This window comes from Petromyzon marinus, unplaced genomic scaffold (genome assembly GCF_048934315.1).
Source record: "Petromyzon marinus isolate PM22_M1 ecotype Great Lakes invasive population unplaced genomic scaffold, UKy_Petmar_22M1.pri1.0 PM_G_Scaffold_9, whole genome shotgun sequence".
In the NCBI taxonomy this organism is placed as follows: domain Eukaryota; kingdom Metazoa; phylum Chordata; class Hyperoartia; order Petromyzontiformes; family Petromyzontidae; genus Petromyzon; species Petromyzon marinus.
In genome coordinates, this window is record NW_027423046.1 from 3,868,918 (window position 1) to 3,926,281 (window position 57,364).

General features: G+C 49.6%; 1 protein-coding gene across 1 annotated transcript; it reads right to left on the minus strand.

Annotated features, from left to right (window-relative positions):
- Positions 1–7,692: 7,692 nt before the first annotated feature.
- LOC142921842 (cadherin-2-like) lies at positions 7,693–52,341 on the minus strand. The gene is made up of 15 exons (XM_076063177.1): positions 52,210–52,341; positions 41,551–41,748; positions 40,646–40,798; positions 39,692–39,836; positions 34,565–34,734; positions 27,417–27,554; positions 25,683–25,904; positions 24,811–24,921; positions 23,594–23,736; positions 21,637–21,779; positions 20,291–20,383; positions 19,793–20,020; positions 8,712–8,924; positions 8,237–8,370; positions 7,693–7,716 (listed from the first exon to the last, which is right to left on the minus strand). Exons 1-15 carry the CDS (start codon positions 52,339–52,341, stop codon positions 7,693–7,695), a joined length of 2,247 nt encoding a protein of 748 aa, XP_075919292.1.
- Positions 52,342–57,364: the final 5,023 nt, after the last annotated feature.

Consider the following 57,364-nt stretch of genomic DNA (forward strand, 5'->3'; position numbering starts at 1 on the left):
GGAGAGCGCCAACAGCAGAAGCAGGTGGTGAGTGTGGTGGTGGTGAGTGTGGTGGTGGTGAGTGTGGTGGTGAGTGTGGTGGTGGTGAGTGTGGTGGTGGTGAGTGTGGTGGTGAGTGTGGTGGTGAGTGTGGTGGTGACCTACCTGATGTTCATCTTCTCTCTCTGTCCCCTCTGTCCCCACTCCCCTCCCAGCTGACTCACCGCCCGGTGAGGAGTCAACGCGGCCTGACTCAACCTGGGGTCAATCTCCCCCCCTGGGGGAGTCGCTCCCAGGCGGTGTATCGCCAGGCTCCTGTCAGTCACCCCCAGCTTGTGAGCCGCCCACAGCTGGCTCAGCAGCTGAGTCACCCCTGGATGATGAACCCCCAGATCCAGTACCACTGGGTGATCCACCCCCCACAGCTGACTCACCCCTCCCAGCTGACTCACCCCCCACAGCTGACTCACCCCCCACAGCTGACTCACGCCCCCCAGCTGACTCAACCACGCCAGGTGATTTACCTACAGCTGACTCACCCCCCCAGCTGACTCACCCCCCCAGCTGACTCACCCCCCCAGCTGACTCAACCCCCAGGTGACTCACCCCCCCCAGCTGACTCACCCCCACAGCTGACTCAACCACGCCAGGTGATTTACCTACAGGTGACTCACCTCCCCCCAGCTGACTCACCCCCCTCAGCTGACTCACCCCCCCAGCTGACTCACCCCCCTCAGCTGACTCACCCCCCCAGCTGACTCACCCCCCACAGCTGACTCACCCCCACAGCTGACTCAACCACGCCAGGTGATTTACCTACAGCTGACTCACCCCCCCAGCTGACTCACCCCCCCCAGGTGACTCACCCCCCCCAGCTGACTCACCCCCCCAGCTGACTCACCCCCCACAGCTGACTCACCCCCCACAGCTGACTCACCCCCACAGCTGACTCACCCCCCCCAGCTGACTCAACCCCCAGGTGACTCACCCCCCCAGCTGACTCACCCCCACAGCTGACTCACCCCCCCCAGCTGACTCACCCCCCACAGCTGACTCACCCCCCCCAGCTGACTCACCCCCCACAGCTGACTCACCCCCCCCAGCTGACTCACCCCCCACAGCTGACTCACCCCCCTCAGCTGACTCACCCCCACAGCTGATTCACCCCCCCCCCCCCAGCTGACTCACCCCCCACAGCTGACTCACCCCCCACAGCTGACTCACCCCCCCCAGCTGACTCACCCCCCACAGCTGACTCACCCCCCTCCCAGGTGACTCACCCCCCCAGGTGATTTACCCACAGCTGACTCACCCCCATTGGGTGGTGTGGGATTGTCAGGTGGTTCCTGCCATGGCCAGGACACGGCGCTCACCACACAACGTGAAGATGTAACGTGTACAGCCTGGGGTGTCAACAAGCCTGGAGTGTGGTACGTGTTGTGATGTTATTAAAGTTTTACTAAATATGGAAATGTAACATACAATCTGGATTGAGGCTGAATATTTTGTGATGTTATAAAAGTTGTACTAAATATGGAAATGTAACATACAATCTGGATTGAGGTTGTATATTTTGTGATGTTATAAAAGTTTAACTAAATATGGAAATGAAACATACAATCTGGATTGAGGTTGTATATTTTGTGATGTTATAAAAGTTTTACTAAATTTGGAAATGTAACATACAATCTGGATTGACGTTGTATATTTTGTGATATTATAAAAGTTTTACTAAATATGGAAATGTAGCATACAATCTGGATTGGCGTTGAATATTTTGTGATGTTATAAAAGTTTTACTAAATATGGAAATGTAACGTACAATCTGGATTGGGGTTGTGTATTTTGTGATGTTATAAAAGTTTTACTAAAAATGGAAATGTAACATACAATCTGGATTGAGGTTGTATATTTTGTGATGTTATAACAGTTTTACTAAATATGGAAATGTAACATACAATCTGGATTGGCGTTGTTTATTTTGTGATGTTATAAAAGTTTTACTAAATATGGAAATGAAACATACAATCTGGATTGGCGTTGTGTATTTTGTGATGTTATAAAAGTTTTAATAAATATGGAAATGTAACATACAATCTGGATTGGTGTTGTATATTTTGTGATTTTATAAAAGTTTTACTAAATATGGAAATGTAACATACAATCTGGATTGACGTTGTATATTTTGTGATCTTATAAAAGTTTTACTAAATGTGGAAATGTAACATACAATCTGGATTGGCGTTGTGTATTTTGTGATGTTATAAAAGTTTTACTAAATATGAAAATGTAACATACAATCTGGATTGACGTATATTTTGTGATGTTATAAAAGTTTTACTAAATATGGAAATGTAACATACAATCTGGATTGAGGTTGTATATTTTGTGATGTTATAAAAGTTTTACTAAATATGGAAATGTAACATACAATCTGGATTGGCATTGTGTATTTTGTGATGTTATAAAAGTTTTAATAAATATGGAAATGTAACATACAATCTGGATTGGTGTTGTATATTTTGTGATTTTATAAAAGTTTTACTAAATATGGAAATGTAACATACAATCTGGATTGAGGTTGTGTATTTTGTGATGTTATAAAAGTTTTACTAAATATGGAAATGTAACATACAATCTGGATTGGCGTTGTTTATTTTGTGATGTTATAAAAGTTTTACTAAATATGGAAATGAAACATACAATCTGGATTGGCGTTGTGTATTTTGTGATGTTATAAAAGTTTTAATAAATATGGAAATGTAACATACAATCTGGATTGGTGTTGTATATTTTGTGATTTTATAAAAGTTTTACTAAATATGGAAATGTAACATACAATCTGGATTGACGTATATTTTGTGATCTTATAAAAGTTTTACTAAATGTGGAAATGTAACATACAATCTGGATTGGCGTTGTGTATTTTGTGATGTTATAAAAGTTTTACTAAATATGAAAATGTAACATACAATCTGGATTGACGTATATTTTGTGATGTTATAAAAGTTTTACTAAATATGGAAATGTAACATACAATCTGGATTGAGGTTGTATATTTTGTGATGTTATAAAAGTTTTAATAAATATGGAAATGTAACATACAATCTGGATTGGCGTTGTGTATTTTGTGATGTTATAAAAGTTTTAATAAATATGGAAATGTAACATACAATCTGGATTGGTGTTGTATATCTTGTGATTTTATAAAAGTTTTAATAAATATGGAAATGTAACATACAATCTGGATTGGCGTTGTTTATTTTGTGATGTTATAAAAGTTTAACTAAATATGGAAATGAAACATACAATCTGGATTGAGGTTGTATATTTTGTGATGTTATAAAAGTTTTACTAAATATGGAAATGTAACATACAAACTGGATTGAGGTTGTATATTTTGTGATGTTATAAAAGTTTTACTAAATATGGAAATGAAACATACAATCTGGATTGGCGTTGTGTATTTTGTGATGTTATAAAAGTTTTAATAAATATGGAAATGTAACATACAATCTGGATTGGTGTTGTATATTTTGTGATTTTATAAAAGTTTTAATAAATATGGCAATGTAACATACAATCTGGATTGAGGTTGTGTATTTTGTGATGTTAATAAAGTTTTAATAAATATGGAAATGTAACATACAATCTGGATTGGCGTTGTTTATTTTGTGATGTTATAAAATTTTTACTAAATATGGAAATGAAACATACAATCTGGATTGGCGTTGTGTATTTTGTGATGTTATAAAAGTTTTAATAAATATGGAAATGTAACATACAATCTCGATTGGTGTTGTATATTTTGTGATTTTATTAAAGTTTTAATAAATATGGAAATGTAACATACAATCTGGATTGAGGTTGAATATTTTGTGATGTTATAAAAGTTTTACTAAATATGGAAATGTAACATACAATCTGGATTGACGTTGTATATTTTGTGATCTTATAAAAGTTTTACTAAATGTGGAAATGTAACATACAATCTGGATTGGCGTTGTGTATTTTGTGATGTTATAAAAGTTTTACTAAATATGAAAATGTAACATACAATCTGGATTGACGTATATTTTGTGATGTTATAAAAGTTTTACTAAATATGGAAATGTAACATACAATCTGGATTGAGGTTGTATATTTTGTGATGTTATAAAAGTTTTACTAAATATGGAAATGTAACATACAATCTGGATTGGCGTTGTGTATTTTGTGATGTTATAAAAGTTTTAATAAATATGGAAATGTAACATACAATCTGGATTGGTGTTGTATATTTTGTGATTTTATAAAAGTTTTAATAAATATGGAAATGTAACATACAATCTGGATTGAGGTTGAATATTTTGTGATGTTATAAATGTTTTACTAAATATGGAAATGTAACATACAATCTGGATTGGCGTTGTTTATTTTGTGATGTTAAAAAAGTTTAACTAAATATGGAAATGAAACATACAATCTGGATTGAGGTTGTATATTTTGTGATGTTATAAAAGTTTTACTAAATATGGAAATGTAACATACAAACTGGATTGAGGTTGTATATTTTGTGATGTTATAAAAGTTTAACGAAATATGGAAATGAAACATACAATCTGGATTGGCGTTGTGTATTTTGTGATGTTATAAAAGTTTTAATAAATATGGAAATGTAACATACAATCTGGATTGGTGTTGTATATTTTGTGATTTTATAAAAGTTTTAATAAATATGGCAATGTAACATACAATCTGGATTGAGGTTGTGTATTTTGTGATGTTAATAAAGTTTTAATAAATATGGAAATGTAACATACAATCTGGATTGGCGTTGTTTATTTTGTGATGTTATAAAAATTTTACTAAATATGGAAATGAAACATACAATCTGGATTGGCGTTGTGTATTTTGTGATGTTATAAAAGTTTTAATAAATATGGAAATGTAACATACAATCTCGATTGGTGTTGTATATTTTGTGATTTTATAAAAGTTTTAATAAATATGGAAATGTAACATACAATCTGGATTGAGGTTGAATATTTTGTGATGTTATAAAAGTTTTACTAAATATGGAAATGTAACATACAATCTGGATTGACGTTGTATATTTTGTGATCTTATAAAAGTTTTACTAAATGTGGAAATGTAACATACAATCTGGATTGGCGTTGTGTATTTTGTGATGTTATAAAAGTTTTACTAAATATGAAAATGTAACATACAATCTGGATTGACATATATTTTGTGATGTTATAAAAGTTTTACTAAATATGGAAATGTAACATACAATCTGGATTGAGGTTGTATATTTTGTGATGTTATAAAAGTTTTACTAAATATGGAAATGTAACATACAATCTGGATTGGCGTTGTGTATTTTGTGATGTTATAAAAGTTTTAATAAATATGGAAATGTAACATACAATCTGGATTGGTGTTGTATATTTTGTGATTTTATAAAAGTTTTAATAAATATGGAAATGTAACATACAATCTGGATTGAGGTTGAATATTTTGTGATGTTATAAATGTTTTACTAAATATGGAAATGTAACATACAATCTGGATTGGCATTGTTTATTTTGTGATGTTATAAAAGTTTAACTAAATATGGAAATGAAACATACAATCTGGATTGAGGTTGTATATTTTGTGATGTTATAAAAGTTTTACTAAATATGGAAATGTAACATACAAACTGGATTGAGGTTGTATATTTTGTGATGTTATAAAAGTTTTACGAAATATGGAAATGAAACATACAATCTGGATTGGCGTTGTGTATTTTGTGATGTTATAAAAGTTTTAATAAATATGGAAATGTAACATACAATCTGGATTGGTGTTGTATATTTTGTGATTTTATAAAAATTTTAATACATATGGCAATGTAACATACAATCTGGATTGAGGTTGTGTATTTTGTGATGTTATAAAAGTTTTACTAAATATGGAAATGTAACATACAAACTGGATTGAGGTTGTATATTTTGTGATGTTATAAAAGTTTTACTAAATATGGAAATGAAACATACAATCTGGATTGGCGTTGTGTATTTTGTGATGTTATAAAAGTTTTAATAAATATGGAAATGTAACATACAATCTGGATTTGTGTTGTATATTTTGTGATTTTATAAAAGTTTTAATAAATATGGCAATGTAACATACAATCTGGATTGAGGTTGTGTATTTTGTGATGTTATAAAAGTTTTAATAAATATGGAAATGTAACATACAATCTGGATTGGCGTTGTTTATTTTGTGATGTTATAAAAAATTTACTAAATATGGAAATGAAACATACAATCTGGATTGGCGTTGTGTATTTTGTGATGTTATAAAAGTTTTAATAAATATGGAAATGTAACATACAATCTGGATTGGTGTTGTATATTTTGTGATTTTATAAAAGTTTTAATAAATATGGAAATGCAACATACAATCTGGATTGAGGTTGAATATTTTGTGATGTTATAAAAGTTTTACTAAATATGGAAATGTAACATACAATCTGGATTGACGTTGTATATTTTGTGATCTTATAAAAGTTTTACTAAATGTGGAAATGTAACATACAATCTGGATTGGCGTTGTGTATTTTGTGATGTTATAAAAGTTTTACTAAATATGAAAATGTAACATACAATCTGGATTGACGTATATTTTGTGATGTTATAAAAGTTTTACTAAATATGGAAATGTAACATACAATCTGGATTGAGGTTGTATATTTTGTGATGTTATAAAAGTTTTACTAAATATGGAAATGTAACATACAATCTGGATTGAGGTTGTATATTTTGTGATGTTATAAAAGTTTTACTAAATGTAGTGCCGTGAATTCACTCGGACGACAACCGTCTCTTTTTCCGCCATCACTTTTATTTCATCGTTCCGTACACACAGTAATTCTCTCCGTGCTCCACCAACTCGGACACTCCGATTTACTTCAGCATCGTCCGTGCATCCCCTTCCACACACAGTGTTAGGTGAAGGGACCGTGCTGTCATGAGGACAGCGCTGGAGTGAAATCAGCCAAGCCCAGGTCGCGTCCTTTAAGCTGTGTGGGAGGAAGCAAAACGCTTTGACAAAGGAATTAGCATAACAATGAGCACGATGTACGTAGGAGGTGCATGGGCCATGATGGACCAGGAGCGGGTGGGGACCATGACGGACCAGCACCGGGGGGAGGGGGGGGGGAGTGAGTGTAGTGAGTGTAGTGAGTGGAGTGAGTGAGTGGAGTGAGTGAGTGGAGTGAGTGGGTGGAGTGAGTGGAGTGAGTTAGTGGAGTGAGTTAGTGGAGTGAGTGAGTGAGTGGAGTGAGTGAGTGTTCATAGTTCATTTATTTGGTATAGCCCTGTGAGCCATTCGGCTCTTGAATCGGGTGCAACCGCAACAAACAAAAAAACAAAAACGTGAACAAGAAAACATTTTAAAGTGACTATGTGCGACTGTGAAAACAGAAAATCCAGGAAAAAAAACATCAAAATATTCGTGAGATAGCACCGTACACCACCAACGCTGTGTGCAAAAATCCCAGTGGGATGCAAGTCAAACAACAACAACAAGAAAACCAAGATTAAGGCCATCAGTCTAACAAGGCCCGTGTGTCATTGGAACACACGGGCCGTCACGGATACGCGATTGTGTTGCCGTCACGTGACACGTCCCGCACAGTCATGTCGCAGCCCCGTGTCGAGCCATTAACAAGAAAGCAACATGTCACACGATTGTGTCACTGCCACACTGCCAATGCAGTGTGGCCAAATAACGAGCAATTACATGTCGTAGAATCCATTGTTGTAGCGTGATCCCTGGACGAATTGCGCATTATAAATGTAAATTATTTTTATTACAATTCCCCCATTGTAATAAGATGGTTTTATGGGTTCTTATTTTTGTTTTTGTGTTTGTTGATGGCTCACAGGGCTACACTAAATAAACTGAACTGAACTTAGTAATAGGTTTTTACCCTTTTATCTGGCACCAAAACTGACACCTTTATACAAGGGGATCATGTTGGGTGGTGTCACCGTGGGTGGTATCACTGTGGGTGATATCACTGTGGGTGGTGTCACTGTGGGTGGTGTCACTGTGGGTGGTGTCACTGTGGGTGATGTCACTGTGGGTGGTGTCACCGTGGGTGGTGTCACCGTGGGTGGTATCACTGTGGGTGGTGTCACTGTGGGTGGTGTCACTGTGGGTGGTGTCACTGTGGGTGGTGTCACTGTGGGTGATGTCACTGTGGGTGATGTCACCACCTCACCCGGTCCTCCTCCCCCCCGCCCTGCTCCGTGTAGTCAGTGGCCGCGTCTCCGCGCGGCTCCACGAGGCTCCACCTGCCCACTTTGTCTCCATGGCGACGCCGTTTCAACACCAAGAGAAGGGAGCCTAGAACGCCTGTGCGGGGGTCACGGGGTCACGAGGTCGGAGCGGGGGTCGTGGGTCAGGATGAGGTGTGGGGGCAGGGCGGGGTCACGGGGTCGGAGCGGGGTCGTGGGTCAGGATGAGGTGCCGGGGTCACGGGGTCGGAGCAGGGGTCATGGGTCAGGATGAGGTGCGGGAGGAGGGCGGATGAGGAGAGGGAGGAGGGGGAGGAGGAGGGAGGAGAAGGAGGAGTGAGTGAGTGAGGAGTGAGTGAAGGAGAAGGAGGAGTGAGTGAGTGAGTGAGGAGTGAGTGAGGGAGGAGGAGGAGAAGGAGGAGTGAGTGAGTAGTAGGAGTGAGTGAGTGAGGAGCTGACCCAGTAAGATCACCATGGCCGAGACGGCGCTGGCGGCTCCGCTGGCGGCGCTGGCGTGGAGGCAGCGGCCGCGGCGGTCGCACGCGGCGCAGAGCGCCACCTGCAGCTGCCGCACGGCACTCAGCGGCGGCGTGCCCGAGTCCCCGACGAGCAGCGCCACCCAGTGGAGCCCCTCCGCCAGCGACGACTTGGCCAGCAGCTGCGAGCTATTGCCTGCGCCGCCGCCGCCGCCGGGGGGACGCAGCACGTGGACAGACGCGGGGCCGTCGGAGGTGCCGGGGGAGGGGCAAGGAAGTAAACAACAACAACAACATTATTCTTGGTTCTATTCGGTAAAGTCACCACGTAGGTAAAAAATAAAACAACAAAAATCACGACGTTTTGGCCACAACACAAGTGGCCTTCATCAGGTGAAGGGACCGCACTCCAACGCTGTCCTCATGACAGCACGGTCCCTTCACCTGATGAAGGCCACTTGTGTTGTAGCCGAAACGTCGTGATTTTTGTTCTTTTAATTTTACCTACGTGACTTTACCGAAAAGAACCAAAGAGCATGGATCCTTGCAGTCACGAAAGCTTCAAATCTAGAAACAATATTCTTGGTTCTTTCGGTAAAGTCACCACGTAGAAAGGGAAACAATAAAATAATTTAAAAATAAAACAATGAAATTCTCACGACGTTTCGACTGCAGCACAAGCAATCATCGTCAGGTGTGGAAAACACAGCAAGAAAATTTCGAATGTTCTCGCTGTGTTTTTCACACCTGATGATGATTGCTTGTGTTGCAGTCGAAACGTCGTGATAATTTGATTGTTTTATATTTTTATTATTTTATTGTTTCCCTTCTACGTGGTGGTGACTTTACCGAGAGAAGCAAGAATATGAATCCCTGCAGTCACGAAAGATTTAAATCAAAACAACAACAATGGCAAGCGTCACGGAAATGAGTTTGTCAATGTAAATGACGACAATGACAACGACGACGACGATGATTTAAATTTCGATTTAAAGCTTTCGTGACTGCAAGGATTCATCTTCTTTGGTTCTTTCAGTAAAGTCACGTAGAATGAGAATAAAATAATAAAATAACACAATGAAATTCTCACGACGTTTCGGCCACAACGCAAGCGGCCATCTTCAGGTGAAAGGTACAGAACTGTCGGGACGACAGAGCTTCAATGAACGATGTTAAGATTCGTAGCGACTTTTAAGCTGGTTGGGAGAATTGAGGCACCTTGACAAAGGTGTTTACATATCAAATAGCTGAGGGATTAGCTTTTGACTGGTCACAGGAATGGCTATGTTAAAGTCAAAACCTACACATCCACAGAGGCAACTAGTAATTTAGCATTGAAATAGCTAAGGGATTAGCTTGTGACTGGTCACAGAAATAGATGTTAAAGTAAAGGCCTACACATCCACAGAGCTTCAATGAACGCTGTTAAGATTCGTAGCGACTTTTAAGCTGGTTGGGAGAGGTGAGGCACCTTGACAAAGGGGTTAGCTTGTTCAAATAGCTGAGGGATTAGCTTGTGACTGGTCACGGAAATGGCTATGTTAAAGTCAAAACCTACACATCCACAGAGGCAACTAGTAATTTAGCATTGAAATAGCTAAGGGATTAGCTTGCGACTGGTCACAGAAATAGATGTTAAAGTCAAAGCCTACACATCCACAGAGGCACCTCGTACATGGACGCCAAAGGGGGCTGCAACAAATCAACTATCATACAGTAAACCGATGCGAAAAACCTAATTCTAAATTACATCAATATAATAAATGTTCTCAATATATTCTTCAATAAGCTGAGCTATTAACATTAACTGGGTATACACTACACTATATAATGAATACCATATAGTAAACCAATAAAAACTAAAATATAAACTACCTCAATGATATATCACAATGTTATATGGTGAAAAAACGGGTGGATTCTTACCTTCCACTTCAGCACCACAGACAGCTACGAGCCCCGTTCAGACGGACGAGTCCATCCATGGTTGGAGTGGAGGAGGAAGGAGGGGAGAAACAGCTGCGAGGCGCTGTTATACTCCATGTTATAAACCATACCATTAACCGTGGTGTGAGAGGTATTAAGAGTCAGTGCCAGCGAAAGAGCTGCGGTCTGAAGGTCATCGTAAAATATAATTAATTAAGAACCAAAATGGTTTAAAACATCTTTCCAATGGTTACTAAGCCAGAATCCATCTTCTCGGTTGAAATTGTCTCTGTGTTTGTATATGTGGATGGCCTCATTAACGAATCTCTCATGGTAAAGAACCTCCGTCTTGGAGAAGTCAATGTCATGTGAGCCCACTGAATTATAACAGTGATCTGCCACGGCAGAGGAGTTCGTTCTACCGTGTTTCAAGTCTGCTTTATGTTCGCGGATGCGGTCCGAGATATGTCGTTTGGTTTCTCCAATGTAGCTATTACCACAGAGGCACTTTAGTTTATAAACGCCCGGGTACTGTATGTCTGGAACAGCATCTTTTACAGATGGAACTAGATCACGGATTTTATGTACTGTGTTGAATCGGACCTGGATCTTGTGTTTATTCAGGTTTTTGGAGATCTTTTTAGTGACCCCTGCAATGTAGGGTAAGGTGATGGTTTTGAGTGGCTCCACAAGAGGATCCTTCTTCCTGACTGGAGTGATGGCTTTGCGGATTGTGTAGTCGGAGTAACCATTAGCTCTGAGAGCCTGGTGTATGTGCTTGAGTTCACTGGTAATGTGTTCCTGGTCGGAAATGCATTGTGCTCTATGGTATAGAGTCTTGATGAGGGAGTTCTTCTGGGATGGATGGTGGTGGGAATTCGGTTTCAAGTAAGCATCTGTATGGGTAGCTTTCTTGTAGACAGAGTGGCTCATTGAACCATCAGGTCTCCTTTTAATTAAGACATCCAAAAAGGGTAGTTTGCCATCTTTTCGACCTCCATGGTAAATCTGATGGCTGGGTGTATGGAATTGATGTGGTCGCGGAATTGGTCTAGAGCAGGCTGGCCATGTGGCCAGATGACAAAAGTGTCATCCACGTACCTCTTCCATAAGGTCGGGCGTAGAGTGGCAGTCTGGATGAAGTCAGTTTCGAATTTTCCCATGAAGACGTTGGCTACAACCGGAGATAGGGGGGAGCCCATTGGGGTGCCCTCAGTTTGTTTGTAGAAAGTTCCATTCCAGGTGAAGTATGCGTTGGTTAAGCAATGTCTCACCAGGGGGGGTACAGCAGTGTGCAGTCCTTGATGAACCAGGTCTTCAATGATAGCGATGGTGTCAGGTACCGGAACTTTGGTGAACAAGGACACCACATCAAAACTGACAAGCAGGTCGTCTGGGGACAGGGAAATGCCTTTGATTATCGATACCAAGTCAGTGGAATTTAGTACCGCAGAGGTGGTTTTTCCAATGAAAGGTCGTAGTATATCAGAAAGAAAATGTGCCAGTTTATAGGTGGGGGAGTTGATAGTAGAGACGATGGGACGAACGGGTGTATCTTTCGATTTAAAGCTTTCGTGACTGCAAGGATTCATCTTCTTTGGTTCTTTCGGTAAAGTCACGTAGAATGAGAATAAAATAATAAATTGATAAAATAAAATAACACAATAATATTCTCACGACGTTTCAGCCACAACACAAGCGGCCTTCATCAGGTGAAGGGACGAGACTGTCTGGAGGACAGCGCTGGAGTGAAAAAAGCCACGCTCAGATCGCGACCTTTAAGCTGTGTGAGAAGAAACAAAGCGCCTTGACAAAAGAATTAGCATAGAATTTAGCATTGAAATGGCTGAGTGATTAGCTTGTGACTGGTCACAGAAATGGCTATGTTAAAGTTAAAGCATACACATCCGCAGAGGCACCCCTTTACAAAGGAATTAGCATAGAATTTAGCATTGAAATAGCTAAGTTAAAGCATACACATCCGCAGAGGCACCCCTTGACAAAGGAATTAGCATAGAATTTAGCATTTAAATAGCTGAGGGAGTAGCTTGTAACTGGTCACAGAAATAGCTATGTTAAAGTCAGAGCATACACATTCACAGAGGCACCTAGTACAAATCAAACATGAGAATTTAGCATTGAAATAACTAGGCGAATTTAGCATTGAAATAACTGAGTGATTAGCTTGTGACTGGTCACAGAAATGGCTATGTTGAAGTCAAGGCCTACACATCTGAGCTATTAACAGTAACTGGGTATACACTTCAATATATAATGAATACTACATAGTGAACCAATAAAAAACTAAAATATAAATTACCTCAATGTTATCAATAAACTCTATATATTCTCCAATCAGCTAAGCTACCAACAATAAGTCGTTATATATCACAATGCTATATGGCGAAAAAAATGGGTGGATTCTTACCCTCAACTTTAGCAACATGGATAGCTACGGGCCCCGTTCAGACGGACGAGTTCATCCATGGTCGGAACAGAGGAGGGGGAGAGAGACAGCTGCGAGGCGCTGTTATACTCCATGTTGTAAACCATACCATTAACCGTGGTGTGAGAGGTATTAAAAGTCAATGTCAGCGAAAGAGCTGCGGTCTGAAGGTCATCGTAAAAAACAATTAATTAAGAACGGAAATGGTTTAAAACATCTTTCCAATGGTTACTAAGCCAGAATCCATCTTCTCGGTTGAAATTGTCTCTGTGCTTGTATATGTGAATGGCCTCATGAACGAATCTGTCATGGTAGCCGGTTGGTTTGCAAAGAACCTCCGTCTTGGAGAAGTCAATGTCATGTGAGCCCACTGAATTATAACAGTGATCTGCCACGGCAGAGGAGTTCGTTCTACCGTGTTTCAAGTCTGCTTTATGTTCGCGGATGCGGTCCGAGATATGTCGTTTGGTTTCTCCAATGTAGCTATTACCACAGAGGCACTTTAGTTTGTAAACGCCCGGGTACTGTATGTCTGGAACAGCATCTTTTACAGATGGAACTAGATCACGGATTTTATGTACTGTGTTGAATCGGACCTGGATCTTGTGTTTATTCAGGATTTTGGAGATCTTTTTAGTGACCCCTGCAATGTAGGGTAAGGTGATGGTTTTGAATGCCTCCACAAGAGGATCCTTCTTCATGACTGGAGTGATGGCTTTGCGGATTGTGTAGTCGGAGTAACCATTAGCCCTGAGAGCCTGGTGTACGTGCTTGAGTTCACTGGTAATGTGTTCCTGGTCGGAAATGCATTGGGCTCTATGGTATAGAGTCTTGATGAGGGAGTTCTTCTGGGATGGATGGTGGTGGGAATCTGGTTTCAAGTAAGCATCTGTATGGGTAGCTTTCCTGTAGACAGAGTGGCTCATTGCACCATCATGTCTCCTATTAATTAAGACATCCAAAAAGGGTAGTTTGCCATCTTTTTCGACCTCCATGGTAAATCTGATGGCTGGGTGTATGGAATTGATGTGGTCGCGGAATTGGTCTAGAGCAGGCTGGCCATGTGGCCAGATGACAAAAGTGTCATCCACGTACCTCTTCCATAAGGTCGGGCGTAGAGTGGCAGTCTGGATGGCGTCAGTTTCAAATTTTTCCATGAATACGTTGGCTACAACCGGAGATAGGGGGGAGCCCATTGGGGTGCCCTCAGTTTGTTTGTAGAAAGTTCCATTCCAGGTGAAGTATGCGTTGGTTAAGCAATGTCTCACCAGGGGGGGTACAGCAGTGTGCAGTCCTTGATGAACCAGGTCTTCAATGATAGCGATGGTGTCAGGTACCGGAACTTTGGTGAACAAGGACACCACATCAAAACTGACAAGCAGGTCGTCTGGGGACAGGGAAATGCCTTTGATTATCGATACCAAGTCAGTGGAATTTAGTACCGCAGAGGTGGTTTTTCCAATGAAAGGTCGTAGTATATCAGAAAGAAAATGTGCCAGTTTATAGGTGGGGGAGTTGATAGTAGAGACGATGGGACGAACGGGTGTATCTTTCGATTTAAAGCTTTCGTGACTGCAAGGATTCATCTTCTTTGGTTCTTTCGGTAAAGTCACGTAGAATGAGAATAAAATAATAAATTGATAAAATAAAATAACACAATAATATTCTCACGACGTTTCAGCCACAACACAAGCGGCCTTCATCAGGTGAAGGGACGAGACTGTCTGGAGGACAGCGCTGGAGTGAAAAAAGCCACGCTCAGATCGCGACCTTTAAGCTGTGTGAGAAGAAACAAAGCGCCTTGACAAAAGAATTAGCATAGAATTTAGCATTGAAATGGCTGAGTGATTAGCTTGTGACTGGTCACAGAAATGGCTATGTTAAAGTTAAAGCATACACATCCGCAGAGGCACCCCTTTACAAAGGAATTAGCATAGAATTTAGCATTGAAATAGCTAAGTTAAAGCATACACATCCGCAGAGGCACCCCTTGACAAAGGAATTAGCATAGAATTTAGCATTTAAATAGCTGAGGGAGTAGCTTGTAACTGGTCACAGAAATAGCTATGTTAAAGTCAGAGCATACACATTCACAGAGGCACCTAGTACAAATCAAACAGGAGAATTTAGCATTGAAATAACTAGGCGAATTTAGCATTGAAATAACTGAGTGATTAGCTTGTGACTGGTCACAGAAATGGCTATGTTGAAGTCAAGGCCTACACATCTGAGCTATTAACAGTAACTGGGTATACACTTCAATATATAATGAATACTACATAGTGAACCAATAAAAAACTAAAATATAAATTACCTCAATGTTATCAATAAACTCTATATATTCTCCAATCAGCTAAGCTACCAACAATAAGTCGTTATATATCACAATGCTATATGGCGAAAAAAATGGGTGGATTCTTACCCTCAACTTTAGCAACATGGATAGCTACGGGCCCCGTTCAGACGGACGAGTTCATCCATGGTCGGAACAGAGGAGGGGGAGAGAGACAGCTGCGAGGCGCTGTTATACTCCATGTTGTAAACCATACCATTAACCGTGGTGTGAGAGGTATTAAAAGTCAATGTCAGCGAAAGAGCTGCGGTCTGAAGGTCATCGTAAAAAACAATTAATTAAGAACGGAAATGGTTTAAAACATCTTTCCAATGGTTACTAAGCCAGAATCCATCTTCTCGGTTGAAATTGTCTCTGTGCTTGTATATGTGAATGGCCTCATGAACGAATCTGTCATGGTAGCCGGTTGGTTTGCAAAGAACCTCCGTCTTGGAGAAGTCAATGTCATGTGAGCCCACTGAATTATAACAGTGATCTGCCACGGCAGAGGAGTTCGTTCTACCGTGTTTCAAGTCTGCTTTATGTTCGCGGATGCGGTCCGAGATATGTCGTTTGGTTTCTCCAATGTAGCTATTACCACAGAGGCACTTTAGTTTGTAAACGCCCGGGTACTGTATGTCTGGAACAGCATCTTTTACAGATGGAACTAGATCACGGATTTTATGTACTGTGTTGAATCGGACCTGGATCTTGTGTTTATTCAGGATTTTGGAGATCTTTTTAGTGACCCCTGCAATGTAGGGTAAGGTGATGGTTTTGAATGCCTCCACAAGAGGATCCTTCTTCATGACTGGAGTGATGGCTTTGCGGATTGTGTAGTCGGAGTAACCATTAGCCCTGAGAGCCTGGTGTACGTGCTTGAGTTCACTGGTAATGTGTTCCTGGTCGGAAATGCATTGGGCTCTATGGTATAGAGTCTTGATGAGGGAGTTCTTCTGGGATGGATGGTGGTGGGAATCTGGTTTCAAGTAAGCATCTGTATGGGTAGCTTTCCTGTAGACAGAGTGGCTCATTGCACCATCATGTCTCCTATTAATTAAGACATCCAAAAAGGGTAGTTTGCCATCTTTTTCGACCTCCATGGTAAATCTGATGGCTGGGTGTATGGAATTGATGTGGTCGCGGAATTGGTCTAGAGCAGGCTGGCCATGTGGCCAGATGACAAAAGTGTCATCCACGTACCTCTTCCATAAGGTCGGGCGTAGAGTGGCAGTCTGGATGGCGTCAGTTTCAAATTTTTCCATGAATACGTTGGCTACAACCGGAGATAGGGGGGAGCCCATTGGGGTGCCCTTAGTTTGTTTGTAGAAAGTTCCATTCCAGGTGAAGTATGTGTTGGTCAAGCAATGTCTCACCAGGGGGGGTACATCAGTATGCAGTCCTTGATGAACCGTGTCTTCAATGATAGCGATGGTGTCAGGTACCGGGACTTTGGTGAAAGAGGACACCACATCAAAACTCACAAGATCCAGGTCCGATTCAACACAGTACATAAAATCCATGATTTAGTTCCATCTGTAAAAGATGCTGTTCCAGACATACAGTACCCGGGCGTTTACAAACTAAAGTACCTCTGTGGTAGTAGCTACATTGGAGAAACCAAACGACATATCTCGGACCGCATCCGCGAACATAAAGCAGACTTGAAACACGGGAGAACGAACTCCTCTGCCGTGGCAGATCACTGTTATAATTCAGTGGGCTCACATGACATTGACTTCTCCAAGACGGAGGTTCTTTGCAAACCAACCGGCTACCATGACAGATTCGTTCATGAGGCCATTCACATATACAAGCACAGAGACAATTTCAACCGAGAAGATGGATTCTGGCTTAGTAACCATTGGAAAGATGTTTTAAACCATTTCCGTTCTTAATTAATTGTATTTTACGATGACCTTCAGACCGCAGCTCTTTCGCCAGCATTGACTCTTAATTCCTCTCACACCACTGTTAATGGTATGGTTTACAACATGGAGTATAACAGCGCCTCGCAGCTGTCTCTCTCCCTCTCCTCTGTTCCGACCATAGATGAACTCGTCCGTCTGAACGGGGCCCGTAGCTATCCATGTTGCTAAAGTTGAGGGTAAGAATCCACCCATTTTTTCACCATATAGCATTGTGATATATGACGACTTATTGTTGGTAGCTTAGCTGATTGGAGAATATATAGAGTTTATTGATAACATTGAGGTAATATATATTTTAGTTTTTTTTATTGGTTCACTATATAGTATTCATTATATATTGTAGTGTATACCCAGTTACTGTGAATAGCTCAGATGTGTAGGCCTTGACTTCAACATAGCCATTTCTGTGACCAGTCACAAGCTAATCACTCAGTTATTTCAATGCTAAATTCGCCTAGTTATTTCAATGCTAAATTCTCCTGTTTGATTTGTACTAGGTGCCTCTGTGAATGTGTATGCTCTGACTTTAACATAGCTATTTCTGTGACCAGTTACTAGCTAATCACTCAGCTATTTCAATGCTAAAAAAATTCTATGCTAATTCCTTTGTCAAGGGGTGCCTCTGCGGATGTGTATGCTTTAACTTAGCTATTTCAATGCTAAATTCTATGCTAATTCCTTTGTCAAGGGGTGCCTCTGCAGATATGTATGCTTTAACTTTAACATAGCCATTTCTGTGACCAGTCACAAGCTAATCACTCAGCCATTTCAATGCTAAATTCTATGCTAATTCTTTTGTCAAGGCGCTTTGTTTCTTCTCACACAGCTTAAAGGTCGCGATCTGAGCGTGGCTTTTTTCACTCCAGCGCTGTCCTCCAGACAGTTTCGTCCCTTCACCTGATGAAGGCCGCTTGTGTTGTGGCCGAAACGTCGTGAAAAAATTATTGTGTTATTTTATTTTATCAATTTATTATTTTATTCTCATTATACGTGACTTTACCGAAAGAACCAAAGAAGAAGGGGTGTATCCTCTTTGTGTATCTTTGGGAGGCCATATAATCTTGGTGGTCTGGCAGCAGAGGGTTTCAATGAGAACTGTTTGGTCTGATCAATTAATGCTGTTGACTTTAACATAGCCATTTCCGTGACCAGTCACAAGCTACACACACGTACACACACACACACACGCACAAGCTAATCCCTCAGCTATTTGATATGTAAACCCCTTTGTCAAGGTGCCTCACTTCTCCCAATCAGCTTAAAAGTCGCTACGAATCTTAACAGCGTTCATTGAAGCTCTGTGGATGTGTAGGCCTTTACTTTAACATCTATTTCTGTGACCAGTCACAAGCTAATCCCTTAGCTATTTCAATGCTAAATTACTAGTTGCCTCTGTGGATGTGTAGGTTTTGACTTTAACATAGCCATTCCTGTGACCAGTCACAAGCTAATCCCTCAGCTATTTGATATGTAAACACCTTTGTCAAGGTGCCTCACTTCTCCCAACCAGCTTAAAGTCGCTACGAATCTTAACAGTGTTCATTGAAGCTCTGTGGATGTGTAGGCCTTTACTTTAACATCTATTTCTGTGACCAGTCACAAGCTAATCCCTTAGCTATTTCAATGCTAAATTACTAGTTGCTTCTGTGGATGTGTAGGTTTTGACTTTAACATAGCCATTCCTGTGACCAGTCAAAAGCTAATCCCTCAGCTATTTGCACAAGCTAACCCCTTTGTCAAGATGTCTCACCTCTCCCAACCAGCTAAAAGTCGCTACGAATCTTAACAGCGTTCATTGAAGCTCTGTGGATGTGTAGGCCTTAACTTTAACATCTATTTCTGTGACCAGTCACAAGCTAATCCCTTAGCTGTTTAATGCTAAATTACTAGTTGCTTCTGTGGATGTGTAGGTTTTGACTTTAACATAGCCATTCCTGTGACCAGTCACAAGCTAATCCCTCAGCTATTTGATATGTAAACACCTTTGTCAAGGTGCCTCACTTCTCCCAACCAGCTTAAAGTCGCTACAAATCTTAACATCGTTCATTGAAGCTCTGTCGTCCCGACAGGTCTGTACCTTTCACCTGTGACCGAAACGTCATGAGAATTTTATTGTGTTATTTTATTATTTTATTCTCATTCTACATGAACTTACCGAAAGAACCAAAGAAGACGACAATGATGACGACGTTGATGATGACGACGATGACGACAATGATGACAATGACGACGATGACGACGACGTTCATAATGACGATGATGACGGCGATGACGACGACAACAATGACGATGACGACGTCGATAATGACAATGACGACGACGTTGATGATGACGACGATGACGACAATGATGATGACAATGACGACGACGACGACGCCGAGCGCCATCTCCCGAGCGGTGCATTCCCCCCTCCCCCCTGCAGCGCTCACCGTCGACCTGGCGGAGCGTCCAGTCGTCGTCGCCGCCGCCGCCGGGCGCCAGCCGGAAGCGGAAGGGGCGGCCGTTGGGGTCCTCGTCGGCGTCCGAGGCGACGACGGCGACGCCGGTGCGGGGACACGCGGCGGTCCCACGCGGCCACACGGCGGCCGTGGGGGCGTTGTCGTTGACGTTGCTCAGCAGCAACTCCAGCGTGGCGGTGCCGCTCGCGACGGGGGAGCCTGCTCACACACACGCACACATACACACGTACACACACACACGTACACACACACATGTATACACACACACACATACACACACACATGTACACACACACACGTACACACACGCACACACACGCACACGTACACACACACGTACACACACACAAGTACACACACACGTACACACACACACACGTACACACGCACACACACACGTACACACACACAAGTACACACACACGTACACACACGCACGCACACAAACGCACGTACACACACACACACGTACACGCGGCCACACGGCAGCCGTGGGGGCGTTGTCGTTGACATCGCTCAGCAGCAACTCCAGCGTGGCGGTGCCGCTCGCGACGGGGGAGCCTGCTCCACCGTCGCAACGTGCGCACGCACGCACACACACACACGTACACACACACGCACACACACACATGTACACACACACGTGCACACACGTACACACACGTATACACACACACGCACGTACACACACGTACACACACGTACACACACGCATTTACACACACGTACGTACACACACACACGCACGTACACACACACACGCACACACAACACACGTACACATGCACACACCACACACGTACGTACACACACACGCACGCACACAGGCACACACACACACACGTACGCACACACGTACACACACACGTACGCACACACACACACACGTACACACACACACGTACACACACACGTACACACACATACACACACACACGTACACACACACACGCATGTACACACACACACGCAGGCGCACACACGTACACACACGTATACACACACACGCACGTACACACACGTACACACACGCTGGTACACACACGTACGTACACACACATGCACGCACACACACGTACACACACACACGCACGCACACACACACGCACGCACAACACACGTACACACGCCACACACCACACACGTACGTACACACACACGCACGCACACACACGTACACACACGTACACACATAAAATGTAGTGAAGGTGGGTCACTAGGGGGCGTAGCGTTGTTTACACAGAGGGGAATTGTGGGTGCAGTAGCCCTCTCTGCCAGCAGGGCATGCAATGTCATGGAACGGGACCTAGGGGGCGTAGTGCTGGTGGCTGTCAGAGGACGTAGCAGCCCGGCTGGCTTGCAGGGCACGTGATAGGCCAAAGGTGACAGATGGGACACGTGGGGCACGGCCCAGACACCTTCTGGTAGGTTTCAGAAGGGGGCGTGGCCGAGGGCGTGGCCAGGCCACGCCGGGGGCCATAAAAGGGAGGTCCCGAGGCCGGGTCGGGGCCGTCTGCTGGAGTGGAGTCCTCGCTGCCGCGCCTTCCCCTGGGTCCTCGCTCTTCACGCTCGGCATTGTGGGTCAGGCAGCATGCTGAGCGTCCTGACCCGTCTGCAGTGATCCCATGTGTGAACAGAGTGTCTAAAAGTGTAGAACAAACGTGTGTGTGTGTGCCTCCTACTACCAGCATCTCAGAAGTGACCCTCTACACACGTACACACACACACGTACACACACACGCGCACGCAGCGACGGCAAGCGTGGCTGTGAGCGAGGGCGTGGCCGCGGGCCCCGCTCCCCTGTAACCCCGCACCGTCGTCAGTCGCCAGGAACGTGGCTGTGTAGACGTTGCGCTGCACAAGAGGCGACTCGCGGTCGAGCTCCGCCGCCGTGCTCACCGCGCCGCCGGCCGCGTCAATGTCAAGCCAGTCGCCCGGTACCCGCAGCTTGCGGTAGCTGCACGCACGCACAAAGATCCCCCAGGTAGCCTCGACGGACTGTCGCGGCGAGTGCTGTTAGTGGCGAGTAGGCAGACACCTACACACAGACGAAGATTCCCTACCGTGTAGCCTCAACAGGATGTAGCGGCAAGTGCTGTTAGCGAGTAAAGTGTAGTGTATAGTGTAGTGTATAGTAGTGTAGTGTATAGTAGTGTATAGTGTATAGTAGTGTATAGTGTCGTGTATAGTAGTGTAGTGTATAGTGTAGTGTGAAGTGTAGTGTGTAGTGTATAATATTGTATAGTGTTGTCTAGTGTCACGCCATGAACAGACTGTGGTAACTTACCTGCAGTAGCAGACATACATCAGCAGGGGGTGGTATGTGGGCTGCTAGGGTTCCCCAGACCCCAAGAGGCGGTGGGCTGGGGGAATATTCCAGGATCCCCCAGAACATTCTGGAAGGGAGGCGTGGCCAGGGGCGGAGAGACCCTGGAGGGTTATAAAAGCCGGACCCTTGAACGGGTTCGGCAGTCATCCCCAAGCCGAAGACTGAAGACCGCCGGGCTTAGAGTAGGACCCTGGGAACCCCCAGACCCGACGTCCTTGTGAGGGCAGGGACTTAGTGGGACAGTGGTTGGACCCTGGGAAACCCCAGACCCTACGTCCTTGTAAGGGCCGAGACTTAGTAGGACAGTGTTTGGACCCTGGGTACCCCCAGACCCGACGTCCTTGTGAGGGCAGGGACTTAGTGGGACAGTGGTCGGACCCTGGGTACCCCCAGACCCGACGTCCTTGTGAAGGCAGGGACTTAGTGGGACAGTGGTCGGACCCTGGGTACCCCCAGACCCGACGTCCTTGTCAGGGCAGGGACTGAGTGGGACAGTGGTCGGACCCTGGGTACCCCCAGACCCGACGTCCTTGTGAGGGCAGGGACTTAGTGGGACAGTGGTCGGACCCTGGGAACCCCCAGACCCTACGTCCTTGTAAGGGCCGGGACTTAGTAGGACAGTGGTCAGACCCTGGGTACCGCCAGACCCGACGTCCTTGTGAGGGCAGGGACTTAGTGGGACAGTGGTCGGACCCTGGGTACCCCCAGACCCGACGTCGTTGTGAGGGCAGGGACTTAGTGGGACAGTGGTCGGACCCTGGGTACCCCCAGACCCGACGTTCTTGTCAGGGCAGGGACTGAGTGGGACAGTGGTCGGACCCTGGGTACCCCCAGACCCGACGTCCTTGTCAGGGCAGGGACTGAGTGGGACAGTGGTCGGACCCTAGGTACCTCCAGACCCGCTGTCCTTCTAAGGTCCGGGACTGAGTGGGACAGTGGCCAGGACCCGAGGACCTTGGCTGGGTCGGGTCAGGATAGCCTCCCCTAGGGCCCCTAGCCAGAGGGCTGAGAGTGGTCCCAGTGTTCGGAGGCACGATAGCCCGGAGGCCAAACCTCCCCAAGCAGCGGGTGAAAGGGGCCGTTACCCCTCAGTGTTAGGGACCTTGTATTGAGTTATTGTCAAACAAAAGTGTTGCCTCAAGTACCGGCTCTCCCTCGTCTTTGGGCTCACTACACTCGTACAGCACTAACCAGTAGTGTATTGGAGAGCAAATCCACGACATTTCCTATCTGAGTACCGTGACATTTCACCAGTAATTACGACAATGACACCCAGCTTCATCAGGCGACAGCCACATTGGCGGATAAGTCTTCCTCCTGTTTAGGTTGTTGTGGTTGTTGTTGTGGTTGTTTTGCTTGTTGTTTTGGTTGTTGTGGTTGTTGTGGTTGTTGTTGTGGTTGTTGTTTTGGTTGTTATCCGCTTGGCGGGGAGTTGTCCTCACCGCAGGCTCTGCTTCTGTGCGGTGTCCGGGTCCCGTGCCACCAGCGTGGTGACGGCACTGCCCAGGGCGAGGCCTTCGGCCAGCATCACCTGCTGTAGCCGCGGCTCAAACAGCGGAGCCTCGTTCTCATCCTCAACACTCACCTGCCGGGGAGAGACGCGGCGCACGGGGAAAAACATGGAGATAGGTACGGGGAGAGACACGGGGAGAGATGCGGGGAGAGATGCGGGGAGAGACGCGCACGGGGAGAGACACGGAGAAAAACAAGGAGATAGGAACGGGGAGAGACACGGGGAAAAACATGGAGATAGGTATGGGGAGAGACGCGGGGAAAAACATGGAGATAGGTACGGGGAGAAACACGGGGAAAAACATGGAGATAGGGACGAGGAGAGACACGGGGAAAAACATGGAGATAGGTACGGGGAGAGACACGGGGAAAAACATGGAGATAGGTACGGGGAGAGACACGGGGAGAGATGCGGGGAGAGACACGCACGGGGAGAGACATGGGGAAAAACATGGATATAGGAACGGGGAGAGACACGGAGAAAAACATGGAGATAGGTACGGGGAGAGACGCGGGGAAAAACATGGAGATAGGTACGGGGAGAGACACGGGGAAAAACATGGAGATAGGCACGGGGAGAGACACAGGGAAAAACATGGAGATAGGTACGGGGAGAGACACGGGGAAAAACATGGAGATCGGTACAGGGAGAGACACGGGGAAAAACATGGAGATAGGTACGGGGAGAGACACAGGGAAAAACATGGAGATAGGTATGGGGAGAGACACGGGGAGAGATGCGGGGAGAGATGCGGGGAGAGATGCGGGGAGAGACGCGCATGGGGAGAGACACAGGGAAAACATGGAGATAGGCACAGGGAGAGACACAGGGAAAACATGGAGATAGGTACGGGGAGAGACACGGGTAAAAACATGGAGATAGGTACGAGGAGAGACGCGGGTAAAAACATGGAGATAGGTACGGGGAGAGACACGGGGAGAGATGCGGGGAGAGATGCGGGGAGAGATACGGGGAGAGGTCGGGGGTGGCGGCTTTTCCGCAGGAATCTTTGTTCGTGGCGGGAGAATCCGAACAGCTGTGAAGCTCTTGAGCAGCTCGCAGGTGTCCAGAGCCGGGTGCGGGTGGCACGGGAAGACCGTGGCGGGGCCGTGCGTGGGCCATGTGGGGGCCGTGGGGGTCACTCACCGTGACGGTGGCGGTACTCTCTGGAGGGGGCCGCATGGTTTTCACGAGCGGCTCCTCGTTATCCACGAAGACGATGAGTTGGTATGACGATGACGTCTCAAAGTCTAAGGGCTGCGGCGTACACGCACACGTACACACACACGTACACACGTACACACACACGTACACGTACACACGTACACACACACACGTACACACGTACACCCACACGTACACACACACACGTACACACGCACACACACACGTACACACGTACACACGCACACGTACACACACACGTACACACGTACACACACACACGTACATACACACGCACACGTACACACACACGTACACACGCACGTACACACGTACACACACGTTCACACACACGCACGCACACGTACAAAAGGCAAAGATCCCCCGTATAGCCTTAGCAGACCGTTTGGCCAAGTGTTGTTAGCGAGCACCTATGAAGGCTGGAATGGCACACGTGGGGGTGGGGAGCCAGCACCACGCCCGTCCGCCTTTGTCTCCCCAGTGCTGGCGACGTTGACGTTCGGACCCCGTGCCCCCCCCTCACCCCCCACTGGACGTCTGTGAAAAAATACCTCCCTAGCTGCCTCCATCTTCTCCCTCCCCATCCTCCCCTCCCTCCCCTCCTTCCCCTTCCTTCCCTCCCCCACTTCCTTCCATCCCCCTCTCCCCTCCCCATCCTCCCCTCCCTCCCCCACCTCCTTCCATCCCCCCCTCCCCTCCCCTCCCTCCGTCCCTCCCTCCCTCCCCTCCTTTCCCCCCCTCCCCTTCCATCCCTCCCCTACCTCCCCTCCCTCCCCTCCCTCCCCTCCCTCCCCTCCATCCTTTCACCCCCTCCCCTCCCTCCCACGCATTACCTTGACAACGACGATCCTGCCATTGTTGGTGCCGGGGTCGGTCTCCACGACAAACAGGTCGCCGGGGTCTCCCGCCCCCCACTCCCCCCCCCCCTGCCCCCCCCCGCGGAGGGAATAGTGGACACGCCAAGCCGCCGTGCCGGCCTCGTCCAAGTCGATCACTGAGAGGGGCGGCATCGTCACCGGCACCCCCACGGCGTTCTCACGGACCGTGCCGAACCACTACGGCGATGAAGATGCCGAGAGAAGGGGGCGGACAGGGGGGGTGACGTTGTTGTTGTTGTTGTATACCGCCTATGGTGCAGTGTTGAGTCTATGGTGCAGTGTGAGTCTATGGTGCAGTGTTGAGTCTATGGTGCAGTGTTGAGTCTATGGAGCAGTGTTGAGTCTATGGTGCAGTGTTGAGTCTATGGTGCAGTGTTGAGTCTATCATGCAGTGTTGAGTCTATGGTGCAGTGTTGAGTCTATGGAGCAGTGTTGAGTCTATGGTGCAGAGTCTATGGTGCAGTGTTGAGTCTATCATGCAGTGTTGAGTCTATGGTGCAGTGTTGAGTCTATGGTGCAGTGTTGAGTCTAGAGTGCAGTGTTGAGTCTATGGTGCAGTGTTGAGTCTATGGGCAGTGTTGAGTCTATGGTGCAGTGTTGAGTCTATTGTGCAGTGTTGAGTCTAAGGGCAGTGTTGAGTCTATGGTGCAGGGTTGAGTCTATGGTGCAGTGTTTAGTCTATGGTGCAGTGTTGAGTCTATGGTGCAGTGTTGAGTCTATGGTGCAATGTTGAGTCTATGGTGCAGTGTTGAGTCTATGGTGCAGTGTTGAGTCTATTGTGCAGTGTTGAGTCTAAGGGCAGTGTTTAGTCTATGGGCAGTGTTGAGTCTATGGTGCAATGTTGAGTCTATGGTGCAGTGTTGAGTCTATGGTGCAGTGTTAAGTCTATAGTGCAGTGTTGAGTCTATGGTGCAGTGTTGAGTCTATGGGCAGTGTTGAGTCTATGGTGCAGTGTTGAGTCTAAGGGCAGTGTTGAGTCTATGGTGCAGTGTTTAGTCTATGGAGCAGTGCTGAGTCTATGGTGCAGTGTTGAGTCTATGGAGCAGTGTTGAGTCTATGGTGCAGTGTTGAGTCTATGGTGCAGTGTTGAGTCTATGAGCAGTGTTGAGTCTATGGTGCAGTGTTGAGTCTATTGTGCAGTGTTGAGTCTAAGGGCAGTGTTTAGTCTATGGAGCAGTGCTGAGTCTATGGTGCAGTGTTGAGTCTATGGAGCAGTGCTGAGTCTATGGTGCAGTGTTGAGTCTATGGAGCAGTGTTGAGTCTATGGTGCAGTGTTGAGTCTATGGTGCAGTGTTGAGTCTATTGTGCAGTGTTGAGTCTAAGGGCAGTGTTGAGTCTATGGTGCAGTGTTGAGTCTATGGTGCAGTGCTGAGTCTATGGAGCAGTGCTGCGTCTATGGGCAGTGTTAAGTCTATGGTGCAGTGTTGAGTCTATCGTGCAGTGTTGAGTCTAAGGGCAGTGTTGAGTCTATGGTGCAGTGTTGAGTCTATGGTGCAGTGTTGAGTCTATGGTGCAGTGTTGAGTCTATGGTACAGTGTTTGGTCTATGGTGCAGTGTTGAGTCTATGGTGCAGTGTTGAGTCTATGGTGCAGTGTTGAGTCTATGGTGCAGTGTTGAGGTTGGGTGGTGGTGACGGTGTGAGTGTGGGTGGTGTGTGGTGGTGGCGGTGGTGGTGCCGGCGTGCCGTACGGTTCTTCTCGTGAACTCGGGGGCGATGTCATTGATGTCGGTGATGGTGACAATGGCGGTGGCCGTGGTCGAGAGTCCGATGTTGGCGTCTCCCTCCATGTCCGAAGCCATCACCACCAGCGAAAAGTGCGCCACTCTCTACACAGAGCGGACACTCCCACACCGTCACCCCCCGGCACACGCACGGAGTGGGTTTGTAGCGCAGAGCGGTAACCGCTATACATGGCGTGCACAGAGAGACAGAGACACACACACACAGACACACACAACAACAACAACCGCCATTCGCCACTAAGTGGCGGTGACGTCACCACGACGCTTGTGCCAGGCTATGTGCACCCTGAGGCCACGTGAAGTGTCGAACGCCCGCTGGCAGGAGGTCACGGGGCAGACCCAGGTGCCACGGGTCGACTGACTGAGATGACTGAGATGACTGGCTGATGCACCACCTGTGCCCCCTACTGTGCCAACCTGCTGTGCTTTAGCCACCCGGCGCTCCGCTCGCTGTTGTGAGTGTCGCTCCTCCGCCCTCCGTTGTTGTTGGTGGGCGACTGCCTCCAACTGCCCAGTAGCATCCTTCACGAGCCTCCTCCACAGAGGCCGATCTTGACACCGCTGGTACCAGTCATCGGCAAGTCCACTCAGCTCCACGTCCTCCTGTACCACATCACTCCATCTCTTCTCTAGCCCGTGCCGCGCCCGCTTAGCCCCCTCAATCCGGCCAAACAAAAGCTGTTTCGGCATGCGGTGGCTGGGCATGCGGGCTACATGACCCAGCCATCGCAGCCTTGCCTGCCGGAGGAGCTCACCGATGGGACCCTGCCCAGATCTTTCAAGGATTTGTGAGCTCCTTACACAATCCAGTCTGGTTAAACCCAGGATGGATCGTAGGCAGGTCAGCCTAAATGTGTCTAACCGGCAAAGATGTTCCATTAGGGGGGTCCACGTTTCGCAAGCGTAGAGAAGGGAGGGAATGATCGTGGCCGAGAAGACCTGAAGCTTAGTGCGGAGCGACAGACCAGGTAGCTTCCACACAGCGTTACGCAACCGATGAAAAGATATTGCCGCTCGACTGATTCGGAGTGAGACCTCTGCTGTTAAACTGGAGCCAGTCATAAGCACACTGCCCAGGTATGGGAAACTCTCCACTCTCTCCACAACTGCCCCATCACCGATTGGGAGTTGTGGGGGTGGAGTGTCCGATGGTACAAAATACCCAGGCAGGTGCTTAGTTTTGGTGGGGCTGATGGTAAGGCCCCACCTCTTAGTGGCACGCTCCAGTCTCAGCAGCAGCGTCTCCAACTCCTCCTCTGACTGAGCAGCTATTACCAAGTCATCAGCATACATAACGTGGTTGAGCAATAGGGAGCCATCCCTTGACCGCACCCGGGCATCGATTAGCCTCCCATTATATCTGTACCATATGGAGATTCCCCCGGTACAGCTATTGAAGGCTTCACGAACTACGTGGTCAAAATAGATGTTAAATAATGTGGGAGCCAGAGGACATCCCTGTCGCACCCCAAGGTGTACAGGGAATGGCTCTGACTCCCGGCCACGTAGTTTTACCCGGGCCCGCTCACCATCATGAAGGTCCTTAATGATCGTGAGCAGAGGGTCAGGTACTCCAAAAGCACGAAGAACGACCCAGAGCCCAGGCCTACTGATGGTATCATAGGCCTTGACCAGGTCAATAAAGCAGAGATGTAGGTCTTGTTGGAATTCCCTACACCTCTGCTGTAGCAGACGGACAGAAAATATGGCATCTGTGCAGGACCGCCCTTTCCTGAAACCGCATTGGGGCTCCGCAAGCCTCTCCTCAGCGTGCCTGGCAAGGCGATGCTGAATAATCCTTGCCAGGACCTTTCCCTATGCGGCATTCAGACACACACACACACACAGACACACACACAGACACACGCACAGACACACACAGACACACACCTTACACAGACAAACACACAGTAGAGATAAACACACAGACACACACAGACACACACCTCAAACAGACAAACACACACTAGAGACAAACACACACACACAAACACACACACAGACACACACATAGACACAGACACACAGACACACACAGACACACACACGGACACACACACAGACACACACAGACAAACACCTCACAGAGACACACACACACTAGAGACAAACACACACACAGACACACACACAGACACACACACACACACACAGACAAACACCTCACAGAGACACACACACAGTAGAGACAAACACACAGACACACACACACACAGACACACACAGACACACACAGTAAAGACAAACACACAGACACACACACAGACACACACACAGACACACACACACAGACACACACAGACACACACAGACACACACCTCACACAGAGACACACACATAGTAGAGACAAACACACAGACACACACATAGACACAAACACATACACACACATAGACACAGACAAAGATCCCCCATATAGCCTTAACAGACTGTAGGGGCAAGTGCTGTTAGCGAGCACCTATGAAGGCCGGAACGGTACACGAGGGGGTGGGTGGCCAGCACCACGCCCGACCGCCTTTGTCTCCCTAGTGGCAATGTTTACACACCGCACCAGGTACTCATTTGAGGCCGAGTCGACCTAGGGGGGCCCGGGACCGGTTCAGACAATCGTCACACGAACGTTGTGTCCGTGATGTGCGGCAGAAGCCAGATTAAACGATGCGGAAAACTGCATCAGTGCACAAAATGTACCGTATTTGTTTTGCTTTACAGATACAACAACAGTCATGTTCTAGACACAGACTCACACAGACACACACACACAGACACGCACAAACACCTCACAGAGACACACACACAGTAGAGACAAACACACAGATACACACACAGACACACACACACAGTAGAGACAAAGATAAAGACAAAGATCCCCCATATAGCCTTAACAGACTGTAGGGGCAAGTGCTGTTAGCGAGCACCTATGAAGGCCGGAACGGTACACGAGGGGGTGGGTGGCCAGCACCACGCCCGACCGCCTTTGTCTCCCTAGTGGCAATGTTTACACACCGCACCAGGTACTCATTTGAGGCTGAGTCGACCTAGGGGAGGCCCAGGACCGGTTCAGATAATCGTCACTGGTGTCGGCCGTGAGCGGGAATCGAACCCGCGTCGCCAGGTTCATAGCGCAGCGCGCTAACCGCTACACTATCGCTCCACACAGACACACACATAGACACACACACACAGACACACACCTCACAGAGACACACACAGTAGAGACAAACACACACACAACAACAACCGCCATTCGCCACTAAGTGGCGGTGACGTCACCACGACGCTTGTGCCAGGCTATGTGCACCCTGAGGCCACGTGAAGTGTCGAACGCCCGCTGGCAGGAGGTCACGGGGCAGACCCAGGTGCCACGGGTCGACTGACTGAGATGACTGGCTGATGCACCACCTGTGCCCCCTACTGTGCCAACCTGCTGTGCTTTAGCCACCCGGCGCTCCGCTCGCTGTTGTGAGCGTCGCTCCTCCGCCCTCCGTTGTTGTTGGAGGGCGACTGCCTCCAACTGCCCAGTAGCATCCTTCACGAGCCTCCTCCACAGAGGCCGATCTTGACACCGCTGGTACCAGTCATCGGCAAGTCCACTCAGCTCCACGTCCTCCTGTACCACATCACTCCATCTCCCCTCTAGCCCGCGCCGCGCCCGCCCAGCTCCCTCAACCCGGCCAAACAAAAGCTGTTTCGGCATGCGGTGGCTGGGCATGCGGGCTACATGACCCAGCCATCGCAGTCTTGCCCGCCGGAGGAGCTCACCGACGGGACCCCGCCCAGATCCCTCAAGGACTTGTGAGCTCCTCACACAATCCAGTCTGGCCAAACCCAGGATGGATCGTAGGCAGGCCAGCCCAAATGTTTCCAACCGGCGAAGATGTTCCATTAGGGGGGTCCACGCCTCGCAAGCGTAGAGAAGGGAGGGAATGACCGTGGCCGAGAAGACCTGAAGCCTAGTGCGGAGCAACAGACCAGGTAGCTTCCACACAGCGTTACGCAACCGATGAAAAGATATTGCCGCTCGACTGATTCGGAGTGAGACCTCTGCTGTTAAACTGGAGCCAGTCATAAGCACACTGCCCAGGTATGGGAAACTCTCCACCCTCTCCACAACTGCCCCATCACCGATTGGGAGTTGTGGGGGCGGAGTGTCCTATGGTACAAAATACCCAGGCAGGTGCTTAGTTTTGGTGGGGCTGATGGTAAGGCCCCACCTCTTAGTGGCACGCTCCAGTCTCAGCAGCAGCGTCTCCAACTCCTCCTCTGACTGAGCAGCTATTACCAAGTCATCAGCATACATAACGTGGTTGAGCAATAGGGAGCCATCCCTTGACCGCACCCGGGCATCGATTAGCCTCCCATTATATCTGTACCATATGGAGATTCCCCCGGTACAGCTATTGAAGGCTTCACGAACTACGTGGTCAAAATAGATGTTAAATAATGTGGGAGCCAGAGGACATCCCTGTCGAACCCCAAGGTGTACAGGGAATGGCTCTGACTCCCGGCCACGTAGTTTTACCCGGGCCCGCTCACCATCATGAAGGTCCTTAATAATCGTGAGCAGAGGGTCAGGTACTCCAAAAGCACGAAGAACGACCCAGAGCCCAGGCCTACTGATGGTATCATAGGCCTTGACCAGGTCAATAAAGCAGAGATGTAGGTCTTGTTGGAATTCCCTACACCTCTGCTGTAGCAGACGGACAGAAAATATGGCATCTGTGCAGGACCGCCCTTTCCTGAAACCGCATTGGGGCTCCGCAAGCCTCTCCTCAGCGTGCCTGGCACGGCGATGCTGAATAATCCTTGCCAGGACCTTTCCCGGCACACTGAGGAGTGAGATGCCCCTGTAGTTGTTACAGTCTGTGCGGTCCCCCTTAAAAAGGGGGACCACCAGGGCATCCTTCCAATCCTGCGGAACCCGTCCAGTGGTCCAGACTGTTGTTATGATGTCATATAGGGCAGTCTGTGCACAAACGCCACCCTCCCTCAGCATTTCGCTTGGGAGATCATCTCTGCCCGCTGCCTTTCCTGGTCTCAGACTCCGGATCGCCTTCAATACTTCCTCAGCAGATGGCACCTCAGCCAGCCACTCACAGGGGGTGACTTCATCCAATATTTGAGGCACCGCAGCCTCAGCAGGGTCATCCTCACTTTGTGCCACGATGTTTTCCTGGCTGAGGGATTTTCCCTCCCCCAGGACCTCACAGAAATGCTCAGCAAATCTGCGAACCTGTTCCTGGGGGTCGGAAATTGGATCACCGTTTTTTCTCCTAATGATGGTAATAGGTGTGGCGCTGCAGGTTACTTTTTTGATGGAGTTAAATAGAGATTTGTGATCACGGGCCACTGAGGCAGACTCCATCTCCTCAGCAACCCGCGACCACCACCCATCCTTGCAGCGCCTCACGGCTCTCCGAACCTCCGAGCGAAGGCTGCGGTAAGCCTCCTAATTCTCTGACGTGGGATTCTGTAGCCGATGACAGTGGGCCTGTCGCTTTTTCTCAACCATCCTGAACAACTCCTCTGTCATCCAGGGTGTCTGGGGAGGTCTGGACCGCGTACCCAAAGCAGCCATTGCAGCTGCATGAGTCACAGTCCTAAACCTCGCCCATTTACCCTCGACATCAGGAGGAGTCGGGGACGATGCCAATCCCAGCCGCAAGCGATGATGAAATTCTCGCTTGCAACCTTCATCAGATAACTGAGACCAGGCCACTTTAGGTTGGAATGGGGTCCTGGGTGTATCCCCACCACCGGAGTGGAAGAATGGCAGGCGCATCTTACTAGTCGATGGTCAGAGGGCAGATCAGCTCCACGGTAGGTCCTGGTGTCAAGGACATGGGCTCGCATTCGCTGGTCCGTCACTATGTAGTCCAGCAGATGTTCTTGCTTGGACCCGGCATGCATCCATGATGTTGTGTGGATGCGCCGATGCCGGAACAGCGTGTTGGTAATTACAAGCCCATGGGCTGCAAAAAAATCTAGCAGCCTCCTACCGTTGTTATTGAGCTGATCTGGCCCATGCCCTCCAATCACTCCAGACCAGGTGCCAGTATCATGACCAACTCGGGCATTGAAGTCACCCAACATGATGACTCTATCCCGAGGGGCCACTTTAGCCAGCACCTGTGACAGGAGGTCATAGAAGGCATCTGACTCATCGGCTTTGCCTGCATCCCTCCACGGATGTTCATCTTCGGTGGGGGCATAAGTAACCACGACCACCATTCCTCGCCTCCGGTTGATGGGAAGGCGAGCCCAAAGTAGCCTGGGGCTTACAGCTTCCCACACCTCACCGCCACGCTCCCACGCCCCCTTCATTCTTTTGTTCAAAAGAAGACCCACACCCTGTTGTTTGGCAGTCTGCTGCCCCGAGTAGAGGACTGTCCACCCCTCATGGTGGCAGGAGCCAGAGCCGGTCCACCGGACCTCCTGAATGCCGCATAGATCCAGGCGGTACCGGTCCAGCTCCCGACAGAGGAGTGGCAGCCTCTCCTCTGCAGTGAGCGTTCGAACATTCCACGTGGCCACCCGTAGTGGCTTTTCGTTGTTTCTGGAGTAGCCCCGAGGGTAGGTATTCAATCTCCTGGCTCCGCCAATTGGGGTTTGGCCAGGAGACGTCATAGACGCCTGGCCCCCCGGGGCCTCCGGCACAAGCTTAGTTGTTACATATTTCAGTTTAATTCGTGGTTTCGTGGTAATTAATTGAAGGTGGAGGGGTTACCAGCCCCTCGCACCCGTCCAGAGCCCCCGTTTAGCCCCTGTGGTGGACACATATGCCATGAGGGGAGGAGCCAATCAAAATTGGATCTCCCCCCACAGCGCTGTCCACGACAGAGTTGCCCGTCCGGCACCGCGAGGAGGTAGGGGGTTGTTTTGCCTCACACAGACAAATACACACTAGAGACAAATACACAGACACACACATAGACACAGACACACACACACAGACACACACAGACAAACACACACACTAGAGACAAACACACACACAGACACACACATAGACATAGACACAGACACACACAGACACACACACACAGACACACACAGATACACACACACAGACACACACAGACGTGATACCCACCTCTCGGTCCAGCCGGACAGTATTGGTGATGATGCCTGTGAATCTGTCGATGGTGAACACGCGGTGTGCAGTCATCATGGGAACCTGCAACACTATATGGTAGCGAATCGCTCCGTTGAGCGTCAAGGGGTCATCCATGTCACTCGCCACCACCCTCATCACGAAAGTGCCTGACACGGCCGGAGAGAGAGGGAGGGGAAGGAGTGAGTGTTTGTGAGTGTATCTGTGTGTATGTGTGTGTGTCTGTGTGTGTGTGTCTGTGTGTGTGTGTGAGTGTGTGAGTGAGTGAGTGTGTGAGTGTGTGTGTATGCGTGAGTGTGTGTATCTGTGTGTATGTGGGGAGCGGTAGTGCAGCGATTAGCGCGCTGCGCTAATCGCTACACTAGGTCGACTCAGCCTCAAATGAGTACCTGGTGCGGTGTGTAAACATCGTCACTAGGGAGACAAAGGCGGTCGGGCGTGGTGCTGGCCACCCACCCCCTCGTGTACCGTTCCAGCCTTCATAGGTGCTCGCTAACAGCACTTGTCCCTACAGTCTGTTACAGGCTATACGGGGGATCTTTGTGTGTATGTGTGAGTGTGTGTATCTGTGTGTATGTGTGAGTGTATGTGAGTGTGTGAGTGAGTGTGAGTGAGTGTGTAAGTGTGTATGTGTGAGTGTGTATGTGTGTGTGTGAGTGTTTGAGTGTGTATGTGTGAGTGTGTATGTGTGTGAGTGTGTGAGTGAGTGTGTGAGTGAGTGTGTGAGTGTGAGTGTATGTGTGTGTATGTGAGTGAGTGAGTGTGAGTGAGTGTGTAAGTGTGTATGTGTGTATGTGTGAGTGTATATGTGTGAGTGTTTGAGTGTGTATGTGTGAGTGAGTGTGTATGTGTGAATGAGTGTGTGAGTGTGTGAGTGTGTATGTGTGAGTGTGTATGTGTGTGTGTGTGAGTGTGTATGTGTGTGTGTGAGTGTGTATGTGTGTATGTGCCGGATGGGCAACTCTGTCGTGAACAGTGCTGTGGGGGGAGGTCCAATTTCGATTGGCTCCTCCCCTCATGGCGTCTGAGTCCACCACAGGGGCTAAACGTGGGCTCTGGACGGGTGCGAGGGGCTGGTAACCCCTCCACCTTCAATGAATTACCACTAAACTACGACTGAAATATATAACTAATAAGCTTGTGCCGGAGGCCCCGGGGGGCCAGGCGTCTATGACGTCTCCTGGCCAAACCCCAATTGGCAGAACCAGGAGATTGAATATCTACCCTCGGGGCTCCTCCAGAAACAACGAAAAACCACTACGGGTGGCCACGTGGAATGGTCGAACGCTCAATGCGGAGGAGAGGCTGCCACTCCTCTGTCGGGAGCTGGACCGGTACCGCCTGGATCTATGTGGCATTCAGGAGGTCCGGTGGACCGGTTCTGGCTCCTGCCACCATGAGGGTTGGACAGTCCTCTACTCGGGGCACCAGACTGCCAAACAACAGGGTGTGGCTATTCTTTTGAACAAAAGAATGAAGGGGGCGTGGGAGCGTGGCGGTGAGGTGTGGGAAGCTGTAAGCCCCAGGCTACTTTGGGCTCGCCTTCCCATCAACCGGAGGCTCGGAATGGTGGTCGTGGTTACTTATGCCCCCACCGAAGATGAACATCCGTGGAGGGATGCAGGCAAAGCCGATGAGTCAGATGCCTTCTATGACCTCCTGTCACAGGTGCTGGCTAAAGTGGCCCCTCGGGATAGAGTCATCATGTCTGGTGACTTCAATGCCCGAGTTGGTCATGATACTGGCACCTGGTCTGGAGTGATTGGAGGGCATGGGCCAGATCAGCTCAATAACAACGGTAGGAGGCTGCTAGATTTTTTTGCAGCCCATGGGCTTGTAATTACCAACACGCTGTTCCGGCATCGGCGCATCCACACAACATCATGGATGCATGCCGGGTCCAAGCAAGAACAGCTGCTGGACTACATAGTGACGGACGAGCGGATGCGAGCCCATGTCCTTGACACCAGGACCTACCGTGGAGCTGATCTGCCCTCTGACCATCGACTAGTCATCTGTAAGATGCGCCTGCCATTCTACCACTCCGGAGGTGGGTGTACACCCAGGACCCCATTCCGACCTAAAGTGGCCTGGTCTCAGTTATCTGATGAAAGTTGCAAGCGAGAATTTCATCATCGCTTGCGGCTGGGATTGGCATCGTTCCCGACTCCTCCTGATGTCGAGGGTAAATGGGCGAGGTTTAGGACTGTGACTCATGCAGCTGCAATGGCTGCTTTGGGTACGCGGTCCAGACCTCCCCAGACACCCTGGATGACAGAGGAGTTGTTCAGGATGGTTGAGAAAAAGCGACAGGCCCACTGTCATCGGCTACAGAATCCCACGTAAGAGAATGAGGCTTACCGCAGCCTTCGCTCGGAGGTTCGGAGAGCCGTGAGGCGCTGCAAGGATGGGTGGTGGTCGCGGGTTGCTGAGGAGATGGAGTCTGCCTCAGTGGCCCGTGATCACAAATCTCTATTTAACTCCATCAAAAAAGTAACCTGCAGCGCCACACCTATTACCATCATTAGGGGAAAAAACGGTGATCCAATCTCCGACCCCCAGGAACAGGTTTGCAGATTTGCTGAGCATTTCTGTGAGGTCCTGGGGGAGGGAAAATCCCTCAGCCAGGAAAACATCGTGGCACAAAGTGAGGATGACCCTGCTAAGGCTGCGGTGCCTCAAATATTGGAAGAAGTCACCCCCTGTGAGTGGCTGGCTGAGGTGCCATCTGTTGAGGAAGTACTGAGGGCGATCCGGAGTCTGAGACCAGTAAAGGCAGCAGGCAGAGATGATCTCCCAAGTGAAATGCTGAGGGAGGGTGGCGTTTGTGCACAGACTGCCCTATATGACATCATAACAACGGTCTGGACCACTGGACGGGTTCCGCAGGATTGGAAGGATGCCCTGGTGGTCCCCCTCTTTAAGAAGGGGGACCGCACAGACTGTAACAACTACAGGGGCATCTCACTCCTCAGTGTGCCGGGAAAGGTCCTGGCAAGGATTATTCAGCATCGCCTTGCCAGGCACGCTGAGGAGAGGCTTGCGGAGCCCCAATGCGGCTTCAGGAAAGGGCGGTCCTGCACAGATGCCATATTTTCTGTCCGTCTGCTACAGCAGAGGTGTAGGGAATTCCAACAAGACCTACATCTCTGCTTTATTGACCTGGTCAAGGCCTATGATACCATCAGTAGGCCTGGGCTCTGGGTCGTTCTTCGTGCTTTTGGAGTACCTGACCCTCTGCTCACGATCATTAAGGACCTTCATGATGGTGAGCGGGCCCGGGTAAACTACGTGGCCGGGAGTCAGAGCCATTCCCTGTACACCTTGGGGTGCGACAGGGATGTCCTCTGGCTCCCACATTATTTAACATCTATTTTGACCACGTAGTTCGTGAAGCCTTCAATAGCTGTACCGGGGGAATCTCCATATGGTACAGATATAATGGGAGGCTGATCGATGCCCGGGTGCGGTCAAGGGATGGCTCCCGAATGCTCAACCACGTTATGTATGCTGATGATTTGGTAATAGCTGCTCATTCAGAGGAGGAGTTGGAGACGCTGCTGCTGAGAATGGAGTGTGTCACTAAGAGGTGGGGCATTACCATCAGCCCCACCAAAACTAAGCACCTGCCTGGGTATTTTGTACCATCGGACACTCCACCCCCACAACTCCCAATCGGTGATGGGGCAGTTGTGGAGAGAGTGGAGAGTTTCCCATACCTGGGCAGTGTGCTTATGACTGGCTCCAGTTTAACCGCAGAGGTCTCACTCCGAATCAGTCGAGCGGCAATATCTTTTCATCGGTTGCGTAACGCTGTGTGGAAGCTACCTGGTCTGTCGCTCCGCACTAAGCTTCAGGTCTTCTAGGCCACGGTCATTCAATCACTTCTCGACGCTTGCGAAACGTGGACCCCCCTAATGGAACATCTTCGCCGGTTAGAAACATTTAGGCTGGCCTGCCTACGATCCATCCTGGGTTTAACCAGACTGGATTGTGTAAGGAGCTCACAAATCCTTGAAAGATCTGGGCAAGGTCTCATCGGTGAGCTCCTCCGGCGGGCAAGGCTGCGATGGCTGGGTCATGTAGCCCGCATGCCCAGCCACCGCATGCCGAAACAGCTTTTGTTCGGCCGGATTGAGGGGGCTAAGCGGGCGCGGCACGGGCTAGAAAAGAGATGGAGTGATGTGGTACAGGAGGACGTGGAGCTGAGTGGACTTGCCGATGACTGGTACCAGCGGTGTCAAGATCGGCCTCTGTGGAGGAGGCTCGGAGGGCGGAGGAGCGACACTCACAACAACGAGCAGAGCGCCGGGTGGCTAAAGCACAGCAGGTTGGCACAGTAGGGGGCACAGGTGGTGCATCAGCCAGTCATCTCAGTCAGTCGACCTGTGACATCTAGGTCTGCCCCGTGACCTCCTGCCAGCGGGCGTTGGACACTTCACATGGCCTTAAGGTGCATATGGCCTGGCACAAGCGTCGTGGTGACGTCACCGCCACTTAGTGGCGAATGGCGGTTGTTGTGTGAGTGAGTGTGTGTGTCTGTGTGTACCTGTGATTGTGTGTGAGTGAGTGTATGTATGAGTGAGTGTGTGTGAGTGTATGAGTGAGTGTGTGAGTGTATGAGTTAGTGAGTGTATGAGTGAGTGTATGAGTGAGTGTATGAGTTAGTGAGTGTATGAGTGAGTGTATGAGTGAATGAGTGTGTGAGTGAGTGCATGAGTGAGTGAGTGAGTGGTTGCCATGGTGACATCATCGTCATCATCCTCGCCATCGTCGTCGTCATCATCATCGTCATCATCATCGTCATCATCATCATCATCATCGTCGCCATCGTCATCATCGTCATCATCGTCATCATTATCATCGTCATCATCGTCATCGTCATCATCATCGTCATCATCATCATCGTCGCCATCGTCATCATCATCGTCATCATCATCGTCATCATCGTCATCATCATCATCACCATCATCGTCATCATCATCGTCATCATCATCATCATCACCATCATCGTCATCATCATCATCATCGTCATCATCACCATCATCACCATCATCATCATCGTCATCATCATCATCGTCATCATCGTCATCATCGTCAGCGCACCTTGCGGGGATCCTTCGACGACGCTGCCGTGAAAGACTTCCTTGTCGAACGTGGGACGGTTGTCGTTGACGTCAGTGACATCAACGACGAGGTCCACTGGCTTCTCCAGATGACGCCCACTCGTGTCCACAGCGTAGCACTTGAGCTGCAGTCACAACACTGTGGTGTAGTAGTGTATAGTGTAGTAGTGTATAGTGTAGTAGTGTATAGTGTAGTAGTGTATAGTGTAGTAGTGTATAGTGTAGTAGTGTATAGTGTAGTAGTGTGTAGTGTAGTGTAGTAGTGTATAGTGTAGTATAGTGTAGTGTAGTAGTGTATAGTATAGTAGTGTATAGTGTAGTAGTGTATAGTAGTGTAGTGTATAGTGTAGTGTATAGTGTAGTGTATATAGTGTAGTAGTGTATATAGTGTAGTAGTGTATAGTGTAGTAGTGTATAGTGTAGTAGTGTATAGTGTAGGTGTGTATAGTGTAGTAGTGTATAGTGTAGTAGTGTATAGTGTAGTAGTGTATAGTGTAGTAGTGTATAGTGTAGTAGTGTATAGTGTAGTGGTATATAGTGTAGTAGTGTATAGTGTAGTAGTGTATAGTGTAGTAGTGTATAGTGTAGTGTATAGTGTAGTGTATAGTGTAGTGTATAGTGTAGTAGTGTATAGTGTAGTAGTGTATAGTGTAGTAGTGTATAGTGTAGTAGTGTATAATGTAGTAGTGTATAGTGTAGTAGTGTATAGTGTAGTAGTGTATAGTGTAGTAGTGTATGGTGTAGTGTATAGTGTAGTGTATAGTGTAGTGTATAGTGTAGTGTATAATGTAGTGTATGGTGTAGTGTATAGTGTAGTGTATAGTGTAGTGAAGTAGTGTAGTGTAGTAGTGTAGTGTATGGTGTAGTGTAGTAGTGTAGTGTATAGTGTATGGTGTAGTAGTGTATAGTGTAGTGTAGCGTGAGTGGTCCGTACCCGATACTGAGCGATCACCTCCCGGTCCAGGCTCCTGGTGACTGAGACTCTCCCCGTCACGGTGTCCATGACGAACAACCCCACGGGATGCTGGTCGGCGCCGTCCCCCAGCAAGGCATAGCGGATGTCCACCCCGGTGGTGTTGGACTTCACCTGTTGGGATGCCGTGACGAACGTGGGGGCGGCGATGATGCTGTGACGGCCGCTCCTACGCTGGACTTCTTTCAGCACTCTCACGCTCACCTCACCCTCGACTCTCGACACTGCCCCACAGACCTCCCACGGCGGCGTGCGGATGTCTCGGCTGTCCGCGTCTCGTCGATTCGTTGACCTTTCCCTGGACTCTGCGCCACCGCCAGAAGCGTTTCTGTCACCCCCCACTGTGCCCCCTACTGAGCGTGGCAGAAAAAAGCTTCCCGGCTCTACGGATTCCTCCTCCTCCCCCTCCTCCTCCTCTACCTCCTCCTCCTCGTCTCTCTGGTCCAGCTCCACCACCTCCACCTTCTCCACGCGTCCTAACCCTAGGCTAGGGTTAGTTTAGGGCTAGTTAAGGGCTAGTTAAGGGTTAGTTTAGGGTTAGGTTACGGCAAGTTTAGAGTTAGTTCATGGTTAGGTTAGGGTTAGTTGAGGGTTAGTTTAGGGTTGGGTTAGGTTAGAGTTAGTTAATGGTCAGGTTAGGGTTAGTTTAGGGTTAGTTGATGGCTAGTTTAGAGTTAGTTAATGGTTAGGTTAGGGTTAGTTGAGGGTCATGTTAGGGTTAGTTTAGGGTTAGTTGAGGGCTAGTTTAGAGTTAGTTAATGGTTAGGTTAGGGCTAGTTGAGGGTTATGTTAGGGGTAGGTTAGGGCTAGGATGAGGTTATACGACAATAAGAATGAGAACGCGCCACGTCCGTCATGCAGCGCACCTGCACCAGCAGCTTGGGGAAGGGCCCGCGGTCATTCTCGGGCACGGACACCTTGGGGATGAGCCAGGTCCGTCTCCAGCGACGACGACTCGCACCTTGGCCTGGCTGCTGGAACCTCACCACCACCTCCTGCTCCTCCTCCTCCTCCTCCACCTCCTCCTCCTCTTCCTCCACCTCCTTCTCCACCTCCTTCTCCACCTCCTCCTCATCTCTCTCCTCCAGCTCCACCACCTCCACCTCCTTCTCCACCTCCTTCACCTCCTCCTCGTCTCTCTCCTCCTCCTCCTCCACCTCCTTCTCCACCTCCTCCTCGTCTCTCTCCTCCTCCGCCTCCTCTACCTCGTCCTCCACCTCCTTCTCAACCTCCTCCTCCATCTCCTCCACCTCCTTCTCCACCTCCTCCTCGTCTCTCTCCTCCAGCTGCACCACCTCCACCACCTCCACCACCTCCACGCGTCTCTCCCCGCGCTCTCCCTGTGAGGGGTGCGGTGAAGACGACACCAAACGTCATCGTGAGCGAGGCCACTTCATTCCTTTTGTCGGCTGGTGGAGGGATTCTTAACGACACGGAATTTGGCCAGATAGTGACGCGTGTGTACGTGTGTGTGTATGTGTGTAAGTGTGTGTGTACGTGTGTGTGTGTCTCTGTGTGTACGTGTGTGTGTATGTGTGTAAGTGTGTGTGTACGTGTGTGCCGGACGGGCAACGCTGTCGTGGGCAGTGCCGTGGGGGGAGGGCGAATTCCGATTGGCTTTTTGTCCCATGTAACCACCACAGCAGCTAATTGGGGGCTCTGGATGGGTGCGAGGGGCTGGTAACCCCTCCACCTTCAATTAATTACCACTAAACCACGTTTAAAATATCTAATTAATAAGCTTGTACAGGAGGCCTCGGGGGGATAAGCATCTATGACGTCTCCTGGCGAAAACTCCATTTGGCAGAGCCAGGAGACTGAATCCTTACCCTCGGGGCTCCTCAAGAAACAACAAAAAACCACTGTGTGGCCACGTGGAATGTTCGAACGCTCACTGCGGAGGAGAGGCTGCCACTCCTCTGTCGGGAGCTGGACCGGTACCGCCTGGATCTCTGTGGTATTCAGGAGGTCCGATGGACCGGCTCTGGCTCCTGCCACCATGAGAGGTGGACAGTCCTCTCCTCGGGGCAGCAGACTGCCAAACAACAGGGTGTGGCTCTTCTTCTGAATAAAAGAATGAATGAGGCGTGGGAGCGTGGCGGTGAGGTGTGGGAAGCTGTAAGCCCCAGGCTACTCTGGGCTCGCCTTCCCATCGACCAGAGGCGAAGAATGGTGGTAGTGGTTACTTATGCCCCCACTGAAAACGAACATCCATGGAGGGATGCAGGCAAGGCCGATGAGTCAGCTGCCTTCTATGACCTCCTGTCACAGGCGGTAGCTAAAGTGACCCCTCGGGATAGTCATTTTGGTCATGATGCGGGCACCTGGTCTGGAGTAATTGGAAGGCATGGACCAGATCAGCTCAATAACAACGGCAGGAGGCTGCTAGATTTTTGTGTAGCCCATGGGCTTGTAATTACCAAATGTGTTTCCATCATCGGCGCATCCACACTACATCATGGATGCATGCCAGGTCTAAGTGTAGTGTTGTAAGGACGAGCAGACTTCTTATGGAGGCACACTCTGTTTATTGTATTATTTCCTTATACAACGCTTAACACACACAGAGGGATATTCGGTCCCCTCACCCGATACCCTAGGGAGGTACAGCCTCCGGACCTGGCGGGACTCACACGTCTACCGCTAACCTCCTTGATACCTAAGGAGGTACAACCTCCGGACTTGGCGGGACTCACACGTCTACCGCTATCCTAGTCCTCCGGCTAGGACCTAGGGGAGGCTATCTGACCCACCGCTGGCCCGGTGGGTCCTGACCACTGGGTATGCCGAGCCTTAGCCCTTAGAAGGGCTGAAAGGCTGGTCCAGGGTCCTAGCTAGGCTTCAGCCCAGTCTTCTGTCTTCGTGCAGGGAGAGAACTCCTCGAGGTCCGTTGGGTCACCCGTCTTATACCCCTTCGTGGCCAGGTAGAACCAATCATACATTCCCACGTGGAACCGTCTTATTGGTTCGCACCAAACCCTGGCCACGATCCGTTTCACCTCGACTGACCCCAACCGTTGTACCCAGGGGTAATGCTGCACCGCCCTGGTGGCAACGCGGGATACGCAACAGCGCGTAGTTAACACCTCTACATCATCCCCTCCTTCGGAAGCTCCAGCCGTCCCGGCTGCAACAATGGGAAACTCCGAAATTACCAACGGTAGAAGAATTGTGAGTGTGCCTCACGAACAACAAGAACAATTAAACCCCTATAAATATCCCCCCTTAACAACATAACGTATGTACAAGGCACAAGACATGCCAAAAAAAACATTATAACCGGCGAGATTTCGCGCGCGTGCGTTTCGCGGGGCCATCGTAGGGGATGGCAGGCTTTGTTGGCGGCACAAGGGAAGGAGGAGGATGAGCCAGAGCATCCGGTGGGCCTTTAGGCATCTCCACGGGGACACCTGCTGCTCCACAGTCCATTGAGGCCGAACGTGGCCTGCATGGAGCCGTCACTCCCACGTCATCTGCAGGAGGAATGACACGCCTGCGCTGTGGGTTAGGCACCAACGGGGCAACATCCGGCTCGTCGGACGCGTCGCACACTCGGCCCCCATGTCGTGTGTGTTGTGGAGGGACGCGTGGCGTGACGAAGGGTTTTAACCGAGAAGGGTGAACGCACCAGCGACGCCGTCCCCAGCTAATTTTAACACATTGGGGACGCAGGACTTCCACTACCTCAACCGGGCCTCGCCATGGTCTGAGGAGTTTGGCCGACGTGGACACCGGCACCTGGGGGCAGTGGAGCCATGCCCTGTCTCCCGGTGCCCACTGATGCGTGTACGACCGAGGGTCCCGCAGTCGCAAATTCGCCCGTTGGCGGGAAGCCGAATTTTCAATGGCGGCCTCCCGTGCCTCGGCCAACTTACGGAGGTTGAATCGCAAGTGGTCAACGAGCTTTGACTTTTGCGGTGGCTGTTCGATTTCCAGCCGAACGTCGGCGGGAGGAAAGGCATCCCTGCCGTACATTAGAAAGAACGGGGAAAATCCCGTCGCCGCGTGAGGTGCCATACGGTATGCGGCGAGGACCCCCGGAACCTGCAAGTCCCAATCGAGGTGGGATTCATCGACCTGATGGCATAACATAGCGGTGAGAGTTCTATGAAGGCGCTCCACCATGCCGTCGGTCTGGGGATGGTAGGGCGAAGTGCGCACTTTCTTAGTGCCCAACAGGCGGCACACATCAGTCAGCAAGGCTCCTGAAAAATTTCTTCCCTGATCGGTCAGCAACCGTTCTGGTGCGCCCTTGTCCAGGACGTAGCCTTGGACAAAGGCGTCCACAACGGCCGCCGCCGACTGGTTGGGGAGGGCCCAGGCCATAGGCCACCGTGTAAAATACTCTACCCCAACCAGAAGGTACTTATTACCCCGTGGCGTAGTAGGAAAAGGGCCCAAAATATCGAGAGCCACCAACTCATTTGTACGAGAGACCGAAATGGGTTGCAGGGGTGGGCATGCCGGTTTAGCCGGCGGTTTACGTTGCGCACAAAGGGTGCATCCCAGCAAAATGTCAGTGACGTCGCGCAGCATGCCCGGCCAGAAAAATTGCAACCGCAACAACCCAATGGTCTTATGAACACCCAGGTGCAATAAACGCTCATGCGTCGCCCATACGGCCTTGCATCGCAAGGCGGATGGCACGACGATTTTATGTTGACACGAGTCAGCATCCCAATGCATCAACAAGCCGCGCTTCATGACAAATGAATTAAATTTGCCCTGTATTGGAACCGCATTATTCGCGTGGCGACGCAACCTCAATAACGACATGTCCTCGCCCTGGTGCCGACCCCATTCGGCCAAAGTTAGCCCCAGCAAATCGTCACTAGCCATTGGATCTGCATGATCCAACATCGGCGCTGAGGCGGCGGGAAGTGCGGCTGACACCGTTGTGAGAGGCGCGACCTGCGCAGGCAGTGGCGGCTTACAACGGCTCGAGCCCAAAAAACACACACATTTTTGAGCCGGCGGAAGGCGAGACAACGCATCGGCATTCGTGTGTTGTGCACCCCTACGGTAAGTGACATTGAAATCGTAGTCCTGAAGGACTTCGAGCCACCGAGAAAGCTGCCCGGACGGTTGGTCAACCCGCAGAGCGTACTGTAAAGCCGAATGATCAGATCGCACGGTAAAATGCTGACCATACAGGTACGGCCTGTATTGCTGAATAAAAAAAAACAATGGCCAGCAGCTCACGTCTGGTCACACAGTATCTTTGTTCAGCAAGAGACAAGACTCTGCTACCATAGGCAACAACCCTTTCAATGCCATCAACTTTTTGGGACAGAACACCCCCAATCCCCGTATTGCTAGCGTCGGTGTCCAACACGAATGGCACGGAAAAATCGGGGTACGCAAGGGACGGTGCCGTCACCAGCACGTTCCGTAAGGAGTCGAACGCAGCCTGTTCTGCGTCCCCCCAATGAAACGCCACCCCTTTTGACGTAAGGGCGTGGAGCGGCTTGGCAATCGTCGCGAAGCCAGCAACAAACCGGCGGTAGTATGACGCAAAACCAATAAAACTACGAACATCGCCCGCAGATGTAGGGGTTGGCCAATGTTGAACACATTTGGTTTTTTCAGGGTCGGTAGAAATGCCCGAGCGGTTAACTATGTGGCCCAGATAGCGCACAGACTCACGCAGAAGGTGACACTTCTGCGGCTTGAATTTCAAGTTAGCGGCCCGCATTTTCAAGAAGACAGCGCGCAACCGTTCGATGTGTTCGCCGAACGTGTGGCTAAAGACGATGACGTCGTCAAGATAAATGAGACATGAGTCCCACTGGAGCCCAGCGAGGACCAGCTCCATGAGCCTCTGGAACGCCGCTGGGGCCGAGTGGAGACCCATGGGCAATCTATTAAACTCGAAAAGGCCCTGTGGTGTCCGAAAAGCAGTCTTAGGTTTTGACGATTCGTCGAGGGGGAGTTGCCAAAACCCCGACAGAAGGTCCAAGGTGGAGAAATAGTGCGCCCCTGCCAGGGCATCCAATGACTCGTCCATACGAGGGAGAGGGTAGGCGTCCGCTACCGAGATTTTATTTAGGCGCCGAAAATCAACACAAAAACGGAGACTGCCATCGTGCTTTTTGACCAGCACTATTGGAGCACCCCAGGGACTAGTGGAGGGAGAAATTATATCGGCCTTCAGCATGTCATCCACAGCCGATTTAACATGCTGTTTCTCCGCCGGGCTAAGCCGAAACGGGTTTTGTCGAATCGGGGCAGCGTCACCAGTATCAATGTGGTGACGCAGCAGCTTGGTGCAGCCAATATCAAATTTAGATTTACTAAAGACATCGGAAAATTCTCGCAGAAGAGCGCGCAATTTAATTCGTTGCGAATGAGACAGATCACCCGTGTCTGTGCAGAGCGCGTCCAACCATCTCTCATCCGATTTGGAAGGAGGTGGGACCTGCGGCGTGTCACGCACGTGTCCCGCGACTCCGGTCCCCAAAGGCACCGGGGTCGCGTGAGCGAGCACAGTTCCTTGCGGAATGACGGTTGTGGACAATCCGACATTCAAAACCTGCAAGAACGGCTCCCTGTCGGCTGCTACGAGGGTCTGTGCAGCCACCAAATCTAACCCCTTAGCAGCTGCGTTTGAAGGCCCCAGCAAAATGCCATGTGCCGAGGCCTCCGGGGCTAGCGGTTTTTTAAGTTGCAAGGGCACGAGCATTTGTGTCCCTGGTGGAATGCGGACTGTGCTCACAACAAACGCCTGCACCGAGGCACTAGCCATGCGCGGATGTGAGGGTGTGGGCAAGAACGCCATCCGTCGACCCGACGGGAGTTCGATGCAGCCTTGATCTACAAGGATCTTAATAGGCATTTTCGCGAGAAAATCAGTGCCTAACAAACACGGCACGGCAAGGGAAGAAGAGACCAAAATAGGCCCTGCCAATTTAATGTCTCCAATCGAAATTTGCGCCCGAATTTGCCCAATAATGCCAAGTGAACTGCCATTAGCGGCGAAACACGGGATAGAAACCCGTTCCAAGGGGCGGCATCGTACGGGCAGTATATTGTAAATCAGATCCGAAATGATCGTAGCCGACGCACCAGTATCGACCAACACGCGAAATTCCACACCCTCGATTGATCCGACAACCACGGACGAACCTGCCGTCGCCGCGACTACCCTATGGGCCAACTCAGACCACTGCCCAGGTCCGAGTGGCCGCGAACAAACGCCAGAATACCCCCCATCACACGCCGAATCGCGAGCCCTTCTTATGGTGCGCTGCAGTGTGTATGGTGTGAATGAGGGCCGAGCGTGAGAGGCGTCGCGACTTGCCTGGTTTTGCCGCGATGCCGTGGACGTCCTGTAGTCCAGGCCCCGGGATGCGGAGGGGCGTCGTCGAGGCGCACGGCAGTCAGAGGAGATGTGGCCTCGTCGGCCACAGTTGAAGCACGTCACGTCGCCGCGTGGAGCAGGCCGTCCCCGCTGCTGGTCGTTGCGGCGACCAGCGTGGTCGGACGATCGCCGGCCCGTTGACCTGGTCGCCATGAAGGCCCGGTCGGGGGAGAACTCGGCATCCCTGCTGGCAGGCTCCGACGTCGAAGCCGAGGCGGCGATGGTCAATTCCGTGTGGAGCAGCAGATGTGCGTGGATGCACCGAGCGGCTCGTAGCGAGCACATACTGTCGTCGTCCACCGCTTGGATGACGATGCGCAGCTCGCGCGCCAGCTCCAGCATCTTCTGGAGAACGATGGCATCGATGGCCTCGTCGTCCATGCGAGGGTAACCCGTTCTTGCCATCGCCAGTAGAGCGGTCCGGAATGCCAACGGAGACTCTTTAGGGCGGCGTCGCCTGTCGTAAAATCGGCTGCGGACGTCAGATGGAGGCCCGTACACGTCGGACATCCGTCGAAGGGCCGATTGAAGAGTCGCCCTTTGTTGCCTGGGGATGGTGAGGAGCGAGGCGAGAGCGTCGTCATCCAAAGTGGCCGGTAGTGCTCGGAGCGCCTGTGCGTCCGACCAGCCCACCATCTCTTGGTGGCTCAGGAAGCGACGCTGGAACGCCGCCCAGTCGCCCCCTTCAGATGTGAATTCTCGGAAGATGGGCAGGCGTTGTTGGAGGGCGGACGTCGTCTCCCCCTCAGCTTGTACCGTCTCGAGCCGGAGATCGGCGATTTCCCGGCCGATAGAGTCTACTGTACCGTGTCGGTACAGTGATGACGCGGCGTCCGCTGAGAAACTGGAATTCGCAGCGTCGCGTGCTGATGACGTTGCGGGTTGTGATGGGCCCCCCGCGTTCCCAGGATGCCCCTGGCTTCCGCTTCCGGCGGAATCACGTGGTTCCCCGGCGGGAAAATCAAAATGTCTGCCCTGGCCGATGGCGGGAACGTCTGCCGGCGGTTGACTCGGCCTGCCCGCAACCTCCAAGTTGATCTCTTCGAGAATGGAGGCTGCGGCGTGTAGGAGTTGAGCGAGACGGCCGTGTGCTGCCCTGAGTCCGTCCCCCATGGCAGGGGGAGCAACCGGCTGCTCAACCGGTGGCTGGGCGGCCGTCAACGAGGCAGCGTTTTCAGCGGAGCTGGCGGTGCATGCAGGTGAGACAGCGTTATCTTCGTTCTGGCTCCGCGCGTGGGCTGAACTTCTGGTTTCCATTTCCAACCACTTCTGACTCCAGTTGTAGTGTTGTAAGGACGAGCAGACTTCTTATGGAGGCACACTCTGTTTATTGTATTATTTCCTTATACAACGCTTAACACACACAGAGGGATATTCGGTCCCCTCACCCGATACCCTAGGGAGGTACAGCCTCCGGACCTGGCGGGACTCACACGTCTACCGCTAACCTCCTTGATACCTAAGGAGGTACAACCTCCGGACTTGGCGGGAATCACACGTCTACCGCTATCCTAGTCCTCCGGCTAGGACCTAGGGGAGGCTATCTGACCCACCGCTGGCCCGGTGGGTCCTGACCACTGGGTATGCCGAGCCTTAGCCCTTAGAAGGGCTGAAAGGCTGGTCCAGGGTCCTAGCTAGGCTTCAGCCCAGTCTTCTGTCTTCGTGCAGGGAGAGAACTCCTCGAGGTCCGTTGGGTCACCCGTCTTATACCCCTTCGTGGCCAGGTAGAACCAATCATACATTCCCACGTGGAACCGTCTGATTGGTTCGCACCAAACCCTGGCCACGATCCGTTTCACCTCGACTGACCCCAACCGTTGTACCCAGGGGTAATGCTGCACCGCCCTGGTGGCAACGCGGGATACGCAACAGCGCGTAGTTAACACCTCTACATAAGCAAGAACATCTGCTGGACTACAGTGACGGAACAGCGGATGCGGGCCCATGTCCTTGACACCAGGACCTACCATGGAGCTGATCTGCCCACTGACCATCGACTTGTCATCTGTAAGATGCACCTGCCATTCTTCCACTCCAGTGGTGGGTGTACACCCAGGAACCCATTCAAACCCACAGTGGCCTGGTCTCAGCTAGCTGATGAAAGTTGCAAGCGAGAATTTCATCATCGCTTGCGGCTGGGGTTGGCATCGTCCCTGACTCCTCCTGATGTCGAGGGGAAATGGACGAGGTTTAGGACTGTGGCTCATGCAGCTGCAATGGCTGCTTTGGGTACACAGTCCAGACCTCCCCAGAGACCCTGGCTGACAGAAGAGGTGTTCAAGCTGGCTGAGAAAAAGCGACAGGCCCCCTCTCATCGGCTACAGCATCCCATGTCGGATAATGAGGAGGCTTACCGCAGCCTTCGCTCGGAGGTTCGGAGAGCCGTGAGGCGCTGCAAGGATAGGGGGGGTGGTCGCGGATTGCTGAGGAGATGGAGTCTGCCTCAGCGGCCCGCGATCACAAATCGCTCTTTAATTACATCAGAAAAGTAACCTGCAGCCCCACACCTATTAGCATTTTAGGGGAAAGAACGATGATCCAATCTCCGACCCCCAGCAACAGGTTTTCAGATTTGTTGAGCATTTCTGTGAGGTCCTGGGGGAGGGGAAATCCTTCACCCAGGAAAACAACATGGGACAAAGTGGTGATGACCCTACCGAGGCTGCGTTGCCTCAAATATTGGAGGAAGTCACCCCCTGTGAGTGACTGGCTGAGGTGCCATCTGTTGAGGAAGTACTGAAGGCGATCCAGAGTCTGAGACCAGGAAAGGCACCGGGCAGAGATGATCTCCAAAGCGAAATGCTGAGGGAGGGTGGCGTTTGTGCACAGACTGCCCTATATACATCATAACAACAGTCTGGACCACTGGACGGGTTCCGCAGGATTGGAAGGTTGCCCTGGTGGCCCCCCTCTTTAAGAAGGGAGACCGCACAGACTGTAACAACTACAGGGGCATCTCACTCCTCAGTGTGCCGGGAAAGGTCCTGGCAAGGATTATTCAGCATCGCCTTGCCAGGCACGCTGAGGAGAGGCTTGCGGAGCCCCAACGCGGTTTCAGGAAAGGGCGGTCCTGCACAGATGCCATATTTTCTGTCCGTCTGCTACAGCAGAGATGTAGGGAATTCCAACAAGACCTACATTTCTGCTTTATTGACCTGGTCAAGACCTATGATACCATCAGTAGGCCTGGGCTCTGGGTTGTTCTTCGTACTTTTGGAGTCCCTGACCCTCTGCTCACGATCATTAAGGACCTTCATGATGGTGAGCGGGCCCGGGTAAAACTACGTGGCCGGGAGTCAGAGCCATTCCCTGTACACCTTGGGGTGCGACAGGGGCAAGTGCTGTTAAGTGCTGTTAGCGAGTAGCAGCACCTATGAAGGCTACCGGCACTGTGGCACACGAGGGGGCGGGTGGCCAGCACCAGGCCCGGCCGCCTTTGTCTCCCCCAGTGCTAGCGATGTTCACCGCTCTACTACACCGCTACACCGGCTACTTATTTGCGGCTGAGTCGAACTGGGGGAGGCCCAGGACCGGTTCAGATAACGGCCGTCACTGGGTGTGGGTTGAGTCGCGAGCGGGAGACAAACTCCCCAAACACCACCACCACCGAGAGAGAGGGGGGCACAGGGGGGTGAATGAGAGGGGGGCCCCAGGGGGTGAATGAGAGGGGGAACCCAGGGGGTGAATGAGAGGGGACCCCAGGGGGGTGAATGAGAGGGGACCCCAGGGGGTGAATGAAAGGGGGTGGGGACCCCAGGGGGGTGAATGAGAGGGGACCCCAGGGGGTGAATGAGAGGGAACCCCAGGGGCGTCAATGAGAGGGGACCCCAGAGGGGTGAATGAGAGGGACCCCAGGGGGTGAATGAGAGGGGGACCCCAGGGGGGTGAATGAGAGGGGACCCCAGAGGGGTGAATGAGAGGGGGTGGGGACCCCAGGGGGGTGAATGAGAGGGGGACCCCAGGGGGGTGAATGAGAGGGACCCCAGGGGGTGAATGAGAGGGGACCCAGGGGGGTGAATGATAGGGGACCCCAGGGGGGTGAATGAGAGGGGACCCTGGGGGGTGAATGAGAGGGGATGCCAGGGGGTGAATGAGACGGGACCCCAGGGGGGTGAATGAGAGGGGCCCCAGAGGGGTGAATGAGAGGGGGGGGGACTCCCGTTACCTGAGACTGTTGCTCTGTGATCAGCGCCACCGCCGCCACCGCCAGCAGCAGCAGCATCATCACGCGGCGCTCCATCAGCCTCACCCACGGGGTTCTCTCTTCAGTGCCACACTCACTGATGCTGCTGCTCATGGCGACATTAAGCAGGAAGTGACATCATCAGGTGACATTAAGAAGGAAGTGACATCGTCAGGCGACATTAAGAGTAAAGTGACATCAACACACGACATTAAAAGGGAAGTGACATCATCAGGCGACATTAAGAGGGAAGTGACATCATCAGGCGACATTAAGAGGGAACTGACATCATCAGGTGACATTAAGAGGGAAGTGACATCATCAGGCGACATTAAGAGGGAAGTGACATCATCAGGCGATATTAACATGTAAGTGACTACGAGATTACGAGTTAAATGTTCTTGCTGTGGTTTTCACACCTGACGGTGATTGCTTGTGTTGCGGTCGAAACGTCTTAAGAATTTTATTGTTTTATATTTTTTATTATTTGATTGTTTCTCTTCTACGTGGTGACTTTACCGAAAGAACAAATAATATGAATCGCCGCAGTCACGAAATATTTAAATAATTAAATAGAATCACAAGAGATTGTGTTGCGTGCAAAAGAGAGTCGCGTAAACGATCCCTCAGGAGTGGGACCTGCGCCTTTAGTGGCACCCCGACGTGAAACGAGCACACGGCACCAACTGTCCCCACTTCCTGAAACGGAACGGGGTTTTACAATCGATGCACGTGCAACTAGTCTCAATGATTGTTGCGCACAGGAGTGCTTCAGGAGAGCATAAGCGAGGTTTTACTGTTCCTCCTCCACTGGAGGGGCGCAGGCTACAGCACAGCGGTTTACCACCAGGCACTCCGTAGTTTGGGTTGTGTGGACACAACATCGCAGGGCTGTGAGACTTCTTGAAGGAGGAGATGTGGCACATCAGCCTGTTGATGTTTTGATTTAAAGCTTTCGTTACTGCAGTAATTAATATTCTTAGCTCTTTCGGTAAAGTCACGTTGAAGGGAAACAATAAAATAACAAAATATATTGTGTTTTATATATATTTAATTGTTTTATTGTTTCCCTTCAACGTGACTTTACCGAAAGAGCTAAGAATATGAATTACTGCAGTCACGAAAGCTTTAAATCAAGAGTCCATCTATGTTCTGAAAAGAGGAGGGGGGAGACGAAAAATTAATTTATGCTGTCTGAAAGCCACCGTAAGCGTGAACAATCAATTAAGACCTGAAATGGTTTATCAAATCCTTCCAATGATTGCTAAGCCAGAGTCCATTTTCTCGGTTGAAATTGTCTCTGTGTTTGTATATGTGGATAGCCTCATGAACAAATCTCTCATGGTAGCCAGATGGATTGCAAAGAACCTCTGTCTTGGAGAAGTCAATGTCATGTGAGCCTACTGAATTATAACAGTGATCTGCCATGGCCGAGGTGTTGGTCCTACCGTGTTTAAGGTCTGCTTTGTGTTCACGAATGCGGTCCGAGACATGGCATTTGGTTTCTCCAATGTAACTACTACCACAGAGGCAACTTAGTTTGTAGACACCAGGGTACTGTATGTCGTGATAGCGAACTAATGCGTATAATGCTCCCACATTTATAATGAACTTAGGTGGGTGACCACTATTGATTCCCATGTCACAGGGCTATACCTAATACATGAAAACTTGAAATGAAACTTGAAATAACAGACTGTTGAGGCAATTGCTGTTGGCGAGTAACAGCGTCTATGAAGGCTGGCACAGCACACGAGCAGTGGGTGGCCAACAGCAGGCCCGGCCACCAGAGACCCACAGAGACCCACAGGGACACATAGAGACTGACAGAGACACACAGAGTCCCACAGAGACTCAGAGAGACCGACAGAGACACACAGAGACCCAGAGACACCCACAGAGACACACTGAGATACACAGAGACCAACAGACACAGAGACTCATAGAGACCCACAGGGACACACAGAGACCCGTACAGACCCATAGAGACTCATAGAGACCCATATAGACCCAGAGTGACTGAGACTCGTAGACATCCATAGAGGCTCAGGGACTCACAGAGACCCATAGAGACACCATCACCACCACCATCACAACCATGATCATCACCACCATCACAACCACCACCACGATCATACTGCACCAGGTACTCATTTAAAGCCATGCCGACCCATGGAAAGCGGTTTAAATATTCGGCACCATTATTGGTCGTGAGTGGGGAGGAATTGAACTCTGTTCACTGGGTTCGCATCACAGCGTTGCAAGCCACCACACTGCCGCTCCCCATTAGGACGACGCACACGGCATTGACAACCTTGATGCTTCCGGTTGCTTGCGATGAAGTGACCGGTTGGCTCAGCCTGTCAAGAGCACCGAGCTGTACCGCTGAGACCATGGGTTTGATATTCAGGCAACTTGCTTGTGATTTTAAACCATGTTTCTCAAGCGTATTGCATTTGGCTAAATTCCAGCTGAGAATGAAAATATCAGTTTCACTCTCGTACGTGAAACATTTTTCTCGGTGACAGGGCGTGTGGGGAGGTGCTGCTCATGACTGTTTGGGGGGGGGGGTGGTGGTGACACGTGACCCCCCAATGATCCGATCAAAATCCCTCATTTCGATCGGATCATTGGGGTTTACAGTCAGGGAAAAAAGTATTTGATCCCCTGCTGATTTTGTACGTTTGCCCACTGACAAAGAAATATAATTTTAACAAATATAATTTTAATGGTAGGTTTATTTGAACAGTGAGAGATAGAATAACAACAACAAAATCCAGAAAAATGCATGTCAAAAATGCTATAAATTGATTTGCATTTTAATGAGGGAAATAAGTATTTGACCCCCTCTCAATCAGAAAGATTTCTGGCTCCCAGGTGTCTTTTATACAGGTAACGAGCTGAGATTAGGAGCACACTCTTAAAGGGAGTGCTCCTAATCTCAGCTCGTTACCTGTATAAAAGACACCTGTCCACAGAAGCAATCAATCAATCAATCAGATCCCAAACTCTCCACCAGTCAACGCCCTACCTGGTTGATTGACGTTGAGAGACCACGCCCACACACGTGATCGTCTGACGTGGTCGATTCCCACGTCTACACAGTAGGGAACGATTAATGAAGGTTCATTTTAGACCACTGTTGATTCCCATGTTATCCCAATGCAAATCGATTTTATTAGCCTAAACCACAAATAAATCGGTTCCCATGTTATCCCAATTGAAATCGACTCATACATCCGTAACTCTATTATAATCGATTCCTAATGTTATCCCATTAGGAATCGGCGCGAGTATAGGTAATCGAAATTTAAATCGATTTTCTCTGCAGGTGACTTGGCGCAGCAGCCACGGTGAGCCGAGCCGATCGATACATCATCGGGTGCCAGGTTGTGGTGGACGTGGGGAGCGGTGGTGCAGTGGTTAGCGCACTGTGTGTGTGTGGGGAGCGGTGGTGCAGTGGTTAGCGCACTGTGTGTGTGTGGGGAGCGGTGGTGCAGTGGTTAGCGCACTGTGTGTGTGTGGGGAGCGGTGGTGCAGTGGTTAGCACACTGTGTGTGTGTTGAGTTTGTGTGCGTTGGGGTGGTAGCTGTGGACACAGTGGGTACTGTGTGGTTAGTAGTGACAAGTACATTATTATACAGCAGTGCCTTAAACTTGTTATTAGATTCAAGTATAACGTTGCAATGACTATTGTTTGCTAAACATAACTTAACATTTCTAATGACTGAGTTGAGTTTATGTGTGCGTTGGGGTGGTAGCTGTGAACGCAGTGGGGACTGTCTGTGTACTCAGTAGTGAGTAGTACATTATTATACAGCAGTGCATCTCATACACACACACACATCTCATACACACACACATGCATCTCATACACACACATCTCATACACACACATCTCATACACACACACACATCTCATACACACACGCATCTCATACACACACATCTCATACACACACACGCATCTCATATACACACACACTCGCATGCATCTCATACACACACACAAAGACAAAGACCCCCGTATAGCCTTAACATACTCGGGGCAATGGCTGGGAGCCAACACCTATGAAGGCCGGCCCAGCACACGATGGGGTGGGTGGCCAAACACCACGACCGGCCGCATTTGTCTCCCAAGTGGCGATGTTCACACCCTGCACCAAATACTCATTTAAGGCTGAGTTGACTTCAAAGACGGAAACAGGAATACTTCTTCACAATTATGGCAATTCGCCTAATGAAGCTGGTTGTAATAATCAGTGAAACGTCATACTCTAATGGTAAATGTTCTGGGTTTACTATCCAATACACCAGTGTGCTGAAGCAGTAACTTATTGGCACGTTTTGTTTACGTGAAATATGCTCTGACTTTAACATAGCTATTTCTGTGACCAGTTACAAGCTAATCACTCAGCTATTTCAATGCTAAATTCTATGCTAATTCCTTTGTTAAGGGGTACCTCTGCGGATGTGTATACTTTAACTTAGCTATTTCAATGAGTCATTTCAATGCTAAATTATATGCTAATTCCTTTGTCAAGGCGCTTTGTGTTCTTCTTCTGACACAGCTTAAAGGTCGTGATCTAAGCGTGGCTTCTCTCACTCCAGCGCTGTCCTCCAGACAGTCTCGTCCCTTCACCTGATGAAGGCCGCTTGTGTTGTGGCCGAAACGTCGTGATTTTTTGTTATTTTATTTTCACCCACGTGACTTTACCCAATAAAACTAAAGAGTATATTTTATACTTTTTGCATTGTTTACAGTCTGGAAGCTACCCACATGGCAAATTTCAAGTTTGTTGCATGTCGGAAAGTATGCTAAACATTTCGAACAGACACACATAATCACAAATTTCCCTTTTATATATACAGACGAAGGGGTGGGTGACAGCACCACGCCCGGCCGCCTTTGTGTCCCCAGTGGCGATGTTCACACACCACAGCAATTACTCGTTTGAGGCTGAGTCGATCTAAGGGAGGCCCAGGAGCGGTTGAAATAATCGTCACCGGTGGTGGCCGTGAGCGGGAATTGAACTCTGGTTGCCGGGTTCGTAGCGCAGTGCGCTAACCACTACACTAATGCGTTACGCTTCCACATGCGTGGGTCACGTGACAGATTTGACGTCACAGCTCACTT

What these genes read in the sequence shown, in the direction of transcription:
- LOC142921842 (XM_076063177.1), bottom strand. Translation starts at nt 52,341, where the DNA reads ATGAGCAGCAGCATCAGTGAGTGTGGCACTGAAGAGAGAACCCCGTGG. An exon ending in TCCCCAAGCTGCTGGTGCAG is followed by an intron (nt 40,799 to 41,550) that starts GTGCGCTGCATG and finishes GCATCCCAACAG; the next exon opens with GTGAAGTCCAACACCACCGG. An exon ending in CTGTCCGGCTGGACCGAGAG is followed by an intron (nt 27,555 to 34,564) that starts GTGGGTATCACG and finishes CGCTCTGTGTAG; the next exon opens with AGAGTGGCGCACTTTTCGCT.